Consider the following 72,089-nt stretch of genomic DNA (forward strand, 5'->3'; position numbering starts at 1 on the left):
TAGATGTAAGCCTGTCACCATTGTAATAAATGTTTTGATGCAATCAAGATTGTTTTAGTTTGTAACTTTCAAAAGAAATTTGCACTAACAGGTGATACACGTGGAGTAGGTACCATCTGTTGAGAGATGATCATCAGCTGTTGCAGGAGCAGTTGATGGATGTCTCTCAACATGCGGTACCTGCTCCATTCACCACCTCCGACTGCCATAATGTTGGAGGATGATCCGAAGTTGGTCTAAACATAGACTGAAACTGGTCACCACCGTAATAAACATTTTTATGTGATGTAAACTGTTTCAATTTCTAACTTAAAAATATATGTATAATGTTACAACAGCTACTCAACTTTAAATATTAAAGCCGTGTAATGAGAAACACTTAAATAACCTGAAATTCAACACTTTAGAAATCAGGGATTCTCAACAATGTTTAGCTCTGCAATAGACTTATTATCACTGCTCTATGCCTGAAGTACTGTGAGAACTAAGTTCTGATACTTCCAAATGGAGCTGAACACTTACTTTAATCAGAATCTTGCATTGTATGGTGATACAGTTTGCAGTTTACCATTGAGGAGAGTGTGATAAAATCTTGTGATGGGCCAAATACGGGTCCTGCAAATCTGCATGAATCATGTCATCACAGAGCATGACATAGTCACAGGTGGTGAGGTTTCTGTGAATGAAGACGTGTGGAGCTGTGTGGGCATGGGGAAGAGCACATGAATGCATGAGACACGTGAGCGCATGCACTTGACTAATGTGGGAAGTATATATGTGGTGTCTGTTCTTTTGGATATGTCTGAAAGAACAGACACCATTTTGATGCAGCAGCCATTATGAATTAAGGCACGAAGGAATTATAGATGTTGGCTGTGGGTGGGCATTGATTTAAATCAACAGGGAATGTTGAAAATTTGTGTCAGACTAGGATTCGAACCAGAGTCTCCTGCTTACTAGGCAGATGCTCTGACTACTAAGCCATCTGGACACAGTGGTCATCCCAACTGCACAGAATACCCTAGCACATATCATGACCAGGCACAAATTTTCAACTTTCTCCATTAATGTCAGTGCCCACTCGCAGCCAATGTCTGTAATTCATTTGTGTCTTAATGTGGATAAGGCAGAGGGGGAAAAAGGATTTGAGTCCTAGACACACTCTGAGGGAGGGCCAAAGATTTGCTGTACAGTACCTCAGCTAAAGATGATTGAAGATCCTTTTTGAAGGAGGTATGTATGCCTAAGAGGACTCATGGCAACGCTTCCACCCAGCCACTGGCATGACACACGAGTGTCACTTCCAAAGCTTGATGCCAGCTTTCTACAAGTCTGTTACTTTGTGAGTGGTAGGTGGTGGTACGAAACTACATGGATTACAGAGCTTACAGAGATTAGCAAAAAGGAACAATTTGATTTGCTGACCCTGATCTGTAGTGATTGATGACAGGCAGCCAAAGGGGACCAGCCAGGTGTGAACAAAAGTGTGGGCCACCAAGTGAACAATCGAGAAGTGTTCTTGCCAGCTAAAGCATCCGTGAGAGGGGATTGAAGTGAGGCAGCACAGGATATATGGCACCCGAAAAAGTTTACCATACCCAGAAACCTGCAAAGATCACAGTAGGCTTCAGGTAGCCGTAGGTTGGAGATAAAGGTGACACGTTCGGAAGCTGGGCAAATGCACTTGGTGGTAATTCATAATCAAGGAAAGTGATGCTAGTACAGTGTAGTTGAGTTTCATTGTGATTAAGTTAGACCACATTATCAGCAAGGACTTGTAACACATGCGATAGGTGTTTCTCAGGTTCATCATCGAAAGAGGAAAAGATAAGAATCTCATCCAGGTGTGCGTAGCAGGATGGCAGATGAAAAAGTAGAAAATCAATAATGCACTGTCATGTTTGGGCAGCATTTTTTGGTCCCTAAAGCATGAAACAATATTCGAATAGGCCATTTTTGGGATGTCATCAGAGAGCATAGGGATTTGATGGTAAGTTTTGCATCAGTCTATGACATTGAACACAGGTGTGACATGAAGCTGTTACATGAATTCTTCGATCTGTGGAATGGTATAGTCGTCAATTACTGTGTGCACATTCAGGTTGTGGAACTCACCACACCACCTGTAGGTACTGTCTTTCTTAGGGTTACTGGAAGTTCTTAGTTACTGGAAGAGGGGTAGACTATACTCCTGTCTAACAGTTTCTGTGAAGTAGCCTTAATATGACACAATTTGCTAGCTGTCAGGTACCTTGCCTTGTAATGGATGGGAGGGTCCATGGTCATTAACCTATGAAAGGTATCATTTGAAATACCCATGAGGTGTGTACAGGGAGTGGGAGCACCACATGCAACACTGATACATGAGGTCTCAAGACCTGTCAAGTCTGTGGCACAGCAGCGTGCATGTCATTGGCCGAACTTGCAGCAGACAGTAAACACTCAGATGTTGGATGGGCAAGTGTGACACATCAAGACATGAGGTTGTAGCCTGTGGAGCAAAGGAACCTGATGTGTGTATGCCAGAAGTATGATGCAACAGTGCAATGGACTGGATATCTGCCAAGAGGCCAAAGTGCATAAGAAGTCAATTCCGAGTAAAGGACTCTTGACATCTGGCAAGTGGCGGGACCATGAGAACTGCAGATCAGAGGTGAGCTGAAGCTGTAGCACAGCTGCGGCATGGAGTGTGATATCTGAATTGTTAGCCACCCAGAGTGTACCAAGTGTGGGCAGAAAGTTTGACAGAGATAGAGCTGGCAGGATAACACTTGCATCTCCACCTGTCAGGCAGGAAGCATCTGTTAGTTAACCTACTCAGCATGCAGAGGCATCCAGACACAAGGTACTCTTTGTATGATGACTACTTTTGGAGGCAGCACCCTGGAGAATGATTTGGGGATGTCGCACCTACTGTAACCCACACAGAAAGTTTTCCATCACACATGAAGGGTGGCAGTTACGAGCGGCATTTCTGAAGTTTATGTGGAACCAACACAGCAGGTATGTGGGGTGGGGAGCAGGACGTGAAGTTATGACATCCACCACTGCAGGGGGCTGTCGTAAGAAGAATGTGAGGAGTCGGGGTAGGGAGTGCAGGTAGTGTGGCTGGTATGCCACTAGGCAGCTGCACTGCTCCATCTTGTGATGCACAAGATCTTGCACAACATTCTCTGGGTGGGTGAGGAAGAGGAGCATCTGTATCTGCAGCAGGACTACTAACATTGGTACAGAACCCATTCTCGCAGTAGTGACAAGCTGGCAGTGCTGCGCAACTTGATACATGTACTCCACATGTCAAAGTGCACATTCCAATGGTTCTGTAGACGAAGATAAAGGCTGCAGCTGGATGTCATATGCAAGGTTGATGATGCAAATGGTTCACAATGCAGCATCTGGCAGGATGATAGGATTGACATGGGCGCATAGGTGATGCTAGAGTTGAGAAGGTATCATGTTGCGGATTTTTTCCTTGTGAATTACATGATGAGGCGCTTCCTCTTGTCAGTATTGACATTTCTGGAGGGAGGAGGTGGGGTCAGGATGACATCGCTGATAAGTTCCAGATCAGGGTGTAAGTGTCCAACGAGGTGGACAAGCATGCATTGACAATGGTGATGCCACTAACAGTCCAGAATAGAGTCCACCAGGACTAACTATGTGAGAAGGCTATCTTTATTGAGGGCAGCAGCTTAGGAAGCAGCCAGGAAGGGGGCAGGTTGGCGTAAGCAGTGCCAGAGCATAAAACTATGCACTAGATAAGAGCAGTATGCACAATGGAGTGACGACTGAACGCAGTGATGGTGTGGTGCCCTACATCTTAGCAGTAGTGGTGAGCACTTCAGGATGTCACACATCACAGTAAATATGGCAGGCATGGATGACGTGGGAGTTGGAATGCTGGAATTTGGTGGGCACTGCCTAAAGGCCAAAAAAATAGCAGTTTGGGAGGGTTAGGTGCTCAAGCATTCACTGCGCTATAGCTTGAAGTGCCTGAAAAAGCTGCCATCAGTGTGTATGTGTGTGTGTGTGTGTGTGTGTGTGTGTGTGTGTGTGTGTGTGTGAGAGAGAGAGAGAGAGAGAGAGAGAGAGAGAGAGAGAGAGAGAAAGTGGAACCCAGCACAGGGATATGAAGGCAGCATGAGGGGCTGTGAAATGTATAGTTGTAAGCAGTGTTCAAAGTACTTGCGACGACACTCTTTAATGCACTTGAATATAGAGGGTGGCATGTGTGGTACGGCAAGAAAGAACTGGTTGTGGCAAACATTGTTCATGAGACAAACGGCAATGAATACTGTGGGAAGTCAACTCTATACAGAAATGCACAACGACGAGGTCAATGTTGTGGGTACTCCAATATTATGCCATAGTCAGAAGTACTAGAGACACATTATTAAATGATAAACACTTTATTAATGGTGTCTTTTTTACACAGAAGTGGTGGTCAACTCGTACTGTCTGAACAATCCCACAACTATGTTTACATATATGCAGATCATGCTCATTCAGGGACAAAAAATACCTTTGATCCTTACTGCTCAGTAATTAAGCATTTAGCTCATACATGGCACAAAGACCTGCTTGTTGCCGCATGTCAGGATAAGTACAAATTTTGTACATTTCAAAAATTATGCTTTGATGTAATTTGGAGTATAGAAACAATAAAGTCAATTTACCTTCAATCATTTAAGAATATGTGTAGTTACCTTTTAGTAAGTATATAAATTACAAGAATTGACATGGCAAACCCTAGCAGATATTGATTTAGCTTACATTCAGTTAACAGTAGAATCTGTAAGAACTGGTTTGAATGAAATAGTAGTCTGCTTAAACAATCATTTGAATTACATCCTATGGCTGTTCTTAAATTAAGAGCGTTAATTCCATCTTTTGAAAGACTGTCAATAATTCTTAACAACAGTGTGTTCAAATCTACATGAGCACTTACAGCATACATCCTCTTCTGGCAGTCCTCCCTCCTAGTGCTATAGTGATTCCCCCAGTTTTGTGCTCAGAAGTGAGTCTTGCATGCTCATGGCAAGAATTCATCTCTCTCTAGCACTGCTGAATGCCCCAGTGATCTCCGTTCGACGTCTCGTCATTCAGCGGCGAATATTTTTTGATCCAGATCTGCGACAATACCCTCTTCCTATCCCATACTCATCCCTGCACTATTGATTATACCAACACTACCCACATTGCTCTTCTCAAACATTATCATTTACCTTCTTCCACAGGAGGCCATCATTACTGCCTCCCTTGACTCCTCTGGGTAGTTTCCATTTCCATGCCTCTTCTCTCCACACATCCTCAACCCAGTCCTCCTCTATTCCTTCATCTTGTGCAGGTCATCCTGTCCACCCTCCTTTTCGTCACTGAGATTACATGTTTCCTTACCTCCTTTCTTCTCACAGAGCTGCAGCACCCTGTCCCAGCAGCTATGACATGGCTGGTCACACCACCTCTCATCACATTGGGAGCTCCTCCATCCTATGACCTTCCCCTGCTCCACACTACTGAGGGGGGAGGGTCAAGGGATTCTGTAGTGGCAGTCGATTCAGCACAAGTCGATCATCACCTCTGTGACAACCAACTTCTTTGACTTGCTTTTAGTGTATGCTCTTGTTCAGCCATGTTGTGTGTTGTTTTTGCTATGCAGAGCTTTGTTTAAAAAGATGCCATTAATAAATTAATAATAAGTAAATAATAAGCGAATAAATTGTGTAATAAGGTGTCACAAGTACTTCTGACTATGGTGTAGTATTGGAGTATCCACACAGTCATAAATTAACTTTCCCAGAATTGGCAATATTCCTAGATAGAAGAGTGTACAGCTGTGAGAAAAAATTGTTTATGAATAATCCTGCAAAAGATGAGTGCCCCAGGAATGTAATACATCTGTCTCAGCCATTTCTTAAATGATGATTTTAAGGCATAATTTACTCTTTCAATTCCAATCCCAAAGTCACATTTAGATGCACAGAATGTGGTACACCTGAACTATCTTTCACTTTCAAATTAAATGGTAGTGGATTAATTTTAAATGCCACCCACTGTGATTTACCACATGATCTGTTTGATATGCCTTCTGTATTGCCAAATACTTATCTAGCATTTGAAAAGCTTTCATGAACATACACACTAACATAGTAAACCACTCGCAGTCCAGTCCAAGAATAATGATTTAATTATGGGTATCCACAAAAATCTAGTGACTATTAACAATGAGTTAAATTTCATTCAAGCAGAAAACAGAATTAAATCTCTGGAAGCTTCCAGTAATGTTAATCCAAACTTAATGGTCAGTATTGAGTTGTTCTTACTTTTATTAATTTGTCTTGTCTCTACAGCATATGTCATGTACCAAGCTGTGATTTTAAAACTCTGCTTGTCAGTACCAATTGTTACTGTGTCTGCAAATGAGATAAACATTGCAATGCCTTCTAATGTTTCAACCAGCAAGATAGATTCATGATCCGTGGAAGTGGAAGATTGTTTTGAGATGCATTTGGCAGCTCATCTTCTTTGGGGGTGTGATGTAAGGGCAACACACTTGGGTGCAGCCATCCCTTGAGTACACAAGCATGACCCGGTGCTATCTTAGAAGGCTGATGAACTACAATGACAGTATACACCTGCCACAGGGCACCTCCACACATGCAGTTGAATTGTATCACTGGTTGCCTGTGCAGAGCAGAGTTGTTTTAACTGGCATAGTTTTGATGTGGAATTTGTGTCTTTTTTGGCTCAGAATGGAGTCTTGATAAATCCATATCATGTGTTGCTCGGAGGCCAGACTCATTTCTGACTGGTCACTGTAGTGATCACATTAATATTAGAAACTGTTTTTATGGAATGAAGTGGTGAAGGTTAAATATTCGGTGTTTGCGTATTTCTGTAAGTCAAGAACCCAATGTCTTCATAATCCTGACAAATGGTATGTGATGTCCTCAGTTGAGGGTAAAAGCCCATAACCTCATTATAGAATCTTAATTTTTTCTTAATTCTTCTGTGCTTTGCTAACCATATTATCAAAATGATTTGTTAATATGTTCATATTATCTGAAGCAGTATCTCCTGTTTTATCAACAACGTATGCTGGATACATCGTTGAACACTTCCTGTTTCATAGTTTTTAGACATCAAATAAAAGAGCCATCTAGCTTTTATGTGCACTATTTTTTAAAAATTTGTCCAAGTGTTCCAGCTACACCTGGTGCTTGTTTTAATTCATATCTTGCAGTCCTGCATCATATTCAAACTGGAGCGAAAGAGTATTTACATTAAATGGGTGTTTATTGCTGTACATCCACAAAGACACATGCTATGTAACTAATAGGATAAGTGACCTCTTGTTGCTCCCAGTTTAGTGTCGATTTTTTCCATTCTTCCTGGCTCATGATGGATAGTTTTGGTCAGTGTTTTGAGCAACTTGTCCTGTCACACAACTGATTCTCTAGTTCATCCCAAATCTTTTCAATTTGAAGCAGATGGAGGATTTGATCTGGGCAGACTAGAAAATTGTCCATATTTTCTTCAAACCTCATTTTGTGAGAAGAAAATCATTATTCTGATATGGAAATTTTGTAAATAGGAACAAAGCTATTTATTGAATACATGCATTTGCTGAAGCACAAATGAAGATAGTATTTGTTGTCCAAAGCACCACCCTGACTGCACTGCACCACAGTCACCGGTATGAACTGTGTTGAAACATAGTCCATGATAATGCTAATAGTCATAAATCAAGAGAACAACTTGTTTGTCATATTCAGTAACATGCCTATAAAGAAAATTCGGGTAATGAGCAGTCTATCATCAAGTGACCAAGCTGACAAAACTGTTAGTATATCATAAGCAAATAGCAAACAGTGAAGAAGCCAGTTTCTGTTCTCTCTCTCTTTTTTTTTTTTTTTTTTTTTTTTTTTGGCAGCAGTAATAAGATATGAAAGGTGTGGCCCTCCTTAGCTAAGCAGTTCCCATGGGCACTAAGTCAGTGTAAGTGCCAGCTTCCTGAAATGCAACACACCTTGCCGTCAAAATGTTCTTATAAGACCAAGTAATGTAGCTTGTGGCGACTTGGGGATGTCACCCAGTCAGTTTGTTGTGGTACAATACGGCCATCCCAAGTCTGCTGCGCACTCAAAGTTGATGCCAGCTTTGGTATTGTCATTTGAAGCTGTCATGTTCCTGTCTGACCTTGTGGCAATTTTCATAGTTGTAGCTGCACGTGTGTAGTTCCAGCTGCAGTGATACTATTGTAGTGAGGGACTGAAGTGTTTCTCAAGTTCTCAAGCCAGCAGCACTGACAGATGAGGTTATGGTAGTATGTTGACTGGCAGTGGAAATAGCAGAGATTTAGTGACATCAGTGATGTTGATGTACCCCTATAGTGTAGGTAATGTGCCTTGGTGTTGGTAGTAGTAACTGTTGTGCTGGCACTGGAAGTGGCAGCAATAACTAATGTGAACACTGAAGGTCCAGATGGTTATGATGATGCCGGAGACTGCACACACTGGCTTCCATGGTATACAGAAAATACACTATGTGATCAAGAGCATCTAGACACCCCCAAAACATACGTTTTTTACATTAGGTGCATTGTGCTGCCACCTACTGCTGTGTACTCCATATCAGTGACCTCCGTAGCCATTAGACATTGTGAGAGAGCAGAATGGAGCGTTCCACAGAACCCATGGACTTCGAACGTGGTCTGGTGATTGGGTATCATTTGTGTCACATGTCGGTACGCAAGATTTCCACACTCCTAAACATCCCTAGATCCACTGTTTCCGATGTGATAGTGAAGTGAAAATGGGAAGTGACACATACAGCACAAAAGCGCACAGTCCGGCATCATCTGTTGACCGACAGAGACCACCGATAGTTGAAGAGGGTCGTAATGTGTAACAGGCAGACATCTATCCAGACCATCAAACAGGAATTCCAAACTGCATCAGGATCCACTGCAAATACTATGACAGTTAGGTGGGAGTTGAGAAAACTTGGATTTCGTGGTCGAGTGGCTGCTCATAAGCCACACATCATGCCGGTAAATGCCAAACGACACTTTGCTTGGTGTAAGGAGCATAAACATTGGAGAATTGAACAGTGGAAAAACGTTGTGTGGAGTGACAAATCATGGTACACAATGCGGCGATCTGATGGCAGGGTGTGGGTACAGCAAATGCCCAGTGAACGTCATATGCCAGCGTGTGTAGTGCCAACAGTAAAATTCGGAGGCAGTGGTGTTATGATGTGGTCATGTTTTTCATGGAGGGGGCTTGCATCCCTTGTTGTTTCGCATGACACTATCACAGGACAGGCCTACATTGATGTTTTAAGCACCTTCTTGCTTCCCACTGTTGAAGAGCAATTCGGGGATGATGATAGCATCTTTCAACATGATTGTGCACCTGTTCATAATGCACAGCTGGTGGCGGAGTGGTTACATTACAATAAGATCCCTGTAATGGATCGGCCTGCACAGAGTCCTGGCCTGAATCCTATAGAACACCTTTGGGATGTTTTGGATCGCCGACTTCATGCCAGGCCTTGCCGACCAACATCGATACCTCTCCCCAGTGCAGCACTCCATGAAGAATGGGCCACCATTCCCCAAGAATACTTCCAGCACCTGATTGAACGTATGCCTATGAGAGTGGAAGCTGTCTGTAAGGCAAAGGGTGGGCCAACACCATACTGAATTCCAGCATTACTGATGGAGGGCACCATGAACTTGTAAGTCATTCTCAGAGAGGTGTCCAGATACTGTTGATCCCGTAGTATATCATTCTTGCAAAATACAACTGGATCTTTATTCACATGAAGTAATGAATCCAATTGATAGGGGATCTCGAGTTCATTCTGTATTTTTAGATTTCCAGGCGGCTCTTGACACCATTCCTTTCAAGTAGATTCTAATCAAACCAAACCAGTGAACCCCAATTCTTTAAAGAATTGAATTCCCATGAATAAAACATCTTCATATGACTGAGTACTTTACAAATGCGTTAAATATTTGCCTTTAAGCGTGTAAACGAAAAAAAGCTTAGGAAAGGTTTGAAATTATGCTTAAAGTTTGGTTTCATTACAAAACACTGGATGAATATAAACTGGACAATTTGCTCTCTGTTTTAGGCAAAAGCTAGTTTTTGATGCACTTCAAAGTTTATGGTGCTATACCTCTCAAACTACATGTTGTACAGAGGTATAATTTCGCAGGTGCATTAAGTGATACATGTACACATTATATGCAGGATTTAGAAGCATGTATCTTTGTGGGAAAGACAGATACAGCCCACAGGAAAATTAAGGAGGCCTATGGAGAAAAGAAAGCACCTGTATGATTATCAAGAGCACAGAAAGGTGGAGGAGTACACAGAGAGACTATACAAGCGAGATGTACTTGAGGGCAGTATTATGGAAATGGAAGAGGACATAGACGAAGAAGAGGTGAGAGATATGATACTGTTAGAAGAATTTGACAGAGCACTGAAAGACCTAAGTCGAAACAAGTCCCTAGGAATAGATAACATTCCGTTACAATAACCGATAACCTTGGGAGAGTCAACCATCACAAAACTCTTCTATCTGGTGAGAAAGATATATGAAACAGGTGAAATACCCTCAGACTTCAAAAAGAATACAATAATTCCAATTCCAAAGAAAGCAGGGGCAGACAGATGTGAATATTACTGAACTGTTAGTTAATAAGTTATGGTTGCAAAATGCTATTATGAATTCTTTACAAAAGAATGAAAAAACTGGTAGAATATGATACTGTTAGAAGAATTTGACAGAGCACTGAAAGACCTAAGTCGAAACAAGTCCCTAGGAATAGATAACATTCCGTTACAATAACCGATAACCTTGGGAGAGTCAACCATCACAAAACTCTTCTATCTGGTGAGAAAGATATATGAAACAGGTGAAATACCCTCAGACTTCAAAAAGAATACAATAATTCCAATTCCAAAGAAAGCAGGGGCAGACAGATGTGAATATTACTGAACTGTTAGTTAATAAGTTATGGTTGCAAAATGCTATTATGAATTCTTTACAAAAGAATGAAAAAACTGGTAGAATATGATACTGTTAGAAGAATTTGACAGAGCACTGAAAGACCTAAGTCGAAACAAGTCCCTAGGAATAGATAACATTCCGTTACAATAACCGATAACCTTGGGAGAGTCAACCATCACAAAACTCTTCTATCTGGTGAGAAAGATATATGAAACAGGTGAAATACCCTCAGACTTCAAAAAGAATACAATAATTCCAATTCCAAAGAAAGCAGGGGCAGACAGATGTGAATATTACTGAACTGTTAGTTAATAAGTTATGGTTGCAAAATGCTATTATGAATTCTTTACAAAAGAATGAAAAAACTGGTAGAAGCCAGCCTCAGGGAAGATCACATTGGATTCTGGAGAAACATAGGAAGACACGGGCCAATACTTCACCCTAGACTTCTTGTAGAAATGTGTTAAGGAAAAGCAAACTTACGTTTATAGCATTTGTAGACCTAGAGAAAACTGGAATACACACTTTGAAATTCTGAAGGCAGCAGAGGTAAAGTACAGGGAGCAAAAGGTTATTTGCAACTTAGACAGAAACCAGACTGCAGTTGTAAGAGTTGAGTGAGACAGGGTCATAGCCAATCACCAGTATTATTCAATCTGTACATTGAGCAAGCAGTAAAGGAATCCAAAGAAAAATTTGGAGAAAGAATGTAAGTTCTGGGAGAAGAAGTAAAAACTTGAGGCTTGCAGATGACATTATAATTCTATCTGAGACAGCAAAGGTCTTGGAAGAGTAGTTGAAGCAAATGGACAGTGTCTTGAAAGGATTATGTAAGATGAACTTCAGCACAAACAAAGCAAGGGTTACAGTATATAGTCAAATTAAATCAGGTGATGCTAAGGGAACTAGATTAGGAAACAAGACATTGAGAGTAGTAGATGAATTCTGCTATTCGGGAGCAAAATAACCCATGATGGCCAAAGCAGAGAGGATATATAATGTATTCTGGCAATTGTAAGAAAAGCATTTCTGAAGAAGAGAAATCTGTTAACATCAAGTATAGATTTAAGTGCCAGGAAGTCTTTTCTGAAAGTATTTGTATTCAGTGTAACCATGTACAGAAGTGAAACATGGATGATAAACAGTTTTGAGAAGAATATAATAGAAGCTTTTGAAATGTTGTGCTACAGAAGAATACTGAAGATTAGATGAGCAGATCACATAACTGGAAGATGAAATACTGAATAGAATTGGGCAGCAAAGAAATTTGTGGCATAGCCTGAGTAGAAGAAGGGATCCATTAGTAAGAGATATTGTGAGACATCAAGGGATCACCAATGGTAGATGGAGACCAAGAGGTTCATAAAGTAAGCAGATTCAGAAGGATGTAGGTTGCAGTAATTACTCGGAGATGAAGCAGCTTGCCAGGATAGAGTCGCTTGGAGAGCAGCATCAACCAGTCTTCAGACTGAAGGCCACAACAGCAATAACAACATATGCAAAATGTGTTGTTAATTAAGTTAGCACTAAAGACGTAATGAATTAACGTGTCATGCTTAATGCTGAAGTTTAACTGTGTGAACAGCAAAAATGTAGTAAGTGATAAACCTTTTTCCTTTCACCATTTTGTGGTGGTTGACAGCATGAACAAGTTTTGTAAAGGTTTGAAATTATGCATAAAGTTTGTTGGAGGTTGCTAAGCGCTCTCATTCTCAAGTACAGGATGAAAGAAGTCCATATATTTGTGTGCTATCAGTTATGCTGTCTCAAGACAAACAGACTTTCTAACAGTAATACCTGCCTTATGGTGTTACACTTCTAATATGCAATCCTACCTTCAATGAGTAGATTATAACAGCATTTTAATGTTTTAAGCTCATTCAATAATTACATGAAATATTAAAAATCGTATTTTTTTCGTCCCTCTACTGCAACTGGTATCAGGCTCTGCATTAGTGTATTAATAATGTGAATTGCATGCCTGTGTTGCATCGTCTCAGTTGCGCAACTGGATTCATTGTCAGAAAAGTCACAGTTCATGGTAATCGATGAGAAGTCATTGAGTGAAACTGAAGTGATATCTGGGATTCCCTAAGGGCATGTTAATGGTCGTCTGCTATTCCTAATCTCAATAAATAATTCAGGAGATAATCCGAGTAACCCTCTAAGACAGTTTGCAGATGAAGGTGTTTAGTGTCTAGTAAAGTAATCAGAAGATCATAATAAACTGAAGAATAATTTATGCTTGGTGCCATATCTTTATGGTGTGAAAAGTACAATTCATCCTAAAGAATAAAAAGTGTGACGTTCTTCATGTGAGTACTAAAAAAATGTCCACTAAATTTCTGTTACATGATAAATCACACAAATTTAAATGTTATCAATTCATCTAAATACCTAGGGATTACAGTTACAGACAATTTATACTGGGACCACCACACACAAAATGTTGTGGGGAAGGTGAACCAAAGACTGCATTTTGTTGGCAGAACACTACAAGATGGAAAAAATCCACTAAAGGCAGTGCATTCACAATGCTTCTCCATCATCTTTGTGAGTATTGCTGTGCAGAATGTAAACCTTACCAGATAGGATTGACAGACATCACAACAGTTCAAAGAAGCACAGCTCATTTGGTATAATTACAGAAACATAGGAGACAATGTCACAGACATGATATGTGAGTTGGGACATTTTTTGTTGTGGTGAGATCTTGTTCGAAATTTCAGTCATCTAATTTTTCCTTTGAATGTGAAAAAATTTTCTCATTGTTGGAATCGAGAGTTGCTTAAAATTTCTTAAAGGACACCATGGTCACCTTTAACTGTAGTAAGCCTTACTACTTGCACATTATGTTGTCCTAATGGACTTCTAAAAATGTACCAAGTTTGAAGAAAATACATCATGCAAACTTCACAACAGTTCAAAGAAGTGCAGCTCATTTGGTACTATTACAGAAACATGGAAGACAATGTCACAGACATGATATGCGAGTTAGGACATTTTTTGTTGTGGTGAGATCTTTTCCTCTCCTTTGTCAGTTGATCTCCTGGTATCGCTGTGAGTGAGACATCAGCTGGTGATGTCATGGAGCAGGCTCCAGTGCCCAATGAAGTCTGCTCTGATGTTGGGGTCAGTGATATTTGATGGCAAACAGCCTGGAGAGGTCCTGTTGCATGCTAGTTGAGGACGCGATGATGCATGCTGTAGGCAGTGATGGTGGAGCTGTTCACCACCATCAGAAGTATCACTGAGGCTCCTGCAGAAAGATAGACAACACCGAGCCAGTGTCAATCAGGCATGCAGTAGGGGAGCAGGTGTCACAGATGAACAGGTGCTGGAAGGCTGAGAAGTGGCCAGGCGCACTTAATCCTGGCGGCTACTGGCATTTGGGGCCCGAGAACATGACTCCGTGCAGTTAGCAGCATCTGGGTCAAAGCCCTTGTGGTACTAGGAGAGACAGGCCACATTGTGAGAGGCATTGGTGGGGTGGCTGGAGCTGTGACAGCAGTAGTCATCATTGCATCGGCTGTGGGCTCGGCAGCAGTCCCAAGTGGGGAGAGAAGCAGCCAGTGATGCCCTCAGCGGCAAGTCAAATGGTGAGTGTGAGCTCGCAGTGGGGCAGCTGTCAGTGTAATGGCTGGCTGGCAGCATCGAGTCGACATGTTGTTGGCCCATGGCTGCGGCAGCCACAGGCAAGCCAACGTATCATGTACACTATCCACATGGTTGGTTGTATCAGTGATGGAGAGTTCAGTAAGCAATGCCACAGCTGTCTGTATTGGGACCAGAAGGTGAGACAGCCTCATGTTGTACAGGAAGCCGTTGGAGACCATGCACAGCACAGTACAGCTTCAGAGGTGGCGCAGGAATTCTGAGGATTTCTGACCCCCGTACTGCTTGAGGGAAAGGAGGAGACAGATGCACTGCATCTTAGAGGATGTGAGTTGTGACACAAGGTGACACCAACCTGTCTTGTAGCAGTTGGTGGCTGGTGTGTGACGCTGTGGACTTCCATCACATATGATGGCTTGAGCTAGCTGATCATCATCACGATCTTGGTGATATCTCCAGTGATGTTGCAGTCAGTGAAGATAACAACCACCAAGGAAAACCACAGGTGTGAGTTCTGGGGACTGAAGGGTGGCAGGTGAGCTGCACTACAGCTAGGTGGAGTGGCAGTGGCATGTGGAGGGCCCTTGGGCATTGACTTGTAGAAGCCAGGTGGGACAGCAGCAAATGCAGGGGCCAGTGTGAGTGTCAGAATAGAGGCTGGCACTGAGGCTAGGCCACCGGTTGTTGTGTCACCTCGAGTTGTGCACGGTAGTCAGCGCTGCAGTTCTGTGAGACAAGTGGTTAGGTCGGCGATAATGTCGGGGGTGCTGGAGCGGCAACGATGGGCAGCTAGGTGTCAGTCAGATAGGTGGCATGGTCATTGGTTGTTTGCATTCACAACTGTGTATACATTTCATAATAGCTGTAGTTGCTACAGTGCTTGTTCCTTCAGACATGCATACATGTCCGAAGGAACATTGCATCATTCTTCTGAAAAACACTGTCACTCCAATATGGTATATATCTGCTGATACTGGGCAGTGACTTTCAATTAAAATGTCCTCCCCTGTAAAGGAATTACATAATATGTGTACGAGTACAGATTGTGATGCAGGAATGATGACATATGGAAGTATGAGTCTTACTGGGAGTCATGCATGGATAACCAAAGCGGTTAAGGCAACTGCTCGCATAAAGTGGGAAATCATGCATGCATGTCCAAAGGAACATTGCATCATGTTTCTTAGCAAACAGGCACTGCAATATTGCATAATCCTTTTATCATGAACATAAAAAGCAATTCCTCACACTGAATTACTACTGAATTACATATATTTTTCAGTCCATAAATTAGCAAAAAGTAATTTTTTATTCTCTTACCAAGAACAACACACAGTACCAGTACAGATAAACCATTATAAAAGAAGTCCACCATGTACTCCTATCATGATAACAATAGGAATGCATTCGTCCATTTTAATATCACTGTACCTCTCCATTTATTTCTTATCTGTTCTTGACCGTAACATCAGTAATTGTCTTATCTCTACATCGTCTAAGTATATAGTGGCACATGTTATATTAATACTACTTGCTTCATGCCTACTAGTCAGTCTCTCAAATGCTGTTTCCTCAAACTCTCACAGGCTCTTTAAACAGGTCAATATCGACCATTTCTGTCAGGATACTGATAATCTGTTGTAATCTTAACACATATCCTCCCACAGCAATCAGCGATGGTATCAAATAATACCAGAAAATACTCTTCACAACATTTTCACAAAACCACTATTACTGGTAAACTCAACCCTAACGTAACTCCAAATGAGGAAACTTGTTATTCAAAACCATTAGAAGCAAGTCTTTGCTAACTCTTCAAGCTTAGGTCCTGCTGTAATTAAATCATCTAACCACCTCACAAAATATTCAATGGATAAACTCTGTCCTACCTACTGGTCAATCTTCTGGGTTGTTTAGTAATGTTCCATGAAAATGTTTTGTTCTTGACATTTTGTCAAGAGTTGCATTGACAGCTTCATAGGTGCTCCTGGCTTTGACAAGTCTTGCCAACTGACAGACTGGGTGTCAGAGGGTGACATAAATGCCATGAAAAGAGTGTGCGGTAGAAATTTACACTTGGCTGGCAGAGATAATCCTTGTCAAAGATAAAACTTATCAACTGAGTGCATAGAGTCACATTTCATGGCTGCTTCTTTTTTGTTAAGATTGCCCCCATGATTATGTATTTTGATGACTTTACTATCAGATACCTTGTGAACTGCAAACTTAAGACTGATAGTATCTTCCCTTCATGCAACAGTATTAGCATTCTCCACATCCTGATACCCCTGGCTAGGTCACAAGTTCCAGACTTTTACAGGCTTATCTTTTAAATTAAACTTATTTGCATTCCACTATCAAAAACCATATTGCAATCCTCTTTCAATTTCTGTATATTTGTCCTTATTTGTGCAGTTAGAACAAACTACATCTCTTGGCTCTGTGCAAAGGGTCCCGACAAATTACACTGTACCCATGTTACTGATTTTAACCATTCTGTTTCTCAGTTGTTTCCTTTAAATCCCTTGTCTAGCCATTTGCTATCTCTTTAGCCTTTCTTACAGGCACTGCCTCAACAACCCACCCCCCTCCTCCAAATGTGTGCAGCAGTCTTTCACAACATCCTGGTTTTTGAGAATTATGGCATGTTAACTTCTTATACCTGTCAGTCCTCAGAAATATAATAGTTACATTCAACATTCATCTGGCATATTACATCTTAGTGAAATACACAGTGAATGAATTTAATTTTGGTGTGATTCAATGTTAAAAGTGCTCATAAGAGTTTGGCTGCCTCAGCATTTAGTGTTTCTTTTACTTAAAATTTCAAAAAGGTGTGCCAGCAGTAATCTGTGTGCAACTTGCGTGTTTCTAGTAAGTGTAATTACACATTTTCTGGGTGTTATCCTGCATTACGCTGTTCTGATACTTCATCATCTGAGGTGGTGCTGGGTTAAATGTGGGTGACTTGCTCAAAGTGACTGTGTAATAACTGAAGATTCATTTGTGTTCTTATACGGTAAAAGGAAAAGGGGGCAGAACTGGTACCCCATCTTAAATTATATATATTTAAGAAGCTATCATATGTATGTATGTTAACATTGTTGTCGTTCTACAGCTCTAATTGTATGCTACCCATGTAAATTTAGTACGATAGTCTATTACTTTCAATGCCAAATGTAAATACCGGCTGCTGAACAATGTTTTCTGAAAAACTTCTTCGTGTTCTTCGTTAGTAAATCCTGGGTTGTAATTTGAACTATCCTGGAGGACTGGTATTTTAAAATAATTTTTAATAAGTGGTCTACATTGATTTTGGGCACATTTACATATGTGTTGATACTGTTTTTTGTTGGCATCTCTGAACTATCTTTCATTACTGGTGTTTTTAAAATAATTTTTGATGATTGGTCTAATCTGCTTTTGGACACATTTCTATAATTCCTTGATATTGTTCTTTATTGGCACCTTTGTAGCATTTTGTTTTTGGGTGCGCTGCAGCTTAGTTGTACTACTTTATTAAAGATGCTCAGGTTACCAGTATGTTATTGATGTAATCTTATTGTAGTGAAATAAAATTGTTTAATTTTTCTGCTGAGATTGGGCTCAGAGATGTACCACTCCCGGATCCCCCTTCCCGATACCATTTTAATGGTAGCAGATTGCACGGTTATTGGGCAGGTTGGTTGAACATGCTGCTAGTGAGCAAGAGGTCATTTCTCTATTACTTTGCTTGTTTTTACAGAATGTAGGGTCATGGCAGCAAGACATGTTCTTGGATTAATGCACTTCCAAAATACCTGTTTTCAGTATGAATTAAAGATCTGTAATAAACTGAAGAAGGGCACTGAATTATGTCAATGGTTGCGAATGGCACTAAGTCATCCAGTAACCATCACCATGAGGGCATTTTGCAAGGTAAGTGCCACATGTTCCACTTGCCACAGGTTGCTCTCTAATGTACAAAAAGTGTTACGATGTTAGTTGATGCCCATCCATCTCTCATGCAGATTTTTCGCTTATAAGTGCTCACGGACTAGTCGCTAATAGGGTTTGTGATATGCATCTGTTTAATACAGATCCCTAGATTTTGCCAGACATTCAGGCATTGCAATAGGAATTTCTGTTATTGCAACAATGAATTACATTTCCTAATTGGCAGGCAAACAACGGTGCAATTAACACTGATCATGAACAAAATATAAATAAGATTGAGGGACCAAAGTCAGAACGTAGCTGTTTGGAAGGAATTTAGTAAATTACTGGACTCATTGATGGTGATTATTCATAATATTCAGTGGTTATCTATTGAAAATACTAATCAGACTTTGGAATTAATGTGGTTAACTATTAGACTGCAGAGACAGGTCAGTGTGTTATTAATTGAGCATGGCATTGTGTTCCAACTTATTTACCCATTAGCGGCTGGCTGATTAAGTGGACAAATAGCTGCTGAGGGGTGGCGAGATGCTTTAGTTGCACCTTGCCACCAAGCAGTAGTTGTAAGGTAAATGATATTGATAGTGTGTGTGTGTCTCCTTTTTCCTTGCGGTCCTTTCGGTTGAGAACTAGTTTGTGCTTTGCTCAGTCCCGTAAGTAATGTTTCTTTAATTGATCACTGTTGTATTGTAGGAATCTCCACGTAAGGAAATATCCTAACTTGCAAGCCGTTCGTGGCAACTGCCATTCTGTTTCAGGTGAGCCATTAAACATTGTAGGGCAGACACATTTTGAATTAAGAATTGGAGACATCACATGGCCTCCTAAGTGTATTAAGGCCAAAGGACTTACTACCAAGGAACTGTTGAGCTGTAATTTTTTTGTTGCTACTCAATTTGTATTAGATTACATGGGGAAAGGTTTTTATTCGTAAGTCCCAGGCTCAAAGGAGATATAGATGCAGGTGTGTTCTCCTCTGCGAGATTCCTTTGCACTTTGTTACTTTCAAGGAGAGAGAACAAGATGGTGAACTGGGCAAAATCAGTGGAAGCTAGTGTTGTGTGCATTGTTTGATGGCTTTTGTTGGAGAGTGGGGTGTTACGTTACCATATACACACAGTATGATAGGAAACTCAAGATCTGCCAACCTGAAATCTTAGTTTCTGCCATCTCTAGTTATTTTGATCATTCATAGTGCTGGGAGGAGGGGGAGAGTATCACCTGGGGCTTTATATGACCAGGGTGAAAATTAAAGAACACATAACATGAAAAACATGGACTCTTATATTAAAGAAATTAGTAGGTCAGTGTCATGAATGTGAGATTGCTAAGCTTAGCACTAACAGCATAAAGGGGTTTTTAGCAGTCCACTAGGACTATGGATAAATGTTTTATTTTCTGGGACCCCTCCCGCGTACCAAAAGTGGAAATAGGCATATCCTAGAGATGACTGATGCCTTTACCACATTTGTGTTGTTAGTGTCTAGTAAAAAATTGACAACAGCCATTAGTATCCAGCACTTAAATGTTATATTTGCTAGTTTCATGCTCCTAACGGCCTTAGTAAATGGGAACACTTCTGGATCTACATCGTGCAAATTCAAAAGTTTATGTTTTAATAATGGCATTTCTTACATGTCAGCTATTTTGTATTACCCTCAGCTGTCATCTGCGGAACACATAACGGGAATATGAAATTGGCCTTAATAATTTATCCCACTCATTCCCAGAGATGTTGAGACAGTTCTGTGAATTAGCTTAGCCATGTCTTTAATATCATCTGCCAAGAGGCACACAAGCCAACACCTACCAAACTAATGTCTGCATTTTCCCTTAACTCACCACAGAATAATTTGTGGTCATTAAATGAGCTGTTCCCTGCACATATTCACCCTGAGGATACCCAGGCTAAGTGGGCTACAGCTCTCCTGCGCATCAAAATGAGACTCATAGGTGTAACTGGGGGAGTCACACAGGTTTAGTGACAGTGGGAGATATTGCCATGAGAAATTTGGGGGGGGGGAGGGGGGGGGAGGTAAAGCAAAGGAGCATAGGGCATCGAAGGGAAAAACATTGCCCCAATTTCTCAAGCCATTTAAGTTCATTAAAAGTTTGAACTCTGTCAGTTTCTTGCTCAAGAGCCTAAAAATCAAAAGAAATTCAGGGCTCATTACAGTCACCTGAAGTTACATAGTGCCAATGAACAAATGGGAATGTGGGCTGCCCACCCAAGTTTCTAATTTCAGGTGGGCACAGTAGGGGAGAGATTAATAAGTTCATATCACTGTACTCTGAACAGGGTACCAGCAGTGTACTGACTGAGTTCCTTTCAAATACTGCAAGAGTACTGATTTTCTGTGTGTGCCGGTAGAGGGAAAAATGCAAGGACACAAGAGGAGAAGGGGGCTTGAGAGGTACACTTGTGACACTCTGCTAACAGCCATAAGTACGTGAGACTCACCCAGGACAGTGATGAGTGGTACCTTGCAAGCGTGGCAAGATTCCCTATTTGAAGGTTGTCATGTGACATGTTTGGAGCACTTCCTTCAGGAAGACTGCTTCTAATTCCATCATGAAAGTACTTCAGTGACGTGTACTTGCTGCGAGACCACTGTGGCAGTTATCATCATAAAACAGAAGTTCATGGTGAGCTCCCACTTGGTATATTACATCTTAGGGGGCACAAAGTCAATGAACTTAATTTTGATGACATTCAATGTTGACAGTGCTCGCAGGAGTTTGGCTGCGCTAGCATATACGTGTTTCTTTTACTTAAAATTTTGAAATGGCGTGTCCAGTGGTCACTTGTGTGTTCCCCAGTTGTGTCTAGTAACTGTAATTACGCAATGTCTGGGCACCACCTTATTTATATAAGGCTGTTCTGATATTTCGTCTGAGGTGGCACTGGGTTAAATGTGGGCGACTTGTCCGAAGGAATCATGTAATAACTGATGATTCGTTTGGTAAATTCATTTGTGTTCTTAAATGGTAAAAGGGACAGAACTGCTACCTTATCTTAAATTATATGTATTTATTTTAAGATGCTATTATAGGTAGACCTATATTAATTTTGTTTTTCTGCAATGTAATCATATTCTATCCATGTAAAATTTATGAGGCAGTCTGCATTTAAATTATTTCTGGTATTGTCTCTTATTGGTGTCATTGTAACATTTTGATTTTGGGTGCATTACATCACAGTAAATGTATTACTTTCATAGAGACGTTCTGGTTACAAAAAAGGGCTTGGTGTAAATTTATTGTACAGAAATGAAATTCTTTAATGTTTCTGCTGAGTCTGGGCTATTGTTTACCACTCCCGGACCTGCTTCACCTAGCATGATGAGCACCTGCCCTTGACTTGCCTTCCACATAGATGAACTTTCACTGTTGGGCAACCTTTATGGTCTGTCATATACATTGTGCCTCTCCTTTCTGGAGTAGCACTCTGTCGTCCCCTCCCCCACATCTGACACTGATTGATTTTTATTGTGTCATATCCAGAGCATCATGCAAGTGGATCAGGATTAGAGCTCACACATATCGGACATCATGAAACACAGTACACCGTGCAATCCTATTGTACAATGTGCAGCTAAGTGCCACAAGAAACAAAGTTCCATTTCAGAGGCACTGTAATGCAGGTTGAATGCCTAAAGCAAGCTACTGTCAGAATCTCCTTACAGCTTTGGTCATTTCAAATGAATGCCATCCACACATCTTGGATTTTTCCTGTTTAGTTTCTTTGATGCAACAGCTATTTGATTTTGCTTGAGTTTTTACACTGTATTTTTACAGCATTGTGTCATGTGTGCTACTAATACTAACTGCTTGCCATGCATAAAAGCTTCAAAGCATGGAGTAGAACCAAGTTCCTTTTTAGACAAAGGACTGTCACTTTGGTTCTGGGGACCATTTAAATGGGACACTTTTGTGGCACAGCTAATGTAGTGTGTGTGTCCCTGTGCTGCATTATGGGTAAATTTGCCATTGAAATATATCTTAGTCATTAAAATGTATAACTTCTTAGGTGTTTGTAGAGAGTGTATGGCTTCCACATTTAAGTGAGTTGACAATATTCCTTTTCAAGTAATCCATACACAATTTTTTGTTAGTACTACATTTTTTATGTTACATTTTTAGGCATTCCTCATTTACTGAGGCAAAAATAATTCACAAATTATTTCACCATTTCTGGCCTATGTCAATGTAATTTGGATAGTATGCTTATGGTAATGGAAGGTCCGTGATAGAATGTAAACAATAGACAGAGAAAGGGATTTGGCTAGAAAATAAAGGATGAGACAGAGAAGACAGGTACAGAAGGTCAGATGGACACACTTGGCATCCCTGACTTTTCATTATATTCTCTGCCAAATTGCGCCATTGCTGATAATCATTTGTTCTTACTGCAGGTATTGTTTTGGTTGTGGGACTGGCTGAATTCTGTAGTTTTGCAACACTAAGAAACACTGTCACTAGACAGCACACTAAAGGCTCAAAAGTTTAAGGTAGTGATAGATAATTTCATCGTCTCATGTATATTCAACCAAACAATGTTCTTCAGTTTCTATGTCTATGACATTCGGTATTCTATTTTACACTTGCAAACTTACAATAATAACAAGAGATGATGTAAAAATACAAAACATATATTTTCAATTCAATATATACAACTGAGTTATAAAACAAGGTTTCCAACAATGCTTCTTGAAACAGAATTGTCTGCACATTTTCTGGCCAACACAAGGAATATGAAATAAGGTTCAACACAATCCAATTAACTTCTCAGTGATGTATTAAAACTTAAGTTGTAGGCTTATCTTCAGAGCTGATGTAACTGCTGTACTGTTCTGGGATACCTTTGAAGACTTTTATTTTGGCCCTTATCTGTTTCCATGTATACTGATTAGTGTTTTTTGCATCTCTCACCATTGCCTGCAATGAATATAGTTCATAATGTATTTGCAGAACTTCCATTACGAAAAATTTGGGAATATGAAGAACTACACACACACACACACACACACACACACACACACACACACACACACACACACAGTTACACTGTGTCAACTTAATAAATAATCCTGTAATGCAATTTGGCAAATAGACTGGGGTGATCTACCATTTATTAAGTTTGAGAATCAAACACCACTGACCATCCAAAAATAATAATTTGAAGATGATGTCGGGTACATGTAAATTAAAATTTAAGAGTTACTCCAGTTAACAAATAGGTCAAACAAGGATACATAATTAATCTTTCAGTCTGCTCTGGAGTGTATACAACTAGGAAACATCTGTTCCAAGATGGCCGCCGAGTAAGTGATGCCAGAAACCATTTCCAGAAAGTTAAGTGATTTAGACAGGAATATAATTTAGTTTAACACTGACAACAAATTAAATACGTGCATTAGTGTATCGTTTAGTCTTGCCGTTAAAGGTTTGACCTTTCTTTGCGTATTTTTTCAGAAAACACGAAAAGATCGTAACTTCGCGAAGTCGCGCTTAGGCTTAAATTTTGTAAATGTGTTTGTTTCTTGTTTGAAGGTAATTTAACTAGTTTCTCGGTAACAAATAAGTAAACTACCGTAAATAGCGTATAACTTCATTGTTTTAATACAGATTTCAGAAAAACAGCGTAACTTTATATCAGAAACTTGCCTATATACATTTGTTTATAGGCCTAATTCTCGTAACGTTTTTGGAGAATCAAAGTTAAAGTATCTCGTTTAATTGTCCTTTTTTCATTCCATCGAGTGAAATATATAATAAATAGCGTATACCTTCGTTGTTTTAATACAGATCTCAGAAAAACAGAAACTTGCTTATATACATTTGTGAATAGGCTTAATTCTTGTAACGTCTTTTTTGATTTTCGGTAATTTAATTGATTTATTCTAGCTAAAGTATTATTTTTGCCATGAGTGAGAAGTGCCTGACTTGCCGTAGAATTGTTAGTTCCGGGGTTTGGTGTGATGGATGCAGTAGTTTTTTTCACTGGGGGGACTGCAGTGGCGTGGGTGTTGGGAAAGTGGATCAGGCTCATCAGTGGTTATGTAGGATTTGCAGCAGAGATAGGAAGATAGTGGAACAGGAGGGGAAAATTGCTGCCCTTCAGGCTGAGCTAGATAAGGCTAGGGAAGATCTGGACAGGTTAAGGAGGGAGAAGGGCAAAGAGCGGTGGGAAGTGGCACCAGGTAGCAGAAGGAACAGGCCTAGAACTAAGTCTGACAGTTTTGTGGTGAATGTCGAAAATAAGTTTGACCTGTTGCTTCAGTTAGAAACTGATGAGCCTCAAGCAGAGGTAGGTGTAGACAGGACACAACAAACTTTCAATAGGAAATTGAAAAAGAACGTAGGAAAGTCATCGAAAAGGAAGAAAGTTTTGTTGTTAGGCAGTTCTCATGCCAGAGGTGTAGGCCAACTTCTGCAGGAGGAATTAGGACCAGAATACCAGGTCACAAATTTTTTCAAACCAAGTGCTAGTCTGGATCAGGTGACAGAGGATTTAGGTTCACTCTGTAAAGGATTTACCAGGGAAGACACCGTGGTTATTGTGGAAGGGCCAGGGAACAGCATCGACAGAGATCCTGGGTACAGTATAGAGTGTGACCTGGTAAAGATTGCATCGGCATCGAGACACACCAATGTTGAATTTGTATCTGTCCTGAGACGCCATGACCGGCCTCATTTGAACTCTTCTGTTGGGAGAGTTAATTTGGAGTTGGAACGGCTGCTTGGGTCGGGTGCGGGGGCTCATATTGGTGTGGTTCCTGTTGATTATCTCAGTAGGTGGGACTATACCAGGCACGGCCTACATCTCAACAGGAAAGGGAAGGGGAAACTGGCTGGGGTAATAGCAGGAAATTTAAGGGGGGGAGGCACTGCCATGAATGGTAAAATACCAGTGGTTACAGGTGTTGGAGCAGCACCTTTTTTAGGATAGGTAAGACAGAAAGATGTCAAGTTCTACGAGAGGTCAGGATTGAAACATGTCTTCAGTTTAGGAAAGAAATTAAACAGCACAATTCTAGCACATTGGATCACCAATCACAGCTATCAATTATAAATTTTCACCAATCACCAGAAATTTTATCTCCACCAAGTTGTATCTCAGTCCTAGGTAATTGCATTGATGAATTAAAGTCACCCAACCCAATTGACATAATCTGCCTCTCTGAACACCATGTGACCACTGGTATAGGAACTAGGCCTAAGCACAATGAGAAACTCAGACAGGAGAGTACTGCAAATGTTAGAGTAAGGAAAGGTTCTCATAAAAGTATAATTAAAAATAATGTAAGTATATTTCATCAAAATATTGGGAGTTTAAAGAATAAAGTAGATGAGCTTCTGGTTTGTTTAGAAGATTTAGAAGCTGAGAATGAAATAGATATACTATGCCTGTCTGAGCATCACATTGTTACTGATATGGATAAGGTAAATGTAAGTGGTTATAAGCTCTCTGCACATGTAATGAGAGAAAATATGGAGAAAGGAGGAGTTGCCATATATGTCAAAAGTTATCATTGTGCAAAAAGTATAGAAACAAAAAAGTTTTGTGTAGAGAAACATATAGAAGCATGTGCCTGTGAGCTTAAATTAAATAAAGGCACATTTATAATTGTAACTGTATATAGGTCCCCATCAGGAAATTTTCATCTATTTCTGAAAAATTTGGACTCCTTGTTGTGCTATCTGTCAGACAGGGGGAAGCAAATTATTATTTGTGGGGACTTCAATGTAGATTCTCTGAAAGAGGGTAATAGGAAAAATGACCTTGAAGTATTATTCGGTTCTTTCAATTTGACACCCGTTATTGATTTTCCTACTCGGGTGGTAAAGGATAGCAGATCACTGATAGATAACTTCTTTATAGACCAAGATAAGTTTAACCAGATAAATGCTCAGCCTGTTGAGAATGGTCTTTCTGATCATGGTGCACAGCTAGTTACAATATATGACATAGCTCCATTCAGCAATACTAAACAGTCCTCCAAAGTAGTACGTTCAGTCAACGATTTAACAATTGCAAATTTCAGGGAAAGCCTACAGCAGTTAGACTGGGATGAGGTGTACTGTGAACCTGATGCCAATTTAAAATATAATTTATTTCATGACATTTTTGTAAATGCATTTGAAAACTGCTTCACCAAGAAAATAGTTAAATATACTCGTAAGAAACCTTGTAACAAACCATGGCTTACTAAGGGTATTAAAATATCTTGTAACCGGAAAAGGGAAATGTATCTGACAGCAAGAAAGAGTAGTGACCCAGAAACTATCAAAAATTATAAAAACTACTGTGTTATATTAAGAAAAGTTATTAAAAAATCCAGGAGTATGTGTATCATGTCTGAAATCAGCAACTCTGATAATAAAATTAAAACAATTTGGAATATTATTAAAAGAGAAACAGGTCAACCAAGAGCAGAGGAAGACAGTATTACCATCAAATTGAATGAAAACTTTACGAACAAAAAGTCAGAAGTTGAAAATATTTTTAATAATCATTTTCTAAATGTTGTGGATATAGTAGGATCCAGGTGTTCATTAGAAGATGCTAGGCTGTTAATGGAAGAGGCCATACCTATGCAATTTGATACAATTGAAATCTCACCCACTTCTCCCTCTGAAATTAGGAAAATAATAAACTTGCTTAAAAGTAAAAACTCACATGGAATTGATGGCATTTCCAGCAAAATACTAAAAGCTTGTTCTCAACAGATAAGTAAGATTCTCAGCCACCTGTGTAATAGCTCTCTTGAACAGGGCATTTTCCCTGATAGACTGAAATATGCTATTGTTATACCTTTGCATAAAAAGGGGGATAGATCTGATGTCAACAATTACCGTCCAATCTCCCTTCTAACAGCTTTATCCAAAATTTTTGAGAAAGTAATGTATTCAAGAGTAGCTTCACATATCTGTAAAAATGAAGTACTAACAAAATGTCAGTTTGGTTTCCAGAAAGGTTTTTCAACAGAAAATGCCATATATGCTTTCACCAGTCAAATTTTGAATGATCTGAATAACCGAACACCACCCACTGGGATTTTTTGTGATCTCTCAAAGGCTTTTGATTGTGTAAATCATGAAATTCTGCTAGACAAGCTCAAGTATTGTGGCATGAGTGGGACAGTGCACAAATGGTTTAATTCGTACCTAACTGGAAGAGTGCAGAAAGTTGAAATAAGTAGTTCTCGTAACATGCAAAGATCAGCACATTCCTCAAACTGGGGAACTATCAAGAATGGGGTTCCACAAGGGTCAGTCTTGGATCCTTTGTTGATCTTATTATATATTAATGACTTGCCATTCTATATTCATGAAGAGGCAAAGTTAGTTCTCTTCGCTGATGATACAAGTATAGTAATCACACCTGAGAAACAAGAATTAACTGATGAAATTGTCAATACTGTCTTTCAGAAAATTACTAAGTGGTTCCTTGTAAACGGACTCTCACTGAATTTTGATAAGACACAGTACATACAGTTCCGTACAGTGAATGGTATGACGCCATTAATAAATATAGACCTTAATCAGAAGCATATAGCTAAGGTAGAATATTCCAAATTTTTAGGTATGTCCATTGATGAGAGATTAAATTGGAAGAAACACATTGATGATCTGCTGAAACGTTTGAGTTCAGCTACTTATGTAATAAGGGTCATTGCAAATTTTGGTGATGAACATCTTAGTAAATTAGCTTACTACGCCTATTTTCACTCATTGCTTTCATATGGCATCATATTTTGGGGTAATTCATCACTGAGGAATAAAGTATTTATTGCACAAAAGTGTGTAATCAGAATAATAGCTGGAGTCCACCCAAGATCATCCTGCAGACATTTATTTAAGGATCTAGGGATATTCACAGTAGCTTCTCAGTATATATACTCTCTTATGAAATTTGTTATTAACAACCAAACCCAATTCAAAAGTAATAGCAGTGTGCATAACTACAATACTAGGAGAAAGGACGATCTTCACTATTCAAGATTAAATCTAACTTTGGCACAGAAAGGGGTGAATTATACTGGCTCTAAAGTCTTTGGTCACTTACCAAACAGTATCAAAAGTCTGACAGATAACCAACAAGTATTTAAGAAGAAATTAAAAGAATTTCGGAATGACAACTCCTTCTACTCCATAGAGGAATTTTTAGATATAAATTAAGAAAAAAAAGAAAAAAAAAAAAAACAAAACAAAAATATTAAAAAAAAACACAAAAAAATGAAGTTGTTATATTAACTTAAGTATGTTGGTAAATTAACCTAATTATGTCATGTATTGGAAAATTCGACTCGTTCCACATCATTACGAAATATCGTATTCATGATCCATGGAACTAGTATTAATCTAATCTAATCTAAATTTGTGTCTAGTGGGAACAGAATTGATGATTAAATATAATCAACTTAAAAGGGAGATACTCTCCTTTTTCTTTGTTTAATAAAAACCTACCTGCAAGACAAATTTAAAGAGGATCACAGCCATCAACTTACATTTCCATCTTACATCTGAACACACACTTTCCACTTAGAAATCGAAGTTATTACTCAACAAAGGAAAAACTCCAGTTTTACAATCACTTGGACAATATATCTTCACTTTCCGAAATTCATACAGAAACATGTGTTTTCATGCATGTATACTACTACATTTCATGGCTATTAATGCAAGTAGATTGAACACAGCTTGAGCAGTTTCTTGATATTTAGTGAAACAGAAATGTTTACTCACTTTGTAATCTTCACCATACTTTTTAATCATGTACGTAAGCCATTCACACTGACTCTTGGGGAGAGCAAATTTTTTGACTCGTGGTGCTTTTGCTGCAGCTTCTAAGTTTTCTGCAACATACAGTTTTCGTGGGCCTTCTGTCTCCATAGGTTCTGGCTTTTCTTCTGTTTCTTCCCTTGGTACAATTCTCTCTCTGACAGTGGGTATTGGAAGGACTTTATTAGGATCATAAGCTAAGCCCATATCTGCCATATTTTCTTGCACAGATTTTCCTGACTCCCAAGCATTCTTAATTTCCTTGCTGTGAATAAACAAACACTTTCATTTACAAAATGATGGTTTAATAAAATAAAACTTCAGAATGTGCATAATACTCGAACAATAACACAATTTAGGATAGAATAAGTATTTATGTAGGCAATACAGCCATTCACTCAATAGCGACAGCAGTAAGAAGCCGAAAGAGGTGATTAAATATTAACTGATCCTTCAGTAAAAACTCACATACAACCACCCCACCAAGCAAGGTGGCACAGTGGTTGGCACACTGGACTCACATTCAGGAGGATGGTGATTCAAACCTTCATCTGGCCGTCCTGATTTAGATTTACCACGATTACCCTAAATTGGTTAAGACAAATGCTGGGATGTTTCTTTGAAAGGGCACAGCCAACTTCCTTCCCCAACCTTCCTTATCCAATGGGACCCATGACATTGCTATTTGGTCCCCTCCCTCAAATAAATCAACCAACCAACCAACAACCACCCACTCACTAGTCTGGCACTACTGACTGCGCTAAATCATTGGGACTATGTATGTGAGCTTTGTATCTGCACATCTGTTAGGTCCACCAGTGAGAATTTTGTCTAAAGGTCAGCTGGTAATTATCATTTTTAGATGCTCATCTACTTCAGAATAAACGTGCTTCACATTAATGATACATTTTATGCGATGCATTTTTACCACAAATAATAGAGTGTTACTTACTTCACTGATAAGAAATTAAGTACTAGAACAAGTGCAGCAGTCCAAACAAGAAATCGAAGATAAAGGTATAACATCTTGCCAATGAGGAGATACTAGAAACAGAGAACAAACCCATATTGGGGAACGAAGTTCCAAAGAACTATCCCAGCATTTACTTTATGTGATTTAGGGACATTATGGGAAACCAAAATCTCAATTGCTAAATGGAGACTTGAACTACTGTTGCACTGAATGTGGAACTAGTGTCTTACAACTGGCCACCTCATTCAGCAAATAATCCAGACACTGGATTCATATACATGCTTGGGCTATGTCATTTGAAATCTCCCAGTGGATGTTGCTCTCATTACACAGACATTTGTGAAAATTTTGTGTAAGGAAGTACATAATGAATCAGGATTAAAATAATTTTTTCAGAATTTTTTGATCAATACCAAAGTTGTGCGGCCATTCTGAAATGCGGGCCATTTTCACAAACTGATGCCGAAATACAGTATGGCTTGTAAATTTGTAACCTCTAAGACATTGTTATTTATGAATCAATTTTATTTAGTTTTGTGTCACTGTAAAGATAAACAAATCAACTATAATATAAAATTATTAAAATGCTGGGATTATTTTGTTTCTAAAGATTTTTTTGCAAATGTCAAGAACTTTTTTCACCAATACCATGTTTCATCACTTAACTTTCATTTCACATTATGTCTATTACCATGTACTTTCAATGTAAAAAATCAGAAGGCTACTCTTCTGTTATAGATACATCTCATACTTCTTCCATAAAGCAGTAATAACTCACACTGATAACAAGAGGCACGTTTGTGTATGTTTTCTTCGCAGATTTTGTGCTTTCTACATACCTCTCAGCTTTTCTCACTCGAAGTCTTCCCCAACAGTCCAGTTGATTTTTTGAAACTGTCTATACAATTATGTAGGTTAAGATCCCATTGTAGCCATGCACCTTGATGAGCCTCCATTTGCGAGTAACTGACGGAAAAAAATTCTGGATTTTGTGAAACACTCAGTAGTGTTAAATGTAGTCTGATTGTGTGGTGTAATAAACAGGATACCAGCTTCACATTCAGGAGGCTGTGGGTTCGAATCTCACCAGGTTCACTAATTTTTTTTTAATTTTTAAGTCTTTAGCGAAATGACTTCCATAAGTCAATTAACTGGTTTAAATTTAATTCTTTAATTTCATTCGTTTGTCACATAATTATTAATCACAATATAAACTTTTTCATTTGCTCTCATTTTTCTTCCTATCATTCTTTCTCTACTTGAAATCATTGTTCATTTGTTTTTAATTAATTTTATGTATTAATTCTGATTTAATTTCTTTTGTTTTATTACCCTGTTTTTTCATCCACATTATTGCATTCATTATAACTATTTCTCATTTTGCTTGGATTTTCATTTTACTTATAAGCCCGTCTGTCATTTAAATTTTCATCTGTTATTTTGTCCCTAGTGCAATAGGTATTTAAGGTTATGTTTTAAATGTCTGTATGATGATTATCATGCAAAAAAAAATGCGCATCTGGTAACAAAAATATATTTTTCACACCACAGCACAAATATAAATAGATTATTTTGTGTTTTTTTTTTTTAACTGGTAGATCGGAATTTTCAAATACTTGAATATTGTAACAGATAAATATACTTAAATTTGTATTCACAAAAATTCTGACTGGAAAAAGAATGATCCAAAGAAAAAATGAAAGAAATGAAAAATTTCATACGGTGATTAAAATTATGTGTCTAGGGAAGAGAAATAAAAAATCACATTTAAACCAATTAACTGGCTAAACATAATGATGCAAGCTATTTCAATAAAGATTTAAAAATAAAAATAAATAAATGAATTGAGACTTCCTGGCAGATTAAAACTGTGTGCCCGACCAAGACTCGAACTCGGGACCTTTGCCTTTCGTGGGCAAGTGCTCTACCATCTGAGCTACCGAAGTGGCGCGCTGATAATCCAACATGGCGCACCGGAAGTTGAATTTTCCAGCAGATCGCGCTCTGTTAAAACTAGAGCACGATCCGCCGCGGCGCTGCGGCTGCCGAGTGAAGCTCGTTCAAGGTCACCCGCCAATATGGCGGCGCACACAGCCATATGAAAGGTTCGCAGGAGAGCTTCTGTAAAGTTTGGAAGGTAGGAGACGAGATACTGGCAGAAGTAAAGCTGTGAGGACCGGGCGTGAGTCGTGCTTCGGTAGCTCAGATGGTAGAGCACTTGCCCGCGAAAGGCAAAGGTCCCGAGTTCGAGTCTCGGTCGGGCACACAGTTTTAATCTGCCAGGAAGTTTCATATCAGCGCACACTCCGCTGTAGAGTGAAAATCTCATTCTGGAAATGAATTGAGTTTAGTTGCCGAGATTCGAACTTACAACATCCTGTATGCCAAGCTGTTGTCCTATCCATTACACCACACAACCACACTACATATTGTAACTTTTTTAACGCTACTGAGGGCAACACAATATTCAAATTTTTTTAATTACTCTCAAGCAAGGATTCACAAGGGTAAATGGCTGCAGTGCGTGATACCTGGGATCTCGCATCCCTGAGGACCTCTCTTCGTCAGTGAGGGACCAATGACCTCACAGTTTGGTCCCCTCCCCCCTCCTTTTAAACCAACCTACCAACCTTGTCAGTGCCTCTTCTATCAGATAAGTTACTTGAGAGTAATACATGAGTTTTAGATAGTAACAGAAGCATGACTGTTGAAAACTGGCAGCAGCCTTATTACTGTTCTGAGCAAGGCATGTCATATTTAACTCTTACTTGTTCTGTAAAGTAAAGATTGCATAAAGTAGTCACTAACTCTTTCTTGTTTCCCCATACAGATTCTTCGTCATATAACTGTGACATCTATTTCTTATTTTGCCATGGAAAGAAATGTAAGTCTCGGACCCATCCCAGACATTAAGCTGAAGATGCAGAATGTACACCAGATCTATCTATTGTCCTTGAAATTAATGACAGTTATGAATTACTTGAAATTTCACTACTTAACGTTACGGAAAGAACACATCACAGGTGCCCAGAGAAAACATGACAGGTGCTCAGAATACATTTTATCTGAGTCTCGTTGCTTTATATTAAAATTACAAAAAACAGCATTAGAAGCACTATGTGTTCCAGTGGAAAATAAGCTGTAGTGATACATCCCATACCCTAAATGAGAAGTATCATGCCCGTAAATACATATGTCAGAGAAAAGATGTTCATGACAGAGTAGTCAATAATTGGTGAGCACCCGAATGTTGGGAGGTGTTTTAAATTTTAGGTGTTAATAACAGAGCTAATGATCCAGTGGCTGTATGGAAGTGGATAGCAGTCAGACAACCCTCCCTGCTGTGTTGAAGACAGGAGTTCCATGGAGCGGGCAGTATGGAGGAAAGAGCTGAATGCAAAATTTCAAAGATAATAAATGTACTGTAATTGTTAATTATCAAGTTGAATATCAGATCTATTATGTACAGTGCAGAGAGGCAGAATACGAGTTGGTAGCTGTCCTCATTTATCATGTACTGAGTTGTAATTTTGAAGATAATACAAGAATGTGAGTTGCATCTCACTTCTTATTTATTTGGTGGAGTGAATGAGAATGAGGAGTTAATTTTCTGCAGCCTGTAAGGAGGCAAAGTCTGAGCCTATAGAGAGGAAGAAGGCACACGGATTCAGGGCATAGACTAGCAGGACCCTGATCAAACAGCAAATGAATATTCAGTAAGCAACATTCATTCTATATAAAAGGAGTTTTCAGGTGGCAAGCTATTTATTTTGGTATATGAGGTGAAGTGTAACAAACCACTATGCGTCCCAAGCCAACCTGAAACACTTCAATGCCTCAAGAACACTGCTGTGCTGAATGCACAGAAAGTTTAATGCTAAAACTTGAAGGGAAACTGAGCAGAAGTTGTGTAAAAGAAAAACTGCAAATACTTACTTAGCATCAACTTCACAAGGCAAATAAAAATCCAAACACTTTTTTGACACTACTTAAAACAGGGCAATGAAATCAAGGGTATTACGAAACGAGGATGGTATTTTGTAAAATGGAAGCTACAGAATTGGAAACATAATAGATAAGGATGCAGAAACACAAGTCCATACTTTTTTCTATGATGAAGATATAAGTTTAATTTCTGCTAAAAACAAGGAGATGCTTATCTGTCCCTTTAGAAAATGGCAAAAAAGTTAATCAAACAAAATGAGGAATTTTGTACAATCTGAATGATGTGTGCATAGCATTCAAAGAAAAATATCCTTCTGATTAAAAAGTTCTGTGAATTTCGCCCAAAACAATGCATTACCGTAAACAGTTGTGGAATGCATAGCATTTGTATATGCACTTATTACCAAAAAGCAGAACTGCTGAGGTGTGCTGCACATGTAAAAGAATCACACACTGAACTTCTACAGAAAGTTATTTGCAATCTGGAAAATGTGGGGTCTATGGTGCATCAATGTTCTCAGTGTCCTGTTATGACGTTGTGTACATCATTGTAGCATGGTACAAACACATTCTTATGTATATATAAAAAAATCGTCTAAATTCTGCAACAAATACCACACATCTAAAATCTTATTTACTTCAGTGACGACAGTTTTTCACAACATAAAAATTTTAAGAACCCCATAAATTGGTGCCATCACAATCAGCAGATCATGGAGTAGCTGCAGAATGAATTTTTTTTGTCACTATCCATGGAAAAAATGCATATGATGGAGTTGATAGTAACATTAAATGTTCAGCCACAAGAGCAAGTTGACAGTGTCCACATGACAATCACTCTGCAGCTCCAAAAGGTCTGTTTACATTTGCCAAAACCCATATTACAGGAATACAAACATTTTATGTTATGACAATGCAGATAACAAAATTTACAAATATGTTACTCAAAGTTATGAAACTGGTTCTACCATTGCTGGGGCAAGAGTTAATCATTTTTTCAAACCACTGAATGAAAGCAGATTGTCGTAGAGTGCATTTCATCATCTTAATCCAGACAAGTTCATCTTGGACTTCAAAACAAGACCTCTGTTACTATTAAAGATGAAATGTCAATTGCAGCTCTCTATAATAACCAATGGTGGTGAGGAATAATTCTGGAAATATGTGAAGAACATAAAAATGCAAAGGTCAAATTCATGAGACCAAGAGGACCTTCCTCAGTCTATTTGTGGCCTCTTCATCCTGATGCTTGCTGGATCCCTTATGAAAATATTTTAATGACTTTGTCTGCTCCTAGTCATAAGTCACTCATATACTTTCAAATCAAGACACAGTATGTTTGGCTCAACTTGAACACATGATAGCAAACTGTCTGCTTTGACCTGTGTTGTATGACATCACAGCTGTGCATTGTGGTTGGTTGATTTAAAAGAGGGGGGGAAGGGAGCAAACTGCTAGGTTATTGGTCCCTCATTTCGATTAAAATAATTCCACAAGAGTGGGAGTAAAATAATTGAGATATACAAACCAGAACTGGAACAAAGGAGAAAATCACAAGATTGACAGAAGGGCAACAAACACTAAAATGGACAAAACTGGACAAGAAAACCACGGAGAGATGCAGAAAATATGTAGAAGAGATCAAAACAAGAGACCAGATTACCATGGCTGGCTGACCATGAGAATAAAAAGGAGAAGCCAGCCACTCTGCAATACATTAAAACCTCCACCCTAAAAGCACTAGGGTGGAGGACACAGAGGGTACAAAGGTCATGCACTAAAACTTAGATCAAATGATAAAACCCACCCTCACGAATAAAACATAAAACTAAAGCTGCTGTTGAGGCATTGTTGCCCAAGTTAGGGTGCTGGAAAAACTAAAAGTCTGCCGCAGAGCTGCTAAAAGTGGGCAGTCCAGCAAGAGGTGGATGACCATCATTTGTGAACCACAGCAACACCAAGATGGGTCCTTGCGGCGAAGGGGGTAACCATGCGTTAGCCACATATGGCCAATGCGGAGCCGGTAGAGGACAACTGATTCCCTGCGAGGGAACTGCATGGAAGAGTTCCACACATTCGTAGTGTCCTTAATAACATGCAGTTTGTTGCTCGTACTGTTATGCCATTCCATCTCCCAAAGCCAAAAAACCCTGCATCGAAGACAGAATGCAGGTCGGTTTTGGAGATGCCCATCTCCAGAAGCGGTTTACGTGTAGCCTGTTTGGCCAGCCTGTAGGCAAGTTTGCTGCTTGGGATTCCGAAGTGTCCTGGGGTCCATACAAATACCACTGAAGGGACCATTCGAGGGCATAGATGGTCCTGAATGGACACAACCAAAGGATGGTGAGGGTAGCACTGGTCGATAGCTTGTAGGCTGCTCAAGGAGTCATTACACAGGAGAAATGACTCGCCAGGGAATGAGCGGATGTGCTCAAGAACACGAGATATGGTCGTGAGCTCTGCAGTGAAAACACTGCTGTTCAATATGTCCTCCATGAACATACACAAAGCCTACAAGACCATCAACCATCGAGCCGTCAGTGTAAACCACTTAATGGCCACAGTACATGTCAAGAATCGAGAGGAACTGATAGCGGAGAGCCGCGGGGTTACTGGAGTCCTTAAGGCCATGTGAAAGGTTCAGAAGAATCTGCGGCCTAGGTGTACACCATGGAGGAGTATGTGAATGGACCTCGAGGAGAGGTGGTAACGAGAAGGACTCCATTTCAGACAGAAGGGACCGGACATGAACTGCAATCATAAGCCCTGACCTCGGCTGCCAATGTGGGAGATGAACTGCCTTGTTTGGGAAAAGGAGACAGTAATTCGGATGCGCAGGAGAACTATGAACGTGTGTAATGTAACTGGCGAGCGGTTGTGCACATCTAACCTTCAATGGAGGGACTCTGGCCTCCACCAGGACACTGGTCACCAGACTCGTTCTAATAGGCATTGCTAGGCGAACGCCACAGTGGTGCACTAGGTCAAGTAAACAAACGATGCGGGCACAGCCGAACCGTAAACCAGACTCCCATACTCAAGGTGGGATTGAACAAGGGCTCTGTAGAACTGCAGCAGAGTAGAGTGATCCACACCCCAGTTGGTGTTGCTTAGGCAGCAGAGGGCATTGAGTTGCTGCCAGCACTTCCGCTTAAGCTGATACGGTGACGTAGCAAAGTCAATTGGGCATCGAAAACCTGTTGTAAGAAATGATATGTCTCCCCTACAGTGAGTGGATTGTCATTAAGGTAAAGTTCTGGTCCTGGATGAACGATGCAACGCAGACAGAAATGCACGACACATGACATCACGGCTGAAAAGTGGAAGCCATGGGTTAGAGCCCATGACTGTGCCTTGTGAATGGCTCCCTGTAGGCACCACCCAGCAACACCAATACTGGAAGAACAGTACGAAATGCAGAAGTCATCCTCATACAGAGAAGGTGAGACTGACGGCCCTACAGCTGCTGCTAGACCATTAATAGCCACTAAAAATAGAGTCACACTCAATAAGGAGCCCTGCAGAGCGCCATTCTCCTGAATATGAGGGGGAACTATGGGTGGTACAGAACGACAGGAAATTTTGAATAAAAATCGGGATCGGGTCCTGGAGATCCCACTCATACAATGTGGCAAGATATGATCTCGCCAAGTCTTGTTGTATGCTTTATGTAAGTCAATGGAAAAGACTGTTCGGGTGGCAGACTCAAGGGACACAAGATTATCAGTGTTAGAGCGACTCTGGCAGAAGCCACCCTGACATGGAGCCAGTGGGCCACGTGACTCCAGGACCCAACCCAACCGCCGAAACACCATACGTTCCAGCAGCTTACAAAGAGAGTTGGTGAGGCTGGTCGGCTGGTAGCTATCCACATCAAGCGGGTTTTGATCGGGTTTGAGCACCATTGCGATGGAAAGATGCCATCGCACCATATTCGGTTGAAGATGACGAGATGTCGCTTGTAGTCAGTCGAGAGATGTTTAATCACCTGACTGTGGATCCAATCCAGCCCAGGAGCTGTGTTGGAGCAATGTGCAAGGTGCTGAGGAGCTCCCACTCTGTGAATGGGGTGTTACAGGATTCACTGTGGCATGTAATGAACGAGAGGACTTTCCTTTCCATGGTCCGTTTGAGGGTGCAAAAGGCTGGGGGATAGTTCTCCGATGCAGAGGCTCGAGCATTGTGCTCAGCAAAGTGCTTGGCAATCACATTTGCGCTGAGAGGTAACATGCCATTGATGTTCATGCCAGGGACACCTGTTGGGGTCTTATACCCAAAAAGACATCTGATCTTTGTCCAGACTTGTGTTGCACACAATGGTCAACACGTACCTCTCCCAACAGTCCTGTTTCTGTCGTTTTATAAGCTGGTGAACACAGGCAAGGAGCCGCTTAAAGGCTATTAGGTGCTCTAGGAAGAGGTGCCGCTTATGTCGCTGTAGAGCTGGCCGAAGCTCTTTAATCGCCTCAGTGACTTCTGGCGACAGCCAAGGGACCGTCTTTCGCCAGGGGCACTGAAAAGAATGAGACTCTGTGTTCTCCGTCGCAGGAACGATCGTTGTAGAGACCTGCTCAACGACACCATCAATAGCACCATGTGGGGTGTTTAGTGGTGACAGTAGAGGTGAAGGCTTCCCAGTCTGCCTTGTTTAAAGCCCATCTGGGTAGACGTCCGTGGGCATGACGCCAGGGGACTGACAGGAAGATGGGGAAGTGGTCACTACCACACAGGTCGTACGTGTTCTCCAGTGGATAGATGGGAGAAGGCCATGACCACAAACCGAGAGATCAATGGCCGAATACGTGCCATGTGCCACACTGACATGTGTGGGAGCACCTGTATTTAAGAGGCAGAGGTTGAGTTGTGACAACAAATTTCCGACCTCCCTACCTCGGCCAGTAAGCATGGCACCACCCCACAAGGTGTTATGCACATTAAAATCCCCCAAAAGTAGGAAAGGTTTAGACAGTTGATCAATCAGTGCAGCCAATACGTTCAGGGGTGCTGCACCATCTGGTGGAAGATAAACACTGCAGACAGTTATTTCCTGTGTCGTCCTTATCCTGACAGCCAAAGCTTCAGGAGGGGTTTAAAGGGGCACAGGTTCACTACGTACTGAGTTCAGGAAATAGACGCAAACTGCATCTGACATTCTATTATAGTTGCTACAGTTCCTGTAACATCCCTTATAGCTGCGGAGGGCAGGGGTCCACATTGCCGGGAACAAGGTTTCCTGGAGGGCAGTGCAGAAAGCAGGTGTAAAGCTTAACAGCTGCTGTAGCTCAGCCAAGTGGTGGAAAAAACTGCCACACTTCCACTGGAGGATTATGTGATCTTGAGATTAGGAAGGCATGAGACACTCAATGAGGCAGTCTACACCTCAGCGTCACCTACTGCCACCAGATGAGTACCTGTGCGATCAACATCCATTGTGTTTGAGGGCCCAGCGAGAGCTAGGTCCTTGGTGGATGCCAGAATCTCCACCTCATCCTCAGACACAGAGCTTGTAGGTAATAGTGGTGTGGGTGCCACCACAGTGCCTTGATTCTTGGAGGACTTTTTCTTTTTAGGTTTTTTTCGCTGCTCCTTACGTTTGTCTGGCTGGGAGGGCTTCACTGATTCAGTCTCAGTGACTGAGGAGGACCATGAAGCCCTACGACCAGCTAACCGTGGTTGCTTCAGCCACTGGTAGGAACCTGGGAAGTGAATGACCCAAGGGATCCCTTTCGGGCGAGAGGAGCCAAAGAAGACTTATAGGAGCAACAGGGAGGGAAGTGCCCCCCACCATCAAGGGGGCTGGTGGAGTCTAACGGCTCTGAGAGCCAAGTGTACGTGGCGGACGGAAGATGGCAGAACTGTTGTCTTAGCGGTGGCATAGGTTGTAGAATGCAGCCTCTCATATTTTCTCTTAGCCTCAGTGTAGGTCAGTCAGTCCAGGGTCTTATATTCCATTATTTTTCTTTCTTTCCGGAGAATCCTGCAGTCTGGCGAGCAACGCGAATGGTGCTCTCCGTAGTTGACACAGATGGGAGGCGAGGCACAGGGACAGGTGTCGCTGAAAGTACAGCGGGAAGACATATGGCCGAACTTCCAGCACTTAAAGCACCACACCAGGGGAGGGATATATGGCTTTACGTCACAGCAGTACAGCATCACATTGACCTTCTCGGGTAATGTGTCGCCCTTGAATGCCAAGATGAAGGCACTGGTGGCAACCTGGTTATCCCTCAGACCCCGGTGGACACGCTGGACGAAATGGACACCTTGCCACGCCAAATTGGCGTGCAGCTCATCATCAGACTGCAAAAGAAGTTCCCTGTGAAATATTGACAAGAAAGATTCCCCATCAATTCTCGTACATACAAGGTACCAGGGTGAGTAAGCTTCGCTGCCATCCTTAGCCTGGCATTGCTCCCATGATGTGGTCAGGGGGCAGGGGGAGGGGGGACAATTTGAGGTTGTATTTCCTAGCATTGAAGTTAGGCCTTGACCACTTAGAGACTACTGGTGTTTGACCACCAGCAAGAGATGACGTACTACACTTCATGGTGTGCCATCCGCCCTGATGCCACCCACTACGACCAGGGGCCCTCGCCACGGGTGCCTCCCAGCCGCAGCAAAGGTCACCTGGCAGGACGGTCATTGCCGGGAGTCCCGATGCCCCAGGGTAACAGGCATCTACTCCTTGGCATACGTGGGGAGTTAACGGTGCAGGCATTAGCGGATAGATCCCTGTGTGGTCATGGGCCTACAACCAACCGGGTACATGGCAGTCCCACCACAACGGACTGGCTACCATGCTGGATATCAGGCACAAAAGAGCTAAGAAGCCCATTATCGTCGACAGCACAGAAAACAATACTGCACAGAGGATTGAGGAAAATGCGATCAGGAGGGTGACCTCACCCAACAGCTGGAGAATGAGCAGAAGTGCAGATCCACGTTGACAAAGGATGCGAGAGGTCTCCGCGCATGATGGACACTATGCACCATGTAAGGCACCCTTCCACAATTGGCTTGCTCTTTGGGAAAATTTTGAAAAATGGAGGTCAAATCCTACAGGGAATCATCACATAAAGGCCGAAATGTGAGAGACTCCTTTTACTTGCCTCTTATGACAGGCAAGAATACCTCGGGCCAATTCTAACCCCTGGACCCGCAAAATTTTTTATGAATAGTATTTGTGATACCGGACTGCTTGAATGCTGTTTTTGATAGTAATATGGGAAGAGTTTGTGGTGATTTGTTAGTGAGTTATTTTGATGTTGGCAACTGCGAGCAATAGATTGGTGTGTAGGTTTGGAATTATTAGTGCAGTGTGTTGTTCATGCTTCAGATATATAATTTTATTTTTTGCTTTTTGTTAGTGATGGATATGACAACAAAGTTCATAAGTTGGTCCTTGCATGCTCCAAATGGAGACGACATTTTGAGCACAATTATATTCCTACATTTATTTGGCTTAATTGTTGAGTATGTCAAATGTTATGTATGAAATTGACCAAGTTTACTGCATCTTAGACAAAGGGCAAGATATGTGGCACTGGTGTGGAACAATGTATGGCATTCTATCTGGGTTGGATCCTGATTTGACGATTCTAAGCTTCCTATTCAAGAATTCATGTTGAAGACTTGTGATTTTTGCTACGCCAGATTTATGTGTTGGCAGATTTTGGTATGAATTTGTATGATTCTATACTTGATGTTTATGATTTTGGCCAATGGAAATGTTCAACGTTATTTTAAATGATGTTCGTGTTATATCTTGGGACTTTGTATGTCGACACTGGTGAAAACCGCCAGTTGGTATTGAGTGCCTTGGTTTATACATATTCTTCACTGATAACTAGTTTAAACCTAAAAACACTTACATTAAAATGTTGTATTTTGTACTAACTCAAGATCATTTGCTGTACGCAAGCCAAGAAACACAAAAGTAAGTGAATTTATTTTTGTGTTCTTTCAGTTTTAAATAATTAAACACAACAAACAAAACTCTCGCAGTTTGTTTACGTTGGAAAGTATGATAATAGGCATTATGTTAAACAATAATTATGAAATGGTGAAAGTAGTGATTTTAGCGGGAGAAATTAGCTACTAAATTTTCTGAAGGGGAAAAAAGAGGTCTTCAGAAACAACTTTCATTAAAGATCTGAAATATTTGTACTAAGCACAAGTCCAGCATAATTTTATATCATAGGTGAACCTCTTATCTTTTCAATGACACCAAATTGAATGCAACTAATTCATAAATAAAAAACAGTTACAGTAGGTACAAAATTTTAGCCCACCTTTCTTAACAACAACAAATGTGGAAAGACCTGACTACCAAAATTACACCCTACACACAGTTTTGATGTAAAAAATAACTTTAACCCTCTTTCATTATGTGCTTTTGAGTGACTTTAAACGAGAAAAAAGAATGCTTCTAATATAACCTATAATACAATAAGACTCCCCTTTCCTCCCTATATATATGAAAAATGGTGCATCATGGCAATATCTGTGCATGTTAGTTGATGTGTGAGCGATATTGTATTATTTGTTACCCTTGTTAGGCCCTACTTGCTGAGAGAAGCACCAGCCTCCTACATCTGATTCAACAGTTCATAATTTACAGTGTTCTTTCCCTAGTTGTTTTGGAGACATCACAAGATCAGAATTATTCATGAATCCAAACAGAAAGACATTTTTTCATAGGTGAATTTGTACAGTTGTTAAATAATTTGGAAAAAAATGGATATTTGTGCCATCCAACTGTACAATGGTATGCTTACTTCTATCAGTTTAGATTGTTCCTCCTGTGAATACGTTTGTAATGATATAAACTGGTAGAGAATAAACATAAAATCGTCCATCTGATGGCAAACATTCCTTTTTTCAAAGAAAGACAACTGTCACTGTCAAGGGCAATGTATAAGGAATTTAGCCACAGAATGCAGATTTTCACGACCTATACTAGTGATGTTGCTGTTATTTGTAATATGGGCATTAGGCTGCGATTCAAGGAAGAGACTCATGCCATAGATCACGGTGTAATGCTCATAATATGAACACCAGCAACATCGAAATTAGCCACGTATTTTCTGATGAACCATGTAGACATTTGCTTTATGTGATATGGAAAAAGGTGAGAAATCTACATCTCGATGGCTGAAGAGGGAGTTGGTCCTAGATTCTTTAACTTAAGTACCAGGATTCGGGGCTAGTGTAGCAGGGGATACAACCCGTCGGCTTTGGACAATGACGTCACAGGTCGCCAAACGAGAAGCGATTCTTCTTAGTGTTGTAGCTCCCTTCAGCAGCTGATAAGAGTTTTTTGGCTTTTTAAAAAAAAAAAAATCTCACGAGATAGAATAAACAGATCCACTTTATTAAGCAATCAGTAAAAAAACGAAACTGAAACATAACAGCAAAAGCGAAAATGGTAAACTGCTCTCTGGCGACTTGTGACGTCATTGTCCAAAGCCGACGGGTTGTATCCCCTGCTACACTAGACCCAATGATTTTAACCCAATTTCTCGCGAAAAATTTTGGGCGCCCAATTGAGTGGATATGGTTAGCAGCATAAAGGTATTCGTTGAGCTAACAATATGGACATACCCAACACCTAGTTCGGGGATTATTAAATGTGAAAATACGGGCTGAACGACCTGGCACTTGCAAGTTACTATCGTCAGTTTCTAATTTAAGAATCGGGGTTTGAATAAATCTATAGCGGCTGAAACATGGAACAGTGTATCATACAACGTATGTCAAATACATATATTCAAGTCGGCCTATAGTGACACAGGCACTTGGTTTCATTTTAGACGAAAGTCAAGTTTACAGTGAATTCAGGAGAATGTTTCTCGCTATCTCTCATTTTGATACATACTACGGCAACAACTTGGTGTTCAGTAGAAATAACAACAGCTTATATAAGTCGTACCCAAGACCAACAGAAACTACTGAAAACACACCTTGTTCACAGTCTACATAATGTGAAAATACCTTACGGCGACAAGTGTAGGTGCTATAAGAAAAACTTACCATGGAATAGTAACGCCCTTTTTTTGTCGTTTGCTCTGTCTCTTACGGTTCACATTATAACGATAACGCTTCTTCCTCTTCTGTTTACGTATTTTCGTCATTTCTTACTACACCACAACAGCTATTTACAAACACGTGCACCCTCCTACAGCGCTGAGCGCTTCCCGTAAACACTATTCAAAGATGTTAGTAATGAGCAGCACCACTAGTGACCATTGAGATGCACGAGACAGAATTTTTGTCGCCAACAGACTTTACTTGTATGGCGAAAGGCTTGCCCGCAAGCGGTCTAGAGATTTTGAATGAATATAGTACAGATAGATCCCGTTCAAAAGTACCGCATATTCTGTACAAGTACTTTTTACACACCTCAATAATTACTGCATTCTGTCGGCTAGCTAGAATGAACTTCGCTAAAAGATTTGGAGAGATAATGCAAGGGTATGAAATAACACTGTTAAACAAGACTGAACTTCTATTCAAGAGACTGGTGATTCTGATCTTCATCCAGCCACCTTGATTTAGGTTTTCCATGGTTTCCGTAAATTACTTCAGGCAAATGTCGGGATGGTTGCTACTATAAAGCCATGGCGACTACATGTCTTATCTTGTCAAACTAAACCTGTTAGTACGACTGTATACAAGGTGACTTTTTTTTCTTACTTTGAAATAGAGAAATATCTCAAAAATTGCACATCTAATTAAAAATGGAAAAATACGTATTAAATATTTTAAAAAAGGTATCCTCCGATACCAATGTTGACACTCCCCCACCCCACCACCTGGGGAGTAACTTTGAAGTCTTAAATATGAACATCCAATTTTTTTTGTAGGTAAGAAATATATCGGAAAAATACGTACCTTTTGAATGTAACACTTTTGTTGTTGCTTAATAGATTGCACTGTAATCGACAAATAACAAAACTGAGTCCCAAATCGGTATTGTCTGGAGAAAAGTGCATTCGATCAAAACATACACGTTCAGTAATTGTGAAAGAAGCTTGTCTGAGGTGTGTCCTTCCATCTCTCCCTTACCAAATGGGACTAGCAGGGGATACTGAACATATACAGAGAACAGTGGCAAGAAAGCTCACAGATTCGTTTGACCCATGGGAGAGTCTCTCTGGGATGTTGAAAGGGGTGAGCTGGCAGACCCTTGAAGATAGATGGGAACTACCTCAAGAGAGTGTATACTGACGAGGAGTTACTACATATCACTCCCATAGGGATAGTGAGGATAAGATCTGATTAATTACAGTACACACAGAGGCATTTAAAAAATCATTTGTCCCTTGCACCATACATGAGTGAAATGGGCAAAAGCCTGAATTACTGGTGCATGGGACATACCCTCTGATATGGTATAGTTGTAGATGTAGACTTAGAAATGAGAAATGTTTCTGATATAAACATCTGACATTGTTTAGTGAACCATATTGTTTGTTGTTAGGATTCCTTAAGTAACTCCACAAACGAAAGTCAGGTGGAGTAAAATCTGAGTTTTCGCCGGTCAAGGCACAGGAATCCCTCATCTGACCCACAGACTATTATGCATACAATCTAATACTATCTGTGCTGCTACAGAATAATGTCCTGGACAACCAGCAAGTCCAAGGGAAATCACATCGTCTGTAGTAAGTCCAAGGGAAAGCCTGCAAGCAGTACTGGAAGATTGTCCTACAGGAATGTTCGATATTTATCATCATTTAAGGTGCCATTGATAAAGAATGAACCAATGAGTATGTCATCAATTATTTCACACCGAACATGATGTTTGATGTTCAGCTTCGGTTTTCCAGATTTTAGTAATACATGTTGGGTCTTTTACTCGAAACTATGGTTAGTGATGGCCAGCTGGACAGAGAACAATACTCAAGCAAAGAAACTGGGTCTCTCTGTATTTGATGAAGCGATCACTTGCAAATTGTTCTGGAAATTATTGTTATGAAGTTCCGATGGAGAGAAATATGAAAAGGATGATATTTTCACGTTTCATTATCGGGCGAAGAGCAGTCTGACTAATTTCGCTTTTCATGACTTAATTGCCGTTTGCTAATGGGGGTGGAAGGTGGGGGGTGGGGGCATGATTCACTGCAGCTAATATCGCGGTTTCATCAATCTCTCCAGCAACAGTTCTTTGATCACTCCTTTCACATGCTTGTACTGTTCCCTTGGTGGAGAACTGTCGAATAACCAGCAAAGAGAAGTAAGTGATCACACGCTGTTTGGAAAATGTTGAGCATAAAGGGTTACAGCATTATCAGAATTCCTGCCACTTTCTCCATTAATGTAAACCATTTCAGTTTTCTATTCTACTGTAATACCTTGCATTCTAATTAGTAACGCCATCAGGTTAAGAAGGAACATATTTAAGAAATGAAGGATGACACACAACAATGAAATCAAGTCAATTAACGAATTAATGTTTCAAAACAGCTACATGGAGAAAACTGCAAAACACTGAGCTGTTTGCTACACACATCTGTTTTTATATTTTTTGATCCAAGGCATTTCTCTTGTGATAATACTATTTTGGGACTCAGTTGTCTTATTTGTCGATTAAAGCACCATCTACTGTCCAACAACAAAGTTTTACATACATGCAAAAGTTACATATTTTGTACTGTAGAACCTGATTCTACAATAAAAGTGGGATATTCTTATATAAGATATCAGCCACAGCCCCACTCGCTGGGGGTGGGTCAGGGGAGTCAATATATATGTCAACATACAGAATTTTTAAAAATATTGAACACATATTTTTCCGTTTTTTTGATCTGATGCACAATTTTTGAGATATTTCATTGTGTCAAGATAAAAAACTCACCATTTCTGTGAATTATGTTACTTCTATTGTTCTTAAAATGTAATACCATGATATGTTCAACGTCCTTGCACAAGTGATCACTAGATGAATAAAACAACTACTACTACTGTACTTGTAGATACCACAAATGTTTTCATTATAGAAACAGAAGTGATAACCAAACTTTACTTTATCTGTTTTGCACTGCTATCAGTCGTACTCCCAGGGCTCTGTTTTAATAAATTATGATGCTTTAGCATTGATATTGTATAATTTTATGTTTTGTTAAAATGATGTCTGAAAAAAAGAGAAAAATATCAAAGAATGTGTATTGTAATTAATGAATGGTCCAATATTTTTTGTACGAAGCAAAGAAGATATAAGAAGGAGACTAGCATAAGGCAAGAGGTGATTTCTCGCAAAAAGGAGTCTAGTGGTATCAATAACAATCAATGTGAGGAAGAAAATTCGCCAGCCACTGTGGCTGAGCGGTTCTAGATGCTTTAGTGGATGTGTGTGATGTCCTTAGGTTAGTTAGGCTTAAGTAGTTCTAAATCTAGGGTACTGGTGACCTCAGATGTTAAGTCCCATAGTGCCTAGAGCCATTTGAACCATTTTTGAAGACATTTCTGAGAAGATACATTTGGAGTGCAGCGAATCTTGGACTGTGAGGAACGGGGAAGGGACCCAACTGAAGCGTTTCAGATGTAGTGCTGTGGAAGGAGGTTGAAAATTAGGTGAACTGATAAGAAATGAAGTGGTTCTCTGCAGGATCGGTGATTAAGGAATATGAAGAAAGCGCTGACAAGAAGGGACAGAATGGTAAGACATGTGTTAAGACATTGGCGAAAATATTCTGTGGTTGGTATCAGAGACAACTATAAAGGTGAAAATAGTAGGGTAAGACAGATGTTGGAATATATACAACAAATAACTGAGAATGGTTGGTGCACATGTTACTCTGAGATGAAGATGTAGGAGAGGGAACTGTAGCAGGCCACATCAGACTTATCTGAAAGCTCATGACCTGCCCTTCTTCCACATCATTTGCTTAATCTTCTTTCAGCTTTACGGGATCTAAGTTAATAATTATACATATTCATTCTTCACATCGTAGGTGCTATAGTCACATCATGTAGGAAAGAGGCTCTGCACATTGAGGGGGAGTGATAGGGAAGCATGAAGGGGATGAGATTTGCTTAAGTGAGGCAGCAGGGAGCAAGTAAACGAAATCCACATTCTCAAACCATGTAACTGCAGAAAACAAAAATGCCTATGGAACATCATACCATGTTATACATTCATTTGTTTGAGCAGAACAACAAATTTTGCAACTGCTTTCGATCAACCATTTGGATGAGACAAATTATACTTACTGATCTGGCAATGCTGCATCAGCTGCTTCACAGTTTTAGTCCATATCATGTTAGAAGCATGTTTGTAAAGATGTCAAGTACAATTTGTCTTAAAAAACAACTTTCTACCAGCAAAGCCATTGAAACCAATTAACATATTTGTCATTTTCGTGTCATTTGAACTGTATTATAATTAAAAATGTGGTACACAATCGTCTATTGATGAGAACGTGACCTGAGATTCACATGTTACAGATCTTAAGTATTCAAGTTTTGCAACTTTTCCATCATTGATAACAGCATTCTTTGTACATAAAAATGTGAAAAAACTGACTCACTTTTTCTACTTTCATTCGCTAAATCGTTACACCATGATATCGTTTGATAACTTTTCTTAGAGGAATAAAGTGTTTGTTTCACAAAAACGTATAATGAGGATAATATGTGATGTCCAGTCTAGAACCTCTTGAAGACAGCTTGTTAAAGAGTCAGGAATAATGACAACTGCCTCACAGAACATTTACAGCTGTATGAAGTTTGTTTTCAGTGATCAATGGTAATTCGAAAATCATAGTGACATGCATCATTACAGTAATACAGGAACAGAAATCCTTTACACTAATTATCAATCACCCATAACTGGGTATATATATATATATATATATATATATATATATATATATATATAGGGTGAGTCACCTAACATTACTGCTGGATATATTTCGTAAACCACATCAAATACTGACGAATCGATTCCACAGACCGAATGTGAGGAGACGGGCTAGTGTAATTGGTTAATACAAACCATAAAAAAATGCACGGAAGTATGTTTTTTAACACAAACCTAAGTTTTTTTAATGGAACCCCGTTAGTTTTGTTAGCACATCTGAACATATAAACAAATACGTAATCAGTGCCGTTTGTTGCATTGTAAAATGTTAATTACATCCAGAGATATTGTAACCTAAAGTTGATGCTTGAGTACCACTCCTCCGCTATTCGATCGTGTGTATCGGAGAGCACCGAATTACATAGGGATCCAAATGGAACGGTGATGGACCTTGGGTACAGAAGAGACTGGAACAGACCATTACGTCCACATGCTAACACCTTTTGATAGGTCTTTTTCACTGACGCACATGTACGAGGGCAGTTCAATAAGTAATGCAACACATTTTTTTTCTCGGCCAATTTTGGTTGAAAAAACCGGAAATTTCTTGTGGAATATTTTCAAACATTCCCGCTTCGTCTCGTATAGTTTCATTGACTTCCGACAGGTGGCAGCGCTGTACGGAGCTGTTAGAATGGCGTCTGTAACGGATGTGCGTTGCAAACAACGGGCAGTGATCGAGTTTCTTTTGGCGGAAAACCAGGGCATCTCAGATATTCATAGGCGCTTGCAGAATGTCTACGGTGATCTGGCATTGGACAAAAGCACGGTGAGTCGTTGGGCAAAGCGCGTGTCATCATCGCCGCAAGGTCAAGCAAGACTGTCTGATCTCCCGCGTGCGGGCCGGCCGTGCACAGCTGTGACTCCTGCAATGGCGGAGCGTGCGAACACACTCGTTCGAGATGATCGACGGATCACCATCAAACAACTCAGTGCTCAACTTGACATCTCTGTTGGTAGTGCTGTCACAATTGTTCACCAGTTGGGATATTCAAAGGTTTGTTCCCGCTGGGTCCCTCGTTGTCTAACCAAACACCATAAAGAGCAAAGGAGAACCATCTGTGCGGAATTGCTTGCTCGTCATGTGGCTGAGGGTGACAATTTCTTGTCAAAGATTGTTACAGGCGATGAAACATGGGTTCATCACTTCGAACCTGAAACAAAACGGCAATCAATGGAGTGGCGCCACACTCACTCCCCTACCAAGAAAAAGTTTAAAGCCATACCCTCAGCCGGTAAAGTCATGGTTGCAGTCTTCTGGGACGCTGAAGGGGTTATTCTGTTCGATGTCCTTCCCCATGGTCAAACGATCAACTCTGAAGTGTATTGTGCTACTCTTCAGAAATTGAAGAAACGACTTCAGCGTGTTCGTAGGCACAAAAATCTGAACGAACTTCTCCTTCTTCATGACAACGCAAGACCTCACACAAGTCTTCGCACCCGAGAGGAGCTCACAAAACTTCAGTGGACTGTTCTTCCTCACGCACCCTACAGCCCCGATCTCGCACCGTCGGATTTCCATATGTTTGGCCCAATGAAGGACGCAATCCGTGGGAGGCACTACGCGGATGATGAAGAAGTTATTGATGCAGTACGACGTTGGCTCCGACATCGACCAGTGGAATGGTACCGTGCAGGCATACAGGCCCTCATTTCAAGGTGGCGTAAGGCCGTAGCATTGAATGGAGATTACGTTGAAAAATAGTGTTGTGTAGCTAAAAGATTGGGGAATAAACTGGTGTATTTCAATGCTGAATAAAACAACCCCCGTTTCAGAAAAAAAAATGTGTTGCATTACTTATTGAACTGCCCTCGTACATTACCATGAGGGGTGAGGTACACGTACACACGTGGTTTCCGTTTTCAATTACGGAGTGGAGTAGAGTGTATCCCGACAAGTCAGGCCAATAGATGTTCAATGTGGTGGCCATCATTTGCTGCACACAATTGCAATCTCTGGCGTAACGAATGTCGTACACGCCGCAGTACATCTGGTGTAATGTCGCCGCAGGCTGCCACAATACGTTGTTTCATATCCTCTGGGGTTGTAGGCACATCATGGTACACATTCTCCTTTAACGTACCCCACAGAAAGAAGTCCAGAGGTGTAAGATCAGGAGAACGGGCTGACCAATTTATGCGTCCTCCACGTCCTATGAAACTCCCGAATAACATCCTGTCAAGGGTCAGCCTAGTGTTAATTGCGGAATGTGCAGGTGCACCATCATGCTGATACCACATACGTCGACGCGTTTCCAGTGGGACATTTTCGAGCAACGTTGGTAGATCATTCTGTAGAAACGCTATGTATGTTGCAGCTGTTTGGTCCCCTGCAATGAAGTGAGGACCAATGAGGTAGTCGCCAATGATTCCACACCATACATTTACAGTCCTTGGTCGCTGTCGCTCTACCTGTCTGAGCCAGTGAGGATTGTCCACAGACCAGTAATGCATGTTCCGTAGATTCACTGCCCCGTGGTTTGTGAAACCCGCTTCATCGGTAAACAGGTAGAACTGCAACGCATTCTCTGTTAACGCCCACTGACAGAATTGCACTCGATGATTAAAATCATCCCATGTAATTGCTGATGTAGCGACACATGAAACGGGTGAAAGTGGTGACGATGCAGTATGCGCATGACACTACTTTCACTCAGTCCACCGGCTCTCGCAATGTCCCATGCACTCATGTGTGGGTTCATGGCAACACCAGCCAACACACCAACTGCACCCACTTCTCCTGTGACGGGCCTGTTACGGACCAGTTTGCATGCTACGACCATACCTGTTACATACAGATGGCGGTAGAAGTTTTGCAATGTGCGGCACGTTGGATGCTCTCTGTCCGGGTACTGTTCTGCATACACCCTGCAGGCTTCAGCTGCGTTTCGTCGACACTCGCCATAGATGAGTATCATCTCCGCCTTTTCAGGGTTAGAATACACCATGGTTACAGTTCCTACAACACTACACTATCACAGACGTCTGGTAACACGGTGTACTAGAGTTGGTCTGCGTGCGGAGGCGAATGCAGAATAGCAATAGCAGCAAGCGCTACGTGTGGACACTGCGACAGCTAGACCAAATTACAACAGTGCACTGCAGCCACACTCGTAAACACGGTCATCATCGTAAACATGTCCCTGCAGATGCTGCTCGCCGACCGTGGCCCGTGTTTGTTACAACACGCAACTGAACGTCGGAGGTTTCAATCGTCAACTTTAGGTTACAATATCTCCGGATGTAAACATTTTGCAATGCAACAAACGGCACTGATTACGTATTTGTTTATATGTTCAGATGTGCTAACAAAACTAACGTGGTTCCATTAAAAAAACTTAGGTTTGTGTTAAAAAACATACTTCCGTGCATTTTTGTATGGTTTGTATTAAACAATTGCACTAGCCCCTCTCCTCACGTTCAGTCTGTGGAATCGGTTCGTCAGTATTTGATGTGGTTTACAAAATATATCCAGCGGTAACGTTAGGTGACTCACCCTGTATATATATATATATATATATATATATATATATATATATATATATATATATATATTCGATTCAGTGGTTCTGCCATGAAAAGGTGATAGACTGACAGACTTACTCTCACATTTATAGTATTGATACCTTACAGGTCACTCATTGTGTGTTTCAACAAGAAGTGAAGTGCTGTGTCATGGCTGAAATATGCTGGTTCATAATAAAAACGCCAAACAGGACACCAGGTGCTACAGTACTGGCCAACAAGAGGACTTCTGTGAAATGTCAAGGTGCACAAACAACAAATGTACTGACTATAAGAAGCCTGGCAATGATGGAAATTCAAAATGTGTAGCTTCAAATAAAGCTGTTTATAGTAGTAACTTGTGGCTCTACTACTACCCATTAACTAGGAAAAGAATCCAGTGAGATCAAATATTTACCGAAAATATCTGAATGCAGCCCTACAAATTTACAAATTTCTCACAAAGTAGAGCTTTTAACTTAACTTGTGTTGCGACTAAAATCAACATGAAAGTAACTGACATCTGCTTTATTGTATCTTTGTGGTAAATACTGCCAAAAAAGAAACAAGAAGGTATAACACAACAAGACACAGTTACATTCTGTTAATTCCAGGCTTTCTGGATTTTTTAAACTCGCAGTTACATGCTGCCTGTAAGTAAAAACTGATACTATGCCGATATTCACTGTCTTTCTTTTCGTTTCCTCTCTCTCTCTCTCTCTCTCTCGCTCTCTATATATGTATACACCCCCTCCTCTGAATCTACCACTGTGACTTTAGCTGCAGGCATGTCACTTCTTTCTATTAAAAACTTCCTTCCATATTTAATGAATGTCTTTTTACATTCTTTGCATTCATGATGCGCTACCTTTGAAGATAATTTTCTCATGCATAATTGCAAACATGTTTCATGACATTAGATAGTGACCATCTGCATATTTTTCAGAGATGAAACGCCTAAAAATCTTTGTCAGAACCATCCACTTGTGTTAGGCCTATAGGTTTCTCCCGATTTGATGTTTTTCAGCCAGTGCAAAACAAACTTCTCATGACTTTTCTGTAGATATGACACTTCAGTTTACAATGTTCTGTGCAGTTCTCTTGATGACACAACATACTTCTGCAGTCCATTCTCGTTTCTTCAAAATGTCAACAATACAAGCCCCACTTTCAAATTCGGGTATTTAGACGTTGTAAAAATAGTAAATAATTCTCATCACCTACTTGTGAAGCATTCTTAGTTTACTGTTGTCACCTGACATATTTATTTGCCCTTCACACTATCAGATTTACAGATACCCATTTACACCTATATTGCTACAAGAAAATAACGCTTTTATCTATAAAAGAATTTTTAGAATATAAATTTTCTTAGTGAAAATACAATCTGAACGCTTAATTCACATTTACTTTTGCTTTTCGAAACGGACTTAATGCTTCTCACATCCACGGCCACTAGTAAATTCACGACCTGTACTGATCAGAAAACATAATAAAGTATATTGATCATATGTGTTTATGAAATATATATTAATAGACAACAGTAGTGTTAGTTATAAAAGGTATTATCACTCTGACTGAATATAATTTTAACTCATGAAGGAATTCACAAACATAATTGATTTGTTAGTGATAGCATCATACAGATTCAACTTAGGCCACATATTGTTGGCCATTCCTGAATGTACTTGTAAAACACCATGCCATCTTAAGGAACATAACTTACTATCTTGCTGGTGTCCTGTCTCTTTTTAAAGTTTATGGGAACTTTATCCTTGCATACCATTCAAGGTGGCACGCTAAAATTTTACAGCGACCTTGGCTTTCTTAGAAAAAATCTGTGTTTGGGGGGGGGGGGGAGTTGATGTAAGCAGATGCTTCTTCAGCTCCCCAATCACGCTGTTGCAGTACTTGAACAGATTGTATTTTATAGGAAAAATACTTGTGTCTTATCTCTTGGGAAGCCTTCACTTTCCCTGGGTATGTCTTCTTAAAGTAAGGTAGCCATTTATCAAAATTAATGATTTCATCATATTCTGCAAGACTAACTTCCACTTTTTTCTGCTGTCTGCTATTAAGTGAACATAATCTTTTAGAATATTAACTCAACCATTTTGGAATACCCTGGAATTTCTATCACAGATATAAATGACAACATTTACGAAAAAAGTAGTATTTGAGAGTTGCAGCCTCGCATTTTAGTATCTGAATGCTGTAAATTCGCTTTGTTGTCAGTCATCTGTTTTTGTTTTGAATGGGAAGTGTCGGTAGGTCACAGCCAGTGAGCTCCCTGCGGCCGTTGGACAAGCAGCAGCCAGCAGCAAGTCGTACTCTTAACTCACTTATTTGTTTCATAGTTTGGCTCAAATGGCTCTGAGCACTATGGGACTCAACTGCTGAGGTCATTAGTCTCCTAGCACTTAGAACTAGTTAAACCTAACTAACCTAAGGACATCACCAACATCCATGCCCGAGGCAGGATTCGAACCTGCGACCGTAGCGGTCTTGCGGTTCCAGACTGCAGTGCCTTTAACCGCACGGCCACTTCGGCCGGCTTTCATAGTTTAATTATTAATTTCTTTACGTGTTTTTGGGTACCTGCATAGTTTAATTTACAAATTTCTGGGGTATTATAGTATTTGAGAGTCGTAGCATTGCGTTTTAAAACCCGTATAGTGTACATTCGCTTAGTCGTCAGTCATCTGTTTGTTTTGAACGGCTTGTGGGATAAAAGACAGGAAAATTTTTTTAGGGATGGATAGGGACTGCCCATGTTGTGTATGGATTCAGGGGGAATTGGCCACCACCCGTAAACAGCTGGAAGCTGTGTTGGCCATGGTCGACAGGCTCCAGGCTGTTGCCCTGGGCCACAGTGACATTGGGACACCAAAGGCGAGCGCTTTGGTGCCTCTGGAACCTGTAGCATCGCCTGGGATCTCTGATGCCCCTGCGCACACGTATTCGGACGTCCCTGCCGGTCGACACTTGTCTGACGGTGGTTGGTGAACCGTGGCGGGGTTGCGGATCCCTGGGTGAAGGCTAAAGTTGGTGCTGGCCGCAAGGGTGTACCCTTACACCTCCGTAACAGGTTGGAGGTACTGCCCACTGTTGAAAATACTTCTGAGCCAGCAAGAGCGCCCTCACCTGTTGTGGCAGTGGCTGGTCTTCCTGAGAGGTCTGGACAAGCGCAGAGGGTGGGATCGCTTGTCATTGGGAGCTCCAATGTTAGACAGATGATGGGTATGGCAGCTAAGGAAGGGAAGAAAGCTAATGCGCACTCCATGTGCATACCAGGGGGAATCATCCACGATGTGGAATGGGTCCTTCCAGATGCTGTGAAGGGTACAGGGTGCAGCCAACTGCAGGTGGTGGCTCATGTCGGCACTAATGACGTGTGTCGCTATGGATCAGAAGAGATTCTCTCTGGTTTGTGGCGGCTATCTGAGTTGGTAAAGACTGCCAGACTTGCTAACGAGATGAAAGCAGAGCACACCATCTGCAGCATCGTCGACAGGACCGACTGCGGACCTTTGATACAGAGACAAGTGGAGGGTCTGAATCAGAGGCACAGACGGTTCTGCGACCGTGTAGGCTGCAGATTCCTCGACTTGCGCCACAGGGTGGTGGGGTTTCAGATTCCACTAAATAGGTCAGGTGTCCACTACACATAGGAGGTGGCTACACGGGTAGCAGGGGCTGTGTGGCGTGGACTGGGCGGATTTTTAGGTTAGACAGTCTGGGTAAAGATCAAAAAGAGCTCTAGTCTCAAAGGATACAGAGTAAAGAAACAACAAGAATCGACCAAGCAACAGTCGGTATTGTAGTTTAAATTGTCGTAGCTGTTTTGGAAAAGCACCAGAGCTTCAAGCATTGATAGAAAGCACTGAAGCTGAAATCTTTATAGGAACAGAAAGCTGGCTAAAGTCGGAGATAAATTTTGCCGAAATTTTTACAGAGGCGCAAACCATGTTCAGAAAGGATAGATTAACTAATGTAGTTGGTGGTGTGTTTGTGTTTGTTGATAGTAGTTTATCTTGTAGTGAAGTTGAAAAAGATAGTTCCAGCGAATTACTATGGGTAGAGGTTATACCCAACAGCCATACCAAAATAATAATTGGCTCCTTCTACCGATCACCCGACTCAGATGATATAATAGGTAAACGGTTCAAAGCGAACTTGAATCTCATTACAAATAAATACCCCTTTCATACAGTTATAATTGGTGGAGACTTCAATCTACTCTCGATTTGTTGGCGAAAATACATGTTCAAAGCCGGTGGTAGATAGAAAACATCTTCCGAAATTGTACTAAATGCTTTCTCTGAAAATTACTTTGAACAATTAATTCATGAGCCCACACGAATTGTAAATGGTTACGAGAACACACTTGACATCTTAGCCAAAAATAATCCTGACCTAATAGAGAGCGTCATGACAGATACAGGGATTAGTGAAAACAAGGTCATTGTAGCAAGGCTCAAAACCAATCAACCAAAACCACTAAAAATAAGCGCAAAATATATCTGTCTGAAACATCAGATAAAAATACGCTTGATGTCTTCCTAAGAGAGATTCTCCATTCCCTCCAAGCTAACTATGTAAGTGAAGACCAGATGTGGCTTAAATTCAGTGATACAGTATCGACAGCAATAGACAGATTCATACCGCATAAGTTAATAAGAGATGGGATTGATCCACCATGGTACACAAAATACGTCAGGGCACTGTTGCAGAAGCAACGAAAAATTCAGAAGAACGCAAAATCCCCAAGACAGGCTAAGTTTCATGGAAGCTCGAAACTTGGTGCGGACGCGCGGATAGTTACCACAATGAAACATTGTCTCAACATATGGTAAAAAAAAAAAAAAACCAAAGAGATTCTGGTCGTACGGAAAGTACACCAGTGGCAAAAAACAGTCAATACCATTATTGCGCGATAGCGATGGAAATGTTACCAACGATGGTGCCACTAAAGCGGAGTTACTAAATACAGTTTGCCATAATTCCTTCAGGGAAGAAGACGAAGTAAATATTCCAGAATTCCTAACCAGAACAGCTGTTAGCATGAGTGACATAAAATAAGATATCTTCGGTGTTTCGAAACAACTCAAATCACTTGACAAAGGCAAGTTTTCTGGTCCAGATGGTATATCAATCAGGTTCCTTTCAGAGTATGCAGACACAGTAGCGCCTTTCTTAGCAATCACATACAACCGCTCACTTGATGAAAGGTCTGTTCAAAAAGATTAGAAAGTAGCGCAGGTCACACCAATATTCAAGAAAGGAAATGGGAGTAACCCATTGAATTACAGACCCATATCACTGATCTCAATTTCCAGTAGGATTTTGGAGCATATACTGCACTCGAACATTATGAATAACCTTGAGGAAAATGACTTTTTGATACATAACTAACATGGATTCAGAAAATATCATTCTTGTGAAACACAGCTAGCTCTTTATTCCCTTGAAGTAATGAGTGCTGTCGACAAGGGATCTCAGATCGATTCCATATCCCTAGATTTCCAGAAGAGTTTTGATACCGTTACTCACAAACGACTATCAATTAAATTGCATGCATATAGAGTATCGTCTCTGTTGTGTGACTGGATTTGTGATTTCCTCTCAGACAGCTCACAGTTCGTAGTGATAGTAAATCATTGAGTAGAACAGAGGTGATATCTGGTATTCTGCAAGGTAGTGTTATAGACCCTCTGTTGTTCCTGATTTATATAAATGATCTAGGTGATAAGCTGAGCAGCCCACTTAGACTGTTTGCAGATGATGTTGTAAGTTACTGTCAAGTAAAATCATCAGACGATCAATTCCAATTACAAAATGATCTAGAGAGAATTTCTGTATGGTGCGAAAAGTGGCAATTGGCACTAAACAAAGAAAAGCGCGAGGTCATCCACATGGGTACTAAAAGAAATCCGATAAATTTTGGGTATACGATAAATCGCACAAATCAAAGGGCTATCAATTCGACTAAGTACCTAGTAATTGCAATTACGAGCAACTTAAATTGGAAAGACCACATAGATAATATTGTGGGGAAGGCGAAACAAAGACTGCACTTTGTTGGCAGATCACTTAGAAGATACGATGAAGCCACTAAACAGACAAGCTACATTACACTTGTCCATCCTCTGTTGGAATATTGCTGTGCGGTGTGGGATCTTTAGCAGGTAGGATTGATGGAGGAATCGAAAAAGTGCAACGAAGGACAGCTCATTTTGTGTTATCGCGCAATAGGGGTGATAGTGTCAATGATATGATGCGCGAGTTGGGGTGGCAGTCACTGAAACAAAGGCAGTTTTCTTTGCAGCGAGATCTATTTATGAAATTTCAATCACCAACTTCTGAATGGTTAAATATTTTGTTGACACCCATCTACGCAGGGAGAAATGATCATCATAATAAAATAACAGATATCAGAGCTCGAAAGGAAAGATTTAGGTCTTCCTTTTTTCCACGCGCCATTCGAGAGTGGAATGGTAGAGAAGTAGTATGAAAATGGTTCGATGAACCCTCTGTGAGGCATTTAAGTGTGAATTGAAGAGTAACCATATAGATGTAGATGCAGTTGACTCAGATGTATCAGCTGCAGTCAGTCCCACATGCATTCTCAAAAATGTGAGACTTCGGTTTTGTGCAGTACCCCTGCCTGAGAACCAGCTGATATCCATGATGATGTATGCAACGTAGTTTTTAGTATAGTGGTATAGAAAAATGAAAAATGCACATCACTCTCATCATGCCAACATTTTTTAAACTGTGAATAAAATGAACACATTTACCCACAGTTGCTCCTTATAAAATACACTCCTGGAAATTGAAATAAGAACACCGTGAATTCATTGTCCCAGGAAGGGGAAACTTTATTGACACATTCCTGGGGTCAGATACATCACATGATCACACTGACAGAACCACAGGCACATAGACACAGGCAACAGAGCATGCACAATGTCGGCACTAGTACAGTGTATATCCACCTTTCGCAGCAAAGCAGGCTGCTATTCTCCCATGGAGACGATCGTAGAGATGCTGGATGTAGTCCTGTGGAACGGCTTGCCATGCCATTTCCACCTGGCGCCTCAGTTGGACCAGCGTTCGTGCTGGACGTGCAGACCGCGTGAGACGACGCTTCATCCAGTCCCAAACATGCTCAATGGGGGACAGATCCGGAGATCTTGCTGGCCAGGGTAGTTGACTTACACCTTCTAGAGCACGTTGGGTGGCACGGGATACATGCGGACGTGCTTTGTCCTGTTGGAACAGCAAGTTCCCTTGCCGGTCTAGGAATGGTAGAACGATGGGTTCGATGACGGTTTGGATGTACCGTGCACTATTCAGTGTCCCCTCGACGATCACCAGTGGTGTACGGCCAGTGTAGGAGATCGCTCCCCACACCATGATGCCGGGTGTTGGCCCTGTGTGCCTCGGTCGTATGCAGTCCTGATTGTGGCGCTCACCTGCACGGCGCCAAACACGCATACGACCATCATTGGCACCAAGGCAGAAGCGACTCTCATCGCTGAAGACGACACGTCTCCATTCGTCCCTCCATTCACGCCTGTCGCGACACCACTGGAGGCGGGCTGCACGATGTTGGGGCGTGAGCGGAAGACGGCCTAACGGTGTGCGGGACCGTAGCCCAGCTTCATGGAGACGGTTGAGAATGGTCCTCGCCGATACCCCAGGAGCAACAGTGTCCCTAATTTGCTGGGAAGTGGCGGTGCGGTCCCCTACGGCACTGTGTAGGATCCTACGGTCTTGGCGTGCATCCGTGCGTCGCTGCGGTCCGGTCCCAGGTCGACGGGCACGTGCACCTTCTGCCGACCACTGGCGACAACATCGATGTACTGTGGAGACCTCACGCCCCACGTGTTGAGCAATTCGGCGGTACGTCCACCCGGCCTCCCGCATGCCCACCATACGCCCTCGCTCAAAGTCCGTCAACTGCACATACGGTTCACGTCCACGCTGTCGCGGCATGCTACCAGTGTTAAAGACTGCGATGGAGCTCCGTATGCCACGGCAAACTGGCTGACACTGACGGCGGCGGTGCACAAATGCTGTGCAGCTAGCGCCATTCGACGGCCAACACCGCGGTTCCTGGTGTGTCCGCTGTGCCGTACGTGTGATCATTGCTTGTACAGCCCTCTCGCAGTGTCCGGAGCAAGTATGGTGGGTCTCACACACCGGTGTCAATGTGTTCTTTTTTCCATTTCCAGGAGTGTATTTCTTGCAGAGGAGTTGCTGCTAAGGGCAAATTCTGTATGCAATCCAAGGCAGTGGCTGCTGTTTCTTCATTTTGAAGATACTGAGACTTCAAGCAAAAAAAAAAGTTCAAATTGTTCAAATGTGTGTGAATTCCACAGGGACCAAACTGCTTAGTTCGCCGGTCCCTACACTTACACACTACTTAAACTAACTTACGCTAAGAACAACACTAACACCCATGCCCGAGGGAGGACTCAAACCTTTGGCGGGAGAGTGAGCGTGGTCCCTGACATGACGCCTCAAACCGCGTGGCTACTCTGCACGGCAGACTTCAAGCGCTCACAAAAGCTTTCGAAGCTTCAAATCTGTCTTGGCTGCAAGGTTTGAAGCTTCACAGCAATGAGAACTTTTTGATTTAGCATTAAGCTCCTCACAAAGAAAACAAACACATTTCTGTGGTCTGCCGAATTTATAAACATAATTTTCATGAAAATACTGCATGTAGAAGCAGCTTTTGAGTGACATAGTGAAACACTGAGTTTGGCATGACAAACAAATGACAACTGAAAGGATATGGAATCGTTTAGAATGGAATGCACTGGAATCAGTACTTACCAACATTGACAAGAGATGCAATGGTATGGAGTTGAAAAGTAATAATTCGATGACTTAGTGTTTTTATGACCGTCAAATATTATGTGCAGTACCAGTTTAACATACATGTGGAAAGTTGACTTAATGCTTTTCAGTACTACTTGATGCTTCTTTTCCAAGTAGTTCATGATACTGAACAAAAAATACATGCACATTTGGAATTAATACCTTTCATCTCCAGTCGATTCAGTTAAAATCCGATCTTCAAGGTATTTTTCTCTGAAAATTAACTTTTTCTTCTTGGATATATTTGGATTTGCATCCTTCCTAACAACAGTTATTCATCATTGATGTTATTAATAAATGAATCTATAAAAAGGGTAAATAAGTAAAATATTAAAGTTTCAGTCGAAGCACAACTTGTGAAGAAATAGCGTTATATTGACGATATCGAACTGGTATTAACTACATGCGTAGTATACTATGCTCACTCTACCCTTAATACCATGTTGCGTTTGTCAATGAAACACCATTCATAGGGATTTCCATTCACATTCACATGGAATTATCATGTTGACATAATCTGTACCAGAGTGATGTTTGTTTGATGATTAGACCAACGAGAAATGTAGAAAAATATCAGTGCCCTCACGTAAATGTGACATTCTCTCTTGAAGTCTGCACTAAGGTATAGGACTATTTTTTCACTGTCAGTGAAGTTGTTTAAACTCCAAAAGAAAGCGGTTGAGAACAATATACAGTATTTCAAACAGCCAAGAGAAAAGGGTAAAACACTATTTGGGAGATTGGGTGTACCACACATGTCGTTAGTAGCAGAGTTATACCAGCTGGAAGTGCCTTCAACACACGAAATGTCCATCTCTTCATGACCTTTGTGTATGCTAAGAATAGCTCGTTTCACTCACAGCAATTTAGGCTCTTCTCTTAGGTTGCCAAGCTGTACTCTCTGAAATCGCCACATATTAAGAAATACACATGGAAATATTTGTGACAACAAAGAATATAAATTTTATTGCTGCTCGTTTCTCTCGCAACAATTTAACCTGACCTCCCAGGTTTCTGCCTAACCACATACTCGGAAATCGCCACATGTTAAGGAATAAACAGCCAAATATTTATTTTATCTTTCATTTTCTAATGAAATTTTCTAATGACACTGAAGTCACAAAATCGAAAAACACTCATTCCTGAGATAACGCACATTTAGATGTAAATAACATTGAATATTGAAGCACATACTTGTGTTAAATTCATAACAAATTCCCAGAATGTGTCAAAAACGCGATGATGAAAAGGAAAAACAGCGTGTAGTGGGACACGAACCCACTTCCTTCAACTCAGTAATCTAGAACTTTATCCACTACAGTAAGGAGGGCGATTTCTGTCTTTTATATTGGTTATGATGGTATCTCTTGAAGACTTATACCACTGATACATCAATAACTGACATGTAATTATAAGTGCAGCATATTTGTGACAAATGTTCAATGCATATGGCATCTTCCATATAGAATGACACATCATTTTGACATCACTTCCAAGTTAGTTATAAACTCTGACCCCAAACGTAAGTGGTATAGTTCTATCATTAACGTATACTGTATATCACCTCTACTATGCCGCTATTTGTTGAATCTACTATAATGTACAAGGAAATATCAAAAACTAGACTGGAACTCAGATTACCATCACCATAACACAAGATCAAGAAACTCATAATATTTGTTCACCACTCAACAGAACTGTACAGCAAAGAGAGTAAACATAGATGAAAAAATATACAATCATGTCCCAATGTTGATGGAATTAAAGGATTTTAGAATGAATCTTTTACTTTTAATAAAGTATTGCATTTACAGCATACAAGAACATTTGGAATATGACCAGAGACAATAAGTGGCAGCATACTTGATCAACATGAGGCATATGTCTAAATCACTTTATCCACTTATGCAGTACATGGAAATACAAGTAAATGGACAGCTAAATACGATTTTTATGTTTGTAAATCTCAGAGCCTGTAACCTACTTGAATAGTCTTGATAACTATACTGTCAACAGAGTTCAAATATTTCTTAATTACGTTTTTTAAAAATATATTTTTTCTGTACTTCTTAGTATGAATTTTCTGAGAGATTATTACCAAGATATGAAACAATGCATATTTTATACATAAACATCGCAGAATTTCCCATAATATACCATCATATCGCCTGCTTTGACTCATCGCATATCTTGGTGTGCTTTCTGTACAATGTATGATCTAACGGACTTATAAAACTACACTACCACAGAAATATCTCGCCAGTGACAGGCAGTGACTTGGTGATTAGCTAACATTTGTGATGTCATTGATGCCACTTAGAGCCAGTCCACTAACTACAATTTGTCTACAGAGAGATAGATAGCCTCAAATTTCATGTGTCCCCATAGCTGTTGGCTGTGAGCTCAAGTTAGAACTATTAGTTACATGGCAGATAGCCTAAGGTAATACAATTACTACATCATTGTATCGACATACATTCATTTCATCATAGAGAAAATATAACTATAACTGGCATTCGGTGTTAGTCTTACATAAAAATCAAGAAAACTAAATGTTTAGGACAGGAGACACAACATAGATCGCCAAAACAGAGATATCTTATAGCGTAATATCAAGTAAGTTACTTTATATTTTCTTACTTCTTAAATCTCATTGCGGTACACTGTCGTTAAGAGTTCATTACTGCCTCCCTGGTTGCCCCAGGATTAATAACTTTTATTTCTTTTAGCTTTTCTCTTAATTTCTTCACACAAAGTATTCTGTACACGCTGTCAAGAAGATTAGTTCTTGAGGGTGTTAAACATTAACAGACAGAGGGAGCTGCTAGCTATTTTTCAGAGTTACTAATAACCATTTTGACTAGTGTTAATATATTCACACTGATAATTAAAGGAATAACTGCTAGCTTACTAAACACAGAATAAAGACTGCTCTTTCTTTTACACTACTCAGCTGTTGTTTAGACCTACTACTTGATAGTAAGCACTAATGTAAATTAACAGTTTTCAGAAAATTTTATCAGCTGTCTAAATATGGAAGACTGTAGTACAAATATAAGTGTTAAGAATTTGCTTCCCCAACTAAAAATAGTATGTTAAATTGTAGGTGTTGGATATAAGGTAAGCATTTATGTAGTATTTTTAATCTAAAGTATTTTCTGTTTCCTGACTGAAGTTTGCTGCCAATTTGTTTAATTTTATATTATAGCCTTTTTCCACAATCACAATACTTGACACTCTCCACCTCCAGCTATGGCACGTTTCATGCACACATTTGGTCAAATCTGTGGACACATCTGGACCATATGTACCAATATGTCTGCACAATTTCGAGAGCTGCAGACATCAGTGCAGGAAATCGCAGTTATAAGCTGTCTCTCTGATTACCTCATGAAATTTCGCGAATTAGAAACACTCTGTCAGTCTCTGGCGAGACACATTTGTCACCAGGCAACTCTGTTCTAGTAGTATAGAATATAAACAGTTTCGCCAGAGACTAAAAAGCACAACATACATTTTAAAATAGCTGCCTACGCATTTCACTATAATGACAGCTGTTAAATATTTAGAATGTTGAAATTTATGGAGGAGATAACTTATTTAGACTTTGTCATTTTTTGAAGAAAGAACTTTTTAAAATTTCAGAAAACATTGCATTATTGGTTTACTTCATTCTGCAATGAGTGCGTGGTCCATTTAATTGATTAGGAATCTGAATGATGCATTTCACTTCCAGTTTGAAAATTTGATTTGACTGCTATTGGTCATAGTGTGGGCTTCATTGTAACTTAACATTAACATTATTATGTCTTGAATAAATCCATGCATTAATTATTATTTGTTTCACTGGGTGGGGTACTATAGTATATAAAAGAAATCATCATGTTCATATTGCAATTTTATGCAATAGGTTTATATGAGAGCTTTAAAACTTCATGCATTCTTTAACTGCTGCTATGAATGTAACATCTATGTTATATTTTTATTTGTTCTAGGAGAATTGAATATATGAAGAAAATACTCATATCTTCATACACAGAATGTGTCAGTATACAGTAGACTACACATCCATATATAGAAGTACCATCATTGTCCTGTCTATGGATACCTGTGTAATTAACAATGCAGCCTCAGAAAAAGATTTTATGTCACAGGGGAACAATCTTGGACAACGATGCCCTGGCTATAGATTTTCAATACCTCCAAATAGTGTTAAAGTGAAACTAGCATTTGAATCGACAAATACATTTTGGCTTCCAGTGAAGCACACATGAATAATGCTATATGCCATATTTTGTCAGATTTTGGATTTCTTGTGGAATGGTGCTACTTACTACTTTGTGTTAAGCTACTCACTTTATGGTATTGTGGCATGCCAATAGAGAACAGAGAACAAAATGGCTGAGGACATGAACAAAGTGGAGTACTGCGTTCTAATTAGTTTTTTGTATTTGAAGGGGAACAACGCTGCAGCAAACCAGATGAGTTAGGGGAAATTCATGGCAGCAATGAACAATCGTATGACAGACTGGGTGGATTGTGCAAACCATTGCAGTGGGGTCACGTAAGCCTACATGATAAAGAACAAAGCAGTAGGCTGTGTGAAGAACTGGGAAACACAAGAGAGTGAAGGGTCTGATGCATGAAGACCGGCATGTCACAATGGATGCGATAGTGGGAAAAGTAAAAATCAGTCATGGACTAGTTTTCAACATCTTGCACGACAGTTTTAATGTGGCAGAGGTCGCAGCCCACTGAGTTCCACGACTGCTCACAGATCCTCCCTGAACTGAGATAGCAACAGAAATATTGCAGCTCTGTCAGACCAATCCAGATGACTTCTTTAGCCTCTTAATCACCATGGACGAGTGCTGGTTGTATGACTGTGAGCCATAGAAAAAGGAGTAAAATAAGCAGCGGACATATGTGGATTCAGTATTGCTGGAAATGACGAATACCAAGCCATTATTGGGCAAGGTGGTGGGGGCTTTTTGGGGCTGCCAGGGGTTGGTGCTTACAGATTATGCTCGCATGGAGCAAATTGTCACAGTAGCACACCACTGGAATGTCCTGACAGGGTTACGGGAGGCTGTCAAGCCGAAGTATTGTAGAAAGCTGTCCAAGGTACTGGTTTTGAATATATGTTAATGGCAGAATTATAATACTTTCCTGTTACACCACACAATTACTATCTTTAATTTGGTATGGCAGACACTATTTTCATTATGGCATATTTACCTGTTTTGAATTATACCGATAACTTGCAGTATGCTGTTTCAAGGCAATGGTTTACTGAAGATTTATCGCCAACACGTTACGCTTTTCATTAAAAGTCAGTTGATGATGGATCAAAAGTATAAGCCTTCAAGAGATAATATGATAACCGAAATGCAAGACGAAAATCGTATGACTTCAATGTAGCGTAATTGGCTGACAAAGAGAATTTTGCAGATTACAGGGTCAAAGCATGTAGGTTCACATCCCACTATATCCTAAATTCTTTTTCATCTCAGTGTTGTTAAGACAATCTGTGACTTTCTTATGAATGTAATACAAATATGTTCTGCAATATTCGATGTCAGTTACATTTTCATCTGATCAGAAAATGAAGGATTAAATGGATATTTTGTTGTGTAATTGCAAATATATGGTGACTTCCTAGTGTATGATCAGGCAGGAATCGAAGAGGACAGTTTAAACTGCTGCAAGTAAAATGAGCAGCAATAAAATTCATATTGTTCCTTGTCATATTTGACTGTTTATTACCGAAAATGTGGCGATTTCCGAATTTGTGGCTAAGCAGGAACCTAAGGGGATAGCTTACACTGGTGCGAGTGAAACGAGCAATAATAAAATTCATATTATTGCTTGCTACCAATGTTTGGCTGTTGATTACCTTATATGTGGCGATTTCTGAGCGTATGGCTAAACGAGAAACTAAGAGGGTAGCTTAAATTGCTGTAAGTGAAACGAGCAGCAATAACGTTCACAATCTTTCTTGTGGCAAATATTTGACTGTTTATTTTCTAGTGTACGCAAAGTTCATGAAGAGACATATAATTCACGTGTTACAACTAATGGCACTTCCGAATGTCATATTTCTACCACTGATGACATGTCTATTTTTGCTATACAACAATGACCCAGTTCATTGTACGCAGTACACTGTCACATACGCTATCTAATGTTTTCTTACCTCTCACATTCATCTGAGATGGCACCCATCAACTTCTTCCTTTTCTTCGGATCATGAAATCGTTGCATGGCAGAATGACATCGAAGTGATTTTCGAGATTGAGCGTTTACTGAGAAGCATACTTCTAAAACCAAGTCATCTATAATTAAGAAAAATGTGTCGCATTGAAAGGCGGATAGATAAAAAATGGTTCTGAGCGCTATGGGACTTAACATCTGAGCTCATCAGTCCCCTAGACTTAGAACTACTTAAACCTAACTAACCTAAGGACATCACACACATCCATGCCCGAGGCAGGATTCGAACATGCCACTGTAGCAGCAGTGTGGTACTGGACTGAAGCACCTAGAACCGCTTGGCCACAGCGGCCGGCGTGGGTAATTAGAGAATTAACGCCATGACCAACTTTCAGGACCACAGCATGTCTTTTTCTTTTTCCCGATGTGATAATTTAAACTCTAAGACTACCCCTCATTTATCGCAAACATGTATTACTGGAGCAAAAGTCTCACTCTTCGCAATGCCCAAATGAAGTATGAAAAAGAAAAGAAGTAACATTAGCTAACTGTAAGATATTTAAAGGAGAAGACTTCGGGATGGAGCAGACAGTCAAGTAGAAGGAAGTTAGCTCTGGCAGGAACAACCTTTAACAAAGATGAGTCAAATAACACTGGATACATGTATTGTAATGCTGCTCTTTGTATGAACGTTCTCTGTGATGTAATGGACAGTTGCTATTAGTCTTGTATGAATGCAGCATATCCCAAAACATAGACATGTGAGCTACTAATTAAAACCATAGCAGAGAACCAGTGTAGTGAAAGGATGTTAAGGTGTAAATCATGGTCATAAAAGGGAGGATTCTGAAAATACATACAAAAAAGTGCAAAAAACGTGGTAATGAAATTATTTTATTTGGGTTTAAAGCAGCTACGTTAAACTTTCTTTGTTCCAGGTACAGGGCTCTGTTATACGGGATTACACATGTCATTTCTGCGTTTTTGACACTAAGTCATTGGCGCTTTGAGTGTGATAGCTCCTTATACAAGGAGAAACTATGCTCAACATCTACACAAACCAATGGAGCATATCTTGTTAGCACCCCTAAAGGAAGTTCACTCAAAGTTGCAAAGGTATCCACATCTGAATTGTTCTTCAAATTTAATTCGAAACTGTTTTTAGCAAATCCATCAACAATGTCCCTAACACTCATTAACTTCTTGCATTGTTTGTCATTCTCAAAAGTGGTTCAAATGGCTCTGAGCACTATGGGACTTAACATCTGAGATCATGAGTCCCCTAGGCTTAGAACTACTTAAACCTAACCAACCTAAGAACATTACACACACCCATGTCTAAGGCAGGATTCCAACCTGCAACCGTAGCAGCAGCGCCGTTCCAGACTGAAGCACCTAGAACCGCTCGGCCACAGCTGTCATTCTCCATACCTTTTTATTCCAAACTCTGAAACTCGCCAGGCAAATATTTGCTACCATACATAGCAAAAACTTCCAATTCTATGTCTTATTGTTGACTTTCAATTGTTTCTTGGACCTGCTTGATGGTTGCTGTGTCCATTGAATCTAGGGCGCAAAGAAAGTTTTTGGTTTTATCAAAGTTTTCGCACGAGAGAAAAGTGTATCTTATCCAAGTACCCAATCTTGTGGCGGCAGGAAGCTGTGGAAGGTAGAGCCCTGTAATTTCTTGATACAAAACTTGACTACTGGGAGCCTTTATCAGAATCTTCTTCAGAGCAACAGTGAAGTCATTTACTCAATAGTGATTCTAGCCAATACTTTCACAAACAACGTGTAGACCATGTATAATACATGGTGCACGGTTGAAGCTGGGATATGTTCCCTTCAACTGTTGGAAATCTGAAGCCATGTGGCATGCCTGATCGGTCACCCCAAGCCTGACTCTTTCATATGGCGACATATTTATACATGAGTCGTTGCATGACTGCATTATTGTGCAGGTATTTGTCTTCTCGAGTTGGCCCATTTTAAAAACCATAGGTTTTATCCATTCACCAGATAATGGAAGAACCAACACATTTAAAACTGTGAGATCAAAAGTTATGGACACCTGGCTGAAAATGACTTACAAGTTCGTGGCGCCCTCCATGGGTAATGCTGGAATTCAATATGGTGTTGGCCCACCCTTAGCCTTGATGACAGTATCCACTCTCGCAGGCATAGGGTCAATCAGGTGCTGGAAGGTTTCTTGGGGAATGGCAGCCCATTCTTCACAGAGTGCTGCACTGAGGGGAGGTATCGACGTCGGTCGGTGAGACTTGGCACGAAGTCGGAGTTCCAAACCATTTCAAATGTGTTCTATAGGATTCAGGTCAGGACTCTGTGCAGGCCAGTCCATTACATGTATGTTATTGTAGTGTAACCACTCCGCCATAGGATATGCATTATGAACAGGTGCTCGATCGTGTTGAAAGATGCAATCGCAATCCCCGAATTGCCCTTTAACAGTGGGAAGCAAGAAGATGCTTAAAACATCAATGTAGGCCGGTCCTGTGGTAGTGCCATGCGAAACAACAAGGGATGCAAGCCCCCTCCACGAAGAACACGAGCACACTAGAACGCTAACGCCTCCGAATTTTACTGTAGGCACTGCACACGTTGGCAGATGACGTACACTGGGCATTCGCCAAACCGTCACCCTGCCATTGGATCGCCATATAGTGTACCATGATTCGTCACTCCACACAACGATTTTCCACCGTTCAATCGTTCCATGTTTACGCTCCTTACACCGAGCGAGGCGTCGTTTGGCATTTACCAGCGTGAGTGTGACTTATGAGCAGCCGCTCGACCATGAAATCCAAGTTTTCTCACCTCCCACCGAACTGTCATAGTACTTGCAGTGGATCCTGATGCAGTTTGGAGTCCCTATGTGATGGTCTGGATAGATGTCTGCCTATTACACATTACGATCCTCTGCAACTATCGGCGGTCTCTGTCAATCAAGAGATGAGGTCGGCCTGTAAGCTTTTGTGCTGTACGTGTCCCTTCACGTTTTCATTTCACTATCACATAGGAAAAAGCTGACCTAGGGATGTTTAGGAGCGAGGAAATTTCGCGTACAGACGTATGACACATGTGACACTCAATCATCTGACCACGTTCGAAGTCCGTGAGTTCTGCGAAGCGCCCCATTCAGCTCTCTCAAGATTTCTAACGTCTACTCAGATAGCTGATATTGAGTACCTGGCAGTAGGTGGCCACACAATGCACCTAATACGAAAAATGTATCTACATCTACTACATCTACATGATTACTCTGCATTTCACATCTAAGTGCTTGGAAGAAGGTTCATCGAACCACAATCGTACCATCTCCCTACCATTCCACTCGCGAACAGCGCGCGGGAAAAGCGAACACCTAAACCTTTCTGTTCGAGCTCTGATTTCTCTTATTTTATTTTGATGATCATTCCTACCTATGTCGGTTGGACTCAACAAAATATTTTCGCATTCGGAAGAGAAACTTTGGGGACTGAAATTTCGTAAACAGATCTCGCCGCGACGAAAAACGTCTTTGCTTTAATGACTTCCATCCCAACTCGCGTATCATATCTGCCACACTCTCTCCCCTATTACGTGATAATACAAAACGAGCTGCCCTTTTTTGCACCCTTTCAATGTCCTCCGTAAATCCCACCTGGTAAGGATCCCATACCACGCAGCCATATTCTAACAGAGGACGAACGAGTGTAGTGTAAGCTGTCTCTTTAGTGGACTTGTTGCATCTTCTAAGTGTCCCGCCAATGAAACGCAACCTTTCGCTCGCCTTCCCCACAATATTATCTACGTGGTCTTTCCAACTGAAGTTGTTCGTAATTTTAACACCCAGGTACTTAGTTGAATTGACAGCCTTGAGAATTGTACTATTTATCGAGTAATCGAATTCCTACGGATTTCTTTTGGAACTCAAGTGGATCACCTCACACTTTTCGTTATTTAGCCTCAACTGCCACCTGCCACACCATACAGCAATCTTTTCTAAATCGCTTTGCAACTGATACTGGTCTTCGGATGACCTTACTAGATGGTAAATTACAGCATCATCTGCGAACAACCTAAGAGAACTGCTCAGATTGTCACCCAGGTCATTTATATAGATCATGAACAGCAGAGGTCCCAGGACGCTTCCCTGGGGAACACCTGGTATCACTTCAGTTTTACTCGATGATTTGCCGTCTATTACTTCGAACTATGACCTTCCTGACAGGAAATCACGAATCCAGTAGCACAACTGAGAAGATACCCCATAGGCCCGCAGCTTGATTAGAAGTCGCTTGTGAGGAACGGTGTCAAAAGTTTTCCGGATATCTA

At 40.6% G+C, this 72,089-nt stretch overlaps 1 protein-coding gene across 1 annotated transcript; it reads right to left on the reverse strand.

The window, feature by feature from the left end:
- Positions 1 to 23,215: 23,215 nt before the first annotated feature.
- Positions 23,216 to 44,506, reverse strand: LOC124621389 (nucleolar protein 16). The gene is made up of 3 exons (XM_047147137.1): positions 44,318 to 44,506; positions 29,332 to 29,632; positions 23,216 to 23,517 (listed from the first exon to the last, which is right to left on the reverse strand). The coding sequence occupies exons 1-3, from the start codon at positions 44,416 to 44,418 to the stop codon at positions 23,386 to 23,388; spliced, it is 534 nt and encodes a 177-aa protein (XP_047003093.1). The 5' UTR covers positions 44,419 to 44,506; the 3' UTR covers positions 23,216 to 23,385.
- Between the last annotated feature and the right edge of the window lie 27,583 nt (positions 44,507 to 72,089).

The sequence above is a fragment of the Schistocerca americana genome, chromosome 1 (assembly GCF_021461395.2).
Source record: "Schistocerca americana isolate TAMUIC-IGC-003095 chromosome 1, iqSchAmer2.1, whole genome shotgun sequence".
Taxonomy (NCBI): domain Eukaryota; kingdom Metazoa; phylum Arthropoda; class Insecta; order Orthoptera; family Acrididae; genus Schistocerca; species Schistocerca americana.

Bases quoted from the DNA above. Each gene is read 5' to 3' on its own strand.
- LOC124621389 (XM_047147137.1), bottom strand. From the start codon at position 44,418: ATGACGAAAATACGTAAACAGAAGAGGAAGAAGCGTTATCGTTATAAT. The intron at 29,633-44,317 runs GTAAGTTTTTCT...GTTTATTCACAG, and splicing joins AAGGGCGTTACTATTCCATG to CAAGGAAATTAAGAATGCTT. The intron at 23,518-29,331 runs GTGAGTAAACAT...TATTCATTGCAG, and splicing joins AGTATGGTGAAGATTACAAA to GCAATGGTGAGAGATGCAAA.